Here is a 72,089-nt window from a genome sequence, read left to right on the forward strand (position 1 = left end):
CAGCTTGTAGATTTGGAATTAAATTACATAAGTGCCAACCATCCGCTTTTGACATGGACGAGCAGCGTTTGGGATCCCGTTTGCACTGCCAGGGCTTGGGACCCAAAACCAGTGGAATTTAACTCCCTTTCACCCTTTCCTGACTCCACCCCCACATCCCACTCCTTCTCAGTCCAGTAGCTAATGCACTAAAGGAAAGAAAGGGGTCTCTCTAGTGCATTTCCCCTAAGGGAAGGGGAAATGGATGGCAAGAAAAGGAAGCAGAATGCAAACATTGGAGGGGTGAGGCAAAATGAATGGCAATGGGGGAATAGATGGGGAGGGGAGAGAAGGGGGAATAGATGGCAGAGATGAAAAGCAGGAAAATGAAGGGGTGAGGGCAAAAGAAAATCACTGGCAATGAAGGGGGGGGGTGGGTAAATGGATGGCAATAGAGGGATGGTGGAAATGGATGGTAATGAAGGGGAGAGGGAAAGAAAGAACTTGCATTTATATAGCACCTTTCATGTCCTCAGCATGTCCCAAAGCAGTTCACAGTTAACAAAGTACTTTTGAAGTGGAGTCACTGTTGTAATGTGGGCAAACACAGCAGCCAATTTGCACACACATCAAGGACCCACAAACAACAATGAGATAATTGTCAAAAACAATGTCTGCATGCACCTCAACTTTAATGGACCCATAATTATAATCAAAATAGTGTCTGACTTTCTTTCCATTGTGTCCCCCTTGGTGCCAATGTCTTAAACCTAGCCTGTGCTTCTATTAAGTGTTACTTGAGTAGCAGGAATATGGGAAGTGGTTGGCTGCTGTGTTCCTCTAGGAACCTCTTGAGATAGCTCTTGTCTCACGGCAGCTAAGTCCTTAAATGGAGCTGCTGTAAGATGTCATCTCCTGCACTGCTGCAAAAGCAGCCTAGTCCTGCCTCCTTTCTGCCACATATGCAGGCACCTGAAGGGGCTGGTGGGAGATTATGTGTGTATCCTTAGAGATAGCAGCATCATGTGAATGCATTCCTGCCATGCAACTTGAACCAGGCACTGGCTCTGTATGGGCACTGATCTGTGGCAATGTAGACCAATCAGACGATTGAGGCTTTGAAGGATGGTTTTTGTAACCTGTCAAAGCTGGAAAAGACAGCCCTCCGACTCTGGCAGCCAAGGCCTCCATAGCAGAAGCTGTTATTGTCCTTTGGGCCTCTGTGTTAGGTGTTTCCACTGCAGATGATCCTGGAGCTGCCACACACTCCAGGGTGGACTGGAGTGCTGCAAAATCATCCTTCCTGCTGATACAGATGCAGGTTGTGACCTCCTCCAATTGACTGTCCATCTGCTGCACACTCTCAGAAACCATCCCCAGTGCCTGCACATATGTTTGACGTAAGCATTATTCTTTTAAAAGCAGTATCTGTGAGATTATGGGCCTTGAGGCTCCAGGTTTGATTCCTGTTGTTATACCTGTACCCAGTGAGTGCGAATTCTGTAATTATACCTGTATCCAGTGAGCGTGATTCCCAGTGAGTGTGACTCCTGTGGTTATACCTGTTCCCAGTAAATGTGACTGTTATAGTTCTTCCTGTTCCCAGTGAATCTGATTTGTGTTATTTTGCGTTTCTCATTGTCGAATATATATCCACTGGGGGTCATTTTGACTTTGTGCGATAGTGTAAAACGAGTGATAGCGAATTGGCAGCCGATTTTTCCACATTCCTGCAACAAGTGTTGCCTGTTCCACAGATACTCCTCACACATGCCAAGCTCTCATGCAACCTTACAGCACATTCTTTGCATTTCATGTGTACCCATGCCTCTGTGTGGCACACCTTCAAGATGCAATGTAGAATCGGAAACCTTGTCACACTCACATCTTTAAAGGTTATAACACATCAAGTCATTTTAAACCAGCCTATCTGCATGATGCACAGTCACTTACTAACACCCCGGTTGTCATGCAGGTTGTTCACATGTCTGTCACTGCAAATGCGCTCCTTCAACTTCCAACCTCTCACAGCAACTTTTCTGCTGGACCAACTAGATTGCCAGCTTGAGGTCCAGTGGAACCTATGGACCAACCTACCTGGGCAATGATGGGACTGTCCTTCCCCCGCCCCCCCCCCCCCCCGCCAACCCCCCGCCGCCTCAGGTACAGGCAGACATCCCTCAGATGAATCCTTTGGAAATCCTCTTTGTCCTCAAGTTCCCAAAGGGCAAGAGGAATCCCAAAGGAATGTCCATCCCACCATCAGAGACTGTTGGACATTATAGTGAAACACCCATGACTGGAAGGTGGCAAAAAGGGCAAAATAAAAATATAACAGTAATTAGAACTGAAAAGATCAAAAGTGTGCTTCAAAATCTATCTAACAGAAGAAAGTCACAAAATAAAAATGTTTTATAAGAAATTATAATTATCAATCTGAGGGAGATACTGTTTTAAGAGAGGCAGGGAAGCACATCCCTCTACTCTAAATTTTTATCGCACATCTGGATAAGCTTACTCCAATGGAGGAAAGCATCGTAATATCCAGGGCAGAGAGGACATGTTCCCAGAACTCCCCAAATGCCTATAATAATGGAGCTTGCTCCATGGAGTAGCACAAGCCTCTGCTGCCCCCAGCACAGGCCTAGTGGAAAACCCAGAGTTGGTGCAAAACCAGTACAAGGACACTGACCCCCACCCCCCCTCCCCTTCCTTCACCCTCTCCCCTCCCCATGGTTTTAGAATTCTACTGCACTAGCACAAAGGAGTGCAGTTTCAGATCCTTAGTGCCAATTTAGGGCAATTTTCTGCTGTGTTTCCATACCTACCAGAACTGGGCTGACACTGTTCAAACTCATTTGCCATATGGTTGATGGCAGTATATCTAAAAGAGAATGGGAGCAGATTTAAGAGCTCTCAAATCATTTGTATAAATAATGGTAGAATAGATACAGGCCTTCATCAATTACATTATTTAATGCGCTTTATTTTAAGTTCTGGCACTAACAACGTAATGGCAAAGTTCACTATGTTTAAGTACATTGTTAGTCATGGGACAGAGTTACCAGCGTTCAGCTTAAATTTTAATCCAGTTACCCATTCTTAATGCATTGTCAGCTGTGGAACAATGATGAAATATGATGTATTAAAAGTATTGCTGTGAACTACTCTTACAATCATGATTTATAAGTCTCCAATGATATTTGTTTATGGAACCTGAGATGAAGCAGTAGTAGAACGCAATGCGAAATTTAAATACTGCATGCTGCTGTATTGCAAAATACTATTAATCTAACGTTAAAAATATAATTAATGTAACATTAAGAATACAAAGACTATTTATTTACCAATTGCAGGTTTGAAATATGCAATAGTTTAGTCTACTGCCAGTTCAGAAGAACAGAATCCATGGTCTGGTTTAGATTTTGCACCATGTGTGTTTATGCAGCTGTTACCTGGTGGCAGCTGCTGCAGTTTGTGCTGATTGTCTGATACCCAGGTGCTGACCTGGGTGGTGCATGCTCAGTGGAAGGGGATGCAGCACAAGGGGATTGGTTCGTGGCGGGAAGGACTGCATCTCCAGGCAGCTTGTTAATCTCGACTAACTGGCTTAGTGTCAAAGGCTGATAGAATCAGCTGCCGCTGTGGATGCTGCTCGTGTAAGGCTGGGCTCCTCATCAGATCTCAGCACTGAAAGTGATATATATCTATTACAGGATAGGGCAACATTAATGTGGGAATAGCAGGATAACTGACAAGGAAACTACTTGTGTGGATCGGAGCCTACCCCAGTAACTCACCGTATCCTGAACACTGAAGCTGGGAACTGCAGCAAAATCAATTAACTGTGGAAAACAATTCAAAAGGGAAATATCTGCAGTGGTAAAATGGCAGAACAAGAAATTGAGGACTTTGATGTGGACAATGTGTCGGACACTGCCTGCATGCTCAATCATGTCCACCCACCACCGTACAGCATAGATGACCAGCCATGGCCGCTAGAGGCACGCAGCATATGCGAGTGCTGGGGATGGGCTTTACTGGTCACTGCCTTTAACTTTGTGCTGTTCCTCCTGAACTTTGCCCTCTTGGGCACTGTGTTTTGCATTGTGCTGCTGCCCACTATTGTAGTGGTGTACTTTGGGTTTCAGTGTCACTCTAGGGTAAGTAGCCTACAGCTAAGAATGCTAATTCTTTGTTTGCTTTGCTGCTTATAGTAACTGTGAAATTATAACGGTAGCCATGAGTGGCCTGCTGGCCTGTCTGGACCAAAGATACTACCAACTAAGTTAAAAGGTTGTAAAGACTGCGTGAGTCTTTTGATTGTTAATTGCGGTTTCCATTAAAATAAATGCAGTGAGGTGCTGTGTCTGACTGACCAACCGTAAATGATAGAAATGTAGCAATCCTAAATTCTGAAGAGATGTGCTCTTTTCACATTGATCCGAATTTAGCTCTTCTCCATCTCAGTGGCAGACGATTCCTATTAATGATGACCTGTTCAGTGAGGAAACAGCATGTTTTAATGCTTGTGTGATATAAATGAAAACTCCCAAAGGTTTTGAGTGTAAGTGGACAGTGCTACAAAAGAAATGACATTAAGTTATATTGAAAGGGTCCTAATGCTAGTGAGTGAGCCTCAGGTACTGCTCAGCTGCTTGTGGTGCCTGCGGTGTGAATCACATTGTAACTATACTGCCAGAAACGTGAGTCAATGAATGTAGTAGGCCACTCTCTGAACCCTTCATATTTTAAAATTAACTTCTGCTAAAGGTGGATTGTGTGCATTCTTATAGCAAGAAAACTAGGGTTTTAATCTTTCACACTCAAAAGAGAATGTAAGGGTTTATTTTTAAGAACTATCTGAGAGTTAATGTGAATTTTCCTAACAATACTTTCTTTGAAAAATATTCTGTGCCTGAAAATAAAAATGGAAACAAAAACAACATAAGGACACCCTGATGCATCTTTATGAAATACAAACTCAGGCTATTGTGATATTTAAAATGGGTCCCAGGGATCAAGGAGGAGCAGCTGTAGTTGATGAGCTACATCAACACGCTGTTTTGCACGTTTTGTGGCATTCATGTCTGTACCAGGTTGCCAAGTTCCCAATCTTCACCAACTTTGGGGGGAGCTGGTGACTGGTGGCCACCGACGACGGAGCATCAAAGGGAGAGATGCAGGCAGGCAACTCACCCGCAGAGCCATCCCAGGAAGTGGTGTAGGTGGAGATCTGTCTACATTCCCAGACATTGATGTATGGGAACGTATACAGGAGGGAACAGAAATTACTAGCAATTTTGGTCATCGTCAAGAACTTAAAAGTCTATCAAGTATATCAGGGTCTCATTTTCAGTTAACTGGTCTGTATCCATTGGAAACTTTCCAAATTATTTTAGTTTCAATAAGTTACCTTCCATTTCTGAAAAATCAATAATGCAGATCAGTTTATAGCTTTTAAAATATATATATTTTCCTGGTTTGATCTAAGATTAGATATAAAATTAACTGGAAAATGAACTTCGTTTGCAAGCCCACAAATGGAAAAGAGTTGTGAGCGTTTGTGCCTTGTTAAACCTGAAATAGTCTCAGCAAAATTCTACAGTAATGTCATAGCAGAAGATCGGGACGTGATATGAAACTGAGATTTCACTTTGCCATAGCGGCAAAAATGGACCACTCCGAGGACCGGAGTTTTTTGTTCCTCATTGGTGTCGCAGGTTAAACCTGATTTGATGATCTGGGGCTTTTAACCCGCGGAGATACAGATTTTTTTCGTGCTGCTCTGTTTGCGGGGGGGTTTCAGACCGGTCTTGCCCACAGCTGAGCAATTTAAACTCTCAGTTGCGTCCGTGGCGATCGGCCACTCTGCAAACGGCCTTGTGGTGCCCGATTACGACATTGGTATGTCAAGTTATAAGGGGCAGAAAGAAGAAAACCCCACTCCCCGGTCAAAATTTATTACTGAGGCCGAGGACAGAAATGTGGTAGAAACGGGTTCTGTTCCAAATTCCCTCTCCCTGCCTGGATAATGCTACTACTTTTATTCAGATTATTTCAGAGTACAGAAGTGCTTTCGAATGTCTATCAAATATTAACTAGTTGTAAAGTAAACAAGAAAAAAAGCAATTAAGAACTGCCATATATTTTTCATCACCTCATGAAAGTTCCAATGTGCTTCACAGCCAATGAAATACCGTTAGAAGCGTACTCACTATTGCAATGTAGGGAAATACGGCAGTCAATTTGTGCACAGCAAGATCCCACCAAGAGCAATGAGATAATTGACCAGATAATATGGTTTTTGGGTGTAGGTCGAGGGATAAATGATGGCCAGGACACCGAGGAGAACTCCCCTATTCTTCTTGGAATAGTACCATAGTATCTTTTACTTCCACATGGGTTTAACATCTCTTCTGAAAGTGCAATGCAGCTCTCCCTCAGTACTGCATTGAAGTGTCAGCCTTCATTGCTGCGTGAGTTACTTTGTAGTAATAGTCTGGTTGTACCTTATCTATACCATTTGATATTTTGTATACCTCCATTGTTTCCTTTGAGCCTGTAGAGCTTGCCAGATTTTCAGTTCTCAGAACTCTGGAGTTTACACTAAGGAGTGCTAATGACGGATGGGGAATCACCATCTGTGGCCACCATACTCCTGTAGTGTCGAGGGGGCTGTTAAAGCTACTATTGCTATAAGGAGTTCGGTTGTAACCTGCAAAGTGTTGGTTTGCAGTTGTCGGCACCATTACCTACAATGTGCATTAATCACTGTGTGAGCGGAGAATTCCCCTGTTTTGTTTAATTTCCATATATGCTCATTAATAATTCAGCTATTTAGAATAAATTCAGTAACAACAAACAATGGGGCCGAAAATCTGCAATCCTGCTCCGCCACCGTAACAATGGGGGAGCAGGACTCCTTCTCCGCTGGGAACTTAAGCACTGACCCTGTCGAAATTCCCAGAGCCAGGCGATTTAATAAAATGGGCTGGTGCCTATGCACCAGAATCGGTGCAGCTGGGACCCCGCGAGTTGATGAATGGAAATACCGGCTTTGAGCATCTGCTGGGGACCAGTGTCGTTAAGTCCGCCCGAATGAAGAAGGTTGGAGCAAAAATGGACCCTACGACAGGAAGTCCAGTAAGGAAACCGGCTTTTCAGAATCTGGGGGTCCCACTTCCATCTTCTTGAAGATCTGCTTCATGTAGGCGTGCAGCACATTGGGGGAGCCAGAGGTGGGACTGGCAGGAATTCCTGCAGGTGAGAACATCTTGCCATTTCCACCTCCTTTCAAGGCATCGGGTTAAAGGAGGGCGGACAAAGGAACCACCCTACGCATCCCGCCACCCCAGGAAACCTAATCACTGAACGAAGTGCAGAGACCCAGCGTAACCAGGTCCCACCCCAATATTTACCTCTGCTAGCCCCCAAAATATCCCCAGTGTGCCCTGATCTCTGAGGAAATTCGTGGCTAGCATGTTCAGGGTAAATTACTTTTCAGAGTTTATTTCCAAAATGTATTGAATTATTTTTTCAAAGCTTAATATTGACAAATGAAAATCTCACTTGATTGTTTTGAATGAAACAGCTTGATAGGTTTTTTACATTCCTGGGAATCTCTTCACCGCTGCAGTTTGACTAACTGACTTGCAGTGTCAATGCAGGGATGGAACTTAGGGCCACTTGCATTTAGCCATTAACCCTCCCCCTGTCATGTCAGGAGCCCTATCAAGGGATCTACTCCATCGGCTTAAATTTCTATATCAATACTCCCTGTTCTTCAAAAGGTTAAAAAAAGTAAAGCGCCAGAATATTCATCCATCCTCAAATCTCCACTATTCAGTCCTGGCACATTCTAGACACAAAAGGCATCAGGGGGTATGGGGAGAGAGCAGGAATATGGTATTGAGGTAGACGATCAGCCATGATCATATTGAATGGCGGAGCAGGCTCAAAGGGCCGAATAGCCTACTCCTGCTCCTATTTTTTATGTTTCTATGTTTCTGGCTGATTGCCCTACACAGATGACATTTTCTTGTTCCAGCAACACATTCTGTTCCATGGTGTTTGATCATCTTTATCTCAATTACTTACATTCCATGTTTTTATCAAGTTCCTTTTTGAAAGACCATTAATGTTTTTGTATGATTTTGCTCCATATATTCAGAATTTTTCCAGTCTTCATTTGACATGAAGAATTCATTGATCATATCTGCTGTTTCCTAATATTATTTCCAACCTTAGCCCACTAGCAGCCCATAAGACCCTTAATAACCTGTTTCTTGCACAGCTCAAACATTTCTTCAGCTCTGCCATACTCTGCTGTGCCATTTACCTCCCTGCTATCCTCTTATCCTTGGCTGCCATTTGTGTGACTCCTGCTCATTATTATTTTTACCTTTTTTTTGATCATCTTGTTCAGGCAATGTGCTCAGGGTCTTGTTTTAAAGTTCTCTCAATATACTTCCTGCAGCCTTTAAACTTTACAAACTGCAGAACTGCAAATGCAATAATTGGAAATCTTTAAGTGAGACACATTCTCACAGCTGCTCCATATTTTACTGGGTTACAGCCTGGCTTTTGGAGTCAGTGCTGTAATATAAATGAGGCAGTCATTTACTTCTAGAAGCAAGAAATACTACCTCATATAGTTACAAAGCGCTGGTGGTACTAAAGAGAAATGGTTTTTGTTGCTGCCGCTTGCTTTTGGGGTTGCTATTTTCTGCTGGGTTTTAAAATTTATAAATTCTCATCCTTGTTTTCAAATTCCTCCACGGTCTCGTTTGTTTGCAACCTCCTCCAACCCTACAACCCTCCGAGATCTCTGCGCTCCTCCAATTCTGGCCTCTTGCGCATCCCCAATTTTAATTGCTCCACCATTGGCTGCCGTGCCTTCAGCTGCCCAGGCCCGAAGCTCTGGAATTCACTCCCTAAACCTCTCTGCCTCTGTACCTCTTCTCCTCCTTTAAGACACTCCTTTAAACCTTCCTCTTTGACCAAGCTTTTGGTCACCTGTCCTAATATCTCATTATGTGGCTCGGTGTCAAATTTTGTTTGATTACGCTCCTGTGAAGCACCTTGAGACGTTTTACTACATTAAAGGTGCTACATAAATGTAAGTTGTTGTTGTTATGGGTTGTAGACCACAGGGAGAATTGTAACGTTACAAACTCAAAGTTTGGTAACAGTTGCACATGATCTTGCATATGCTCAGTTGTTCTGGTTTTCGTCCTGGTCTCTGCAGTCACCCCAAAATGTAAATGGGCCAAAATCGGCAAAGCAGTGTCTGGATGGTATTACAGAGCATTGTACTGCAGTGTAGACCAAGTCAACAGCTTCAAGCATCCCAAATTTATCCACAGCACTCTTATTAGAAGATAGAATGCTTGGGCACAAGTGGATATTGAGGCAGAGACTATAAAATCATTTGAAAGGGAATTGGATAAGTATTTGAAAAGGAAAAATATGAACCAATATGGGGAAAGGGTAGAGACCATAGGAACAGAAGTAGGCCGTTCAGCCCCTCCAGCCTGTTCCGCCATTCAATGAGACCATGGCTGATCTGTTCCTAACTACACTTCCCCGCCTTGGCCCCATATCCCTCAATATCCTTGGTTAGCAAAAATCTATCAATCTCAGATTAAAAATTATTAATTGAGCTAGCATCTTCTGTTTTTTGTGGGAGAGAATTCCACACTTCTACCACCCTTTGTGTGAAGAAGTGTTTCCTAACTTCTCTCCTGAATGGCCTGGCTCAGATTTTAAGGTTTCTCACCTTGTCCTACATTCCCCCACCAGTGGAAAAAGTTTCTCTCCATCTACCCTATCAATTCCTTTCAAAATCCTAAAAACTTCAATCAAACAATCAAATCACCCCTTCTATACTCCAGGGAATACAAGCCTAGTTTATTTAATCTCGCCTCATAATTTAACATCCTGGCGAATCTGGATATATTGGCCTTCTTCCAAGGCCAATATATCCTTTCTAAGGTGCGGTGCCCAGAACTGTAGGTAGTACTCCAGATGTGGTCTAACCAGGGCTTTGTATAGCTGTAGCAAAACTTGCTCCCCTTTATATTCTAGCCCTCTAAATATAAAGGTTAACATTCCATTAGCCTTTTTGATTTTTTGTATCTGACCACTACATTTTAGTGATTTGTGTACATGGACCCCTAAATCTCTTTGGACCACTACTGTTCCTAGCTTTATACCATTTAAAAAATACTCTGATCTATCTTTTTTTTGTCCAAAATGGATGATCCCTCACTTACCTGCGTTGAAATCCATCTTCCACAGTTTTGCCCACTCATTTAATCTTTCAATGTCTCTTTGTAATTTTATGCTCCCATCTACATTACTTACAATGCCACCAATTGGATTGGAAATAGGATTAAAGTAGGCAGCTCCAATTGAAGAACTAGCACAGGCACAGCATGATGGGCCAAATGGCCTCTTTCTGTACTGTAAATGCTATGATGCATAAACTGATAGGCATCAGGAAATTTCAATTCACTCTGCAAAATAATTCAATTTGAAATCTTATTGTTGAATACTGATGCATGACTTCAAAATAATGTCTTCTGTAATTTCTGTTCTGCCACACTTTTATTAACTGATTCCTAGGCATGTTAAGAAATGTCCATTTCAAGTCCAAGAAAAGGGCTGGAGCAGAATCTGCAGCTAGATTGCCTACAAATAGATATAATTTTAGATCTATATAATATTGATATAAAATTTAAGAATATAATAAAAATCAAGAAAAGGCCATTTGGCCCACAAAAATTCACCTAGTATCTCAACTCTTCCATCAAAGCTCGTTCTTACAAATCTCTGCCTCTTCTTTTGCATCTTCAAAATTAATAAACTTTTCCCAGTCACGATATAACTGTGCTATTTGAGGTGGAGGTGGAGGAGAGAACAAAGTGTGAGCCACTATCAACAGTAATACTGAGGCACAGTAAGAGAACGTTATGCACCACCTGCCTCACTGCCTTTCAGTGTGTACTCAGTCCGTGTTGATTATTTGAAGAGTGAACTTATCTTAACAGCAGGATGAAACACTTAGTAGCCGAGTGAGTGACACTGAATGCTTCTAAATGATGAGCAGGTGAGTGATTTTCATAGAATGGTGGCATCAGTCAGCTCATAAGATAACATCCATCACAACCGATTTTCACAGAACCACTTTTGTTCCTGAAATGAGCATCTTCGAATGTGCTGACTTATTTTAACTGGAAGTAGCTGTTTCCCTTCATCCAGGGCTTGGGAAATCACCACTAATTCCCTTGGCAACCTCGTTACCACTAATCAACTTACTAAAGACAGGGCACCCAAGTAACCGAAAGTAAATGTTTTGTGCGATCACAATGAGGACAACACAAGACACCATGTCACTGTACCTGCAGTGAGTCCCCTTCAGTTCTATCACTGTCCCTATAGTTTTTCTATGGGGATGTGTTGAATAGAATATTCATCCAATGAGTGTACTCATTGCCGATTTATGTGTATTGTACTTATCAGGTCCTGTGATGTATCTGCTGTTTTTCTGCTATCGGGATTCAAAATTAGTCAGTGTCTCGTGTTCAAAGTGCAGTCGTTGGAAATCCTTTCCTGTTAAAAATCAAACAGTTGGGAGAATGTAGCAATAAATTGGAACACGAACACTACACGGTGGAGTGGAGAAGCACAGGGTCATCCCCTCCCCAGCAAAGGGATCAATGCCCTACCCAAGGGATCGGCCCTCACACCTGAATGATCAACCTTCTCCCCAAACAGATCAACACCACCACAGGATAGATTTTTCGCCTCTGGAGGGACATGAAATCAATTCCCCCATTCTCCACCTGGCCCAGTCCCTGATCTCAGTGGCATTGTTTTTGCAGCGGCAATGAGCAGAGGCCGGGTACCACCCAGCCACATTTCCAGGTTCAAAGACATGGGGAGATCATTTTAACCTAACCAGCCAGGCGGGAAACTGACTGGATCGGGTCAGCCACCCGTTTTACACCCCGTCCATCCCATTTTATTCTCTATTGAAGTCACTGGAGAGTAAATTCAGGCAGGGTGTAAAGTTGGGTGGGGTATGGAACAGGAGTTTCTTGATATATATTAATGACTTGGACCTGGGTGTACAGGGCATAATTTCAAAGTTTGCAGATGACACAAAACTTGGAAGGGTAGTAAACAGTGAGGAGGATAATGATAGACTTCAAGAGGATATAGGTAGATTGGTGGCATAGGCGGACACGTGGCAGATGAAATTTGACGCAGAAAAATGCGAAGCGATACATTTCGGTAGGAAGAACGAGGAGAAGCAATATAAACTAGAGGGCACAACTCTAAAAGGGGTACAGGAACAGAGAGATCTGGGGGTATTTGTGCACAAATCGTTGAAGGTGACAGGGCAGGTTGAGAAAGCGGTTAAAAAAGTATACGGGGTCCTGGGCTTGGGAAATGGAGGCATAGAGTACCAAAGTATGGAAGTCCTGATGAACCTTTATAAAACACTGGTTTGGCCACAACTGGAGTATTGTGTCCAGTTCTGGGCACCGCACTTTAGGAAAGATGTGAAGACCTTAGAGAGGGTGCAGAAGAGATTTACTAGAATGATTCCAGGGATGAGGGACTTTAGTTATGTGGATAGACTGCAGAAGCTAGGGGGGTTCTCCTTGGAACAGAGATGGTTGCGAGGAGATTTGACAGAGGTATTCAAAATCATGAAGGGTCGAGACAGAGTAGATAGAGAGAAACTGTTCCCATTGGCAGAAGGGTCAAGAACCAGAGGATTTAAGGTGATTGGCAAAAGAACCAAAGGTGACATGAAGAAAAGCTTTTTCACACAGCAAGTGGTTAGGATCCTGAATGCACTGCCCGAGGAGGTGGTGGAGGCAGATTCAATCATGGCCTTCAAAAGGGAACTGGATAAGTACTTGAAAGGAAAAAAATTGCAGTGCTACGGGGATAGGGCGGGGAAGTGGGTCTAGCTGGATTGATCTTGCATAGAGCCGGTGCAGACTCGATGGGCCGAATGGCCTCCTTCTGTGCTGTATCCTTTCTATGATTCTGACCCAATCTCCCGTCAGTTTCCTGCAGGGCGGGTTAAGTTCAAATTACCCCCCATATGATTTCATGGTGTAACTTCACTCTCTCACAGGTTTTATTTATAGCTGTGACATAGTCTGTTATTTTTGTGCTGGTATAATATAAACAATTCTAAGTTATTATTTTCTTGAAATTTACTGATAGCCTTTGATGACATGTTATATTGTGTTTTTGCTCAGTGAGAGGTGAGGAAGAATTGTAGCTTTTAGTAGTTTAGGCGATTGATTTCTACTTATTGTCATTTGTATTCGTGTTAGCAGCATTGATTACCGTAGCCTAGCACTGGCTGCCTCTGACTGTGAGGAGAGTGAGAAAGCAAATCCATGTTTATTCCCACAAAAATACTGCATCTATTTCAGCTGGAGACTGGTACTGTTAAATACTGTATGAAATCTGGACTTTGTTGACTGAGAGCAGCTATAGTGTTATCCTACATCTTGGTGTAATAAGCAGCACTTCAAATGAGCTGGAACATTTTGGAGGTGTTGGACAACTAGGTCCTGAGGTACTGGCCGCTCCCACACACCCTAACGTACTACCCATGCTCCATGATCCTGAGTTTTCATTGTGCTATTTCTCATCTACATGCTGCCCCCTCAGCGTCATCATCCAAAAACACAATGGGGCAGAACTTGCTCCAGAAATAACGGAGGAGCTCAACAGCGCTCTCCGTTTTTAATGGTGAATTGAAGGAGCAAGTTCCCGTGTTTGCACACGCGCACTAAAACACGGAAATCGTGAACTTGCTCCTGTTGGCTCGCCGGTGATTTGACAGCTTCAAATTAAAGGGCCATCGCACGCTGCAATCATTGAAATCACTGAAAAATCTCAAACTTGCTCATCCTCCCAGCTGGAAAATAACTAATTACGCCACCAAACAGGTACGCTTAAAAATACCAGGTCTAAATTAAGTTTTAAAAGCACTGTACGTCTTAATGACTGCCAAACAACTAAAAATTAACTTTTAAAAATTTGAAGTCTCATATTACTCCTTATTTTAATACTCTTCAGTCATTAAAAAAAAAATTAAATTATATATTTTTTTACTTTCCCCTTCTGTCTCTTTAATTTAATTCAAGTATTTCTTTAGCTTTTTATATATAAAAAAATAAATTTTTTATTTACAATGACTTCCAGAATACTAACTTTAAATGAATGATGTCCGCTTGCCTGCTTTTGGGCGTGATTTCTCATCCTGACAGATTTTGTGGCCATGTCTTCTACTCTCTCAGACTGTTCCATGTGCATCAACTTACACTGTTCAGAGGCTGAGTTGATGACGCACAATTGTTTAAAAGTTCAAAATCAAGCAAGTTGATGCCACAGAACTCGCAGTAAGTTCATTCGTTAACTTAATTCGCAGGAGCTGCGGCGAGTGTTGCCACACCGCTCTGCACAAGTTCTGGCCCAATATCAGGTTCCACATGTACATTGATGACACCCAGTTCTACCTCATCACCACCCTTGACCCTTCCACTGCCTCTGATTTGTCAGACATCCAATATTGGATGAGCAATACTTACTAAATATTGGGAAGATCGAAGCCATTGTTTTCGGTCCCTGCCACAAACTCCATTCCCTAGCCATCAACTCCATCCCTCTCCCTGGACACTCTCTGAGGCCGAACCAGACCATTCGCAATCTTGGCATCCTATTTGACCCTGAGCTGAGCTTCTGACCCCATATCCTCTCTGGCTCCAAAACCACCACTTCCACCTCTGTAACATCGTCCATCTCCGCCTCTGCCTCAGCTCATATGCTGCTGAAACCCTCATCCATGCCTTTGTTACCTCTAGAATTGACTATTCCAATGCTCTCCTGGCCGTACTCCCACCTTGCACCCAGCTTAAACATGAGCTCATCCAAAACTCTGCTGCCCGTATCCTAACTCACACCAAGTCCATGTCACCCATCACCCCTGTGCTTGCTAACTTAAAATTCTCATCTTTATTTTCAAATCCCTCCATGGCCTCGCCCCTCCCTATCTCTGTAACTTCCTCCAGTACCTACAACCCTCCGTGATCCCTGAGATCCTCCAACTCTGGCCTCCAGTGCATGTCCGATTTTCATCGCTCCACCATTGGCAGCCATGCCTTCAGCTGTCTAGGCCCTAAGCTCTGGAATTCCCTCCGTAAACCTCTCTGCTTCTCTACCTCTCTCTCCTCCTATAAATGCACATTGTTGTTGTTGGGCTACCTGATATTAGACATCTGTCACGAGTACCTCCCTACTGACCACTATCTCTAGTGCACCAAACTGCAGTAACTATAAAAATAATTATCTGGAAATTAAATAACCACTGCACCATTTTTGTCCAATACTAAAAAAATTTTTTTATACAGAATACCTCTGCACTTTTTTTTGCATTTCCTGCTTCTATTTCAAACTATTAATAATGTAAGAGCAACTGAACACTTTGTTTTGTACTTAGGCTCAAGTACAGTTAACCACATCAATAAATAGATTAGTTTAAATAATCAATTTGTTTATTTAGCATCAGATTTCTCCACATACATAAATCTTACTTCAGGTGGCTTAGTTCAGCAAAAGGCAGGCATATAACAGAACAGTTTATGTACACAACAGCAATATAGCCAAAAAAATATATAAGCTCACCCACAATCAATCTACCGTCTGCCAAGCAGGCAGCTACAGATCATCAGCAGCTTCATCATTAGCAGGTTCATCCTTGCTAAGGTTTCATCTGCCCAGGGGTTCATTGGCTTCTAAGGGTTCACCTCCTGCTAAGGTTACATCAGCTTCTAAGGATTCATCTCCCTGGCGGTTTGGTTTATATCCCCTTCTAATTTGCAGCTAATTCCTCTCAACCTGCAATGCCACCTCGTTAGTAAATTCGCCCCCTCTTTTTTAAATAAGCTGTCCTTTTTTTCCACTTCCACAGCACCTGGCTCATTCTAAACTGAGCCCCTTTGTGCTTAGAACAGTCTGTTCCCTTTCAAGAGGAAATGGCCAAATTAAGAAGGAAGGGGCCTCATTCTGAGGATCGGAGGTCGGGGGTAGCGGCAATTGGAAGGGTGGTTAAATGTGGGGTCAGGAGGAGCACTCCTGCTGTTCCTGGCTCCACATTCGTGTAAGTTACCTTCATTGTTGCAGGTGATCCCCAGGGCTGGTTTACCCGAGCTCAGCCCGCAATGGTGCTGGCTACCTCACGGCAAACCAATCCAAACCAATCTTGGAGAGGGGACCTTAAGTAGGCATTCGGCCCCTTATTTGTATATGCAAAGGGCCCAACACCTGCTTCAGGCGTGGGTAAAGGATGCCTCTTGTTTGTTGTTACTCAATATTGCGGGCAGCACACTGCTGGCTGGAAGTGTGCGCGTGCATCCTGCCTGCCATTTTGGGGCCTTAGGTGTCCATGCAGTGTCTCGCAAACGGGCACTGTGCAATGCTATTTCTAGGCCCATATCTCTAACATAGGCTCCTTATTATACATAGAAAACCTTCCACATAGGGTAAATACCACCTGAAGATCAGAGGCTTCATTCTGTGAAGCTTTTATTTGTTGATTCAGATGATTATTGGAGAGTGCAGTGAATTTGAACTGTGACCTTCTACCTTGGGGACTTAGGTTGCAATCTAGCCCAGACTGGTGTTACGTAGGTCTCTCTCTGCTAGGCACAGGGATTCTACATGAACTGAGTTTGGAAGGTCCGAAACTCGGGGCATGAACTCAGAGCACTAATCTTCCCCTAATTGGCAATCTGACTCAGAAGGATTATTGGTGAGGAATAATGGCAACGACGCAATTCTAATGCCAGGGTGTTCCCTGAGGCATATCGTTAGATGGAGCTCGACCTTGATTGTTTACATGATCTGAAATTTGGGTTTAGAGTTACTGAATCAGCAATATCTATTATTTTGGACAGGTTTTCATGGAACAGGAACTAGGGTGGTTGGAAAGATCAGGGAAGAGCTACATGCAGCACGTTAGTGCTTCAGTTTAGGTCAGATAAACTGTACTATAGATTATCTATGTGTTCTCAGCAAAATTTGCTATCCATCCCTTGGCAGATGTATACTGGGATGAATTTCAGACTGTGATAAAGATAGAGCTTTATATTTAATTATTTGTCTCCAGATCATGTAAAAAAATGTCTGACAGAATAAAAACACAGAGCGCAATGGAAGAGCAGATTGGCGGCAAATACTGATCTATTTAAGTTTGTATCCCAGTGAAAGAGATTCCGCAGAATGAAACTGTTAAATTGGTTGTCAGACTGTGGTGATAAGCTTGACCAGTTTCAGTATTCACTCTGTGCCTATTACGTTCAATATCACTGTGATGGGTTATTGACAGAAATTTCCAGAGAGACATAATCAATCGGTGCTCTGTCAGCACAGGCTAGATAACACAATTTATCTGTAATTTGGCTGTCACTTACTGCAAGTGTTTACGTGTTTCATAAACTCTAATCCAGCCTTTGAGCCAAATCAATAAATTCAGATACATAATGCAGAATTACATAAAATAATAAGAATGGAAAATCTGGTCATGTGATGTAATGGAAAAGGACACTCATTGACAGGTAATTAAACGAATGGAAGAGGAAGTGAGTAAGCAGCAGGGGTTGGAATGATGGATCTGTTTCATTTTGTGCCATTTCACTGCATCAGCTTTAAAATCTATTAGTGCTCATGTGTAGTAAATCACAATAGCACTGTCAGAGCAAAGACATACAGTGGGCGATATCAGTAATGTTGCCAGCTGGATGATTTTGGTATTTTCTTGATTTATCCAGAATCGGGGTTAAAGTGGTGGGGGGATAGGGATCGATTCAGAGCACCAGTCGGTCCATGCTTGGCTCGCTGGGTACTCTCTGGTATGGGTTCTTCATCTTCTCATTAAATATCAAAATTTTGCTTCTTGGCCTGTTTGATCTTGCTGAAATATGCTTTTTGAGCATGATCCAGACTTTGCGTGCTTGCTTCAGTCCTAGTTATTCTGCACCTAAATAACAGGCATATACTCCCAGACCAGTGATTCCCTGCTACTGCTCCGTGCTCCCAGACCAGTGATTCCCTGCTACTGCTCCGTGCTCCCAGACCAGTGATTCCCTGCTACTGCTCCGTGCTCCCAGACCAGTGATTCCCTGCTACTGCTCCGTGCTCCCAGACCAGTGATTCCCTGCTACTGCTCCGTGCTCCCAGACCAGTGATTCCCTGCTACTGCTCCGTGCTCCCAGACCAGTGATTCCCTGCTACTGCTCCGTGCTCCCAGACCAGTGATTCCCTGCTACTGCTCCGTGCTCCCAGACCAGTGATTCCCTGCTACTGCTCCGTGCTCCCAGACCAGTGATTCCCTGCTACTGCTCCGTGCTCCCAGGCCAGCATTTTCTTCGGTTATTGCAAGTAAGTTTATCTTTTTAAACTATTTGTTGCTGCCTGCTCTGGCTGGTCACTCTGTCAGCTTGGCCAACAATATTAATGTGCAGCCAGTCTTATTGTCTCTCTTGCCAGGCAGGCTGTCTCCTCTGCTAATCTTTCTGTCACAGTCCCAACAATTCTGCTGCTGCTTTCTTCCACATTGGGTTGGCTCATGCTGCTGCTGGTTCTCTCCCTGTTGAGTCAGCTGTAGTGTTGCTGGTTAACTTCCTGCTGGATCGGTCATAGTGCCACTGGTTCCCTTCCCCTTGGGTCATCCATGATGTTGCTGGTTCTCTCCTTGTTGTGTTGGCCATGTTTAATGCTGCTCCCCTCTCTGTTGGATTACTCATGGAGCCATAAAGAATCCTAGAGAGATCAGGCAGAAATAACTGGCTCTTGTCAATGGCTGGGAAGAGGAAGAATAATTGGAAGTGTCTCGACTTTCACCGGCAGACTAACTGATTCACAGTGGGAGCACTGCTATACCAAAAATAAATCTATTGCTACTAGCTATTCATCACCAGATCTCGCTGGACCACATCAATTGGTGTCAGGCTTCTCCGCTAAAACCACCCCTCCCCCAATTTTACAAATCTTGTGGGCGGTATGCCCATGTTCACCCCGTGTTACAGCCTTGTATTGGACTTCAACCACTGCACCCCAAATATGAGGCCATCAATGAAACAGGCTCCAATTATTAAAATGTTTCTTCTCACCCTTTACCAGCTTCTCTCACATGGACCAGTGTCGCCGTGTGTGAGTTTTGTGGTTTTCCTTCAAGTGTTTTTTGGTTTTGTGTTTGGATTCTGGTTTGGAGGATGGAGAAATCTTCACTTAGCAAGAATTCAAAACTGAGCTCAATGAAAATAAACTAATTTTAATTTGTTGAATTGGTTCTTATCTCAAATGGATAATGGGAATGGGAAGAGGGAGAAGTCAAATAGTGACAGACAAGCAAATGAATCAGAATTTAACTGGGAGGGATGGAGGAGAAGGGTTAGGGACACATGCAAAGGGAAGATAAAATATGCATTTTGAAACAAAGTTATGAGCAAGAAAAGTAGATAAATCATTTAAAGGATATTGTTAATGTTGAATTGTAACCTCTAGCAGCCTATTCCTTTTTTGCTTACTTAGAATCATAGAATCATTACAGCACAGAAGGAGGCCATTCGGCCCATCAAGCCCATGCCGGCTCTTTGTAGGAGCAATCCAGTTAGTCCCATTCTCCCACTCTTTCCCTGTGGCCCTGCAATTTTTTTCCCTTCAAGTATTTATCCAATTCCTTTTTGAAAGCCACGATTGAATCTGCTTCCACCACCCTTCCAGGCAGCCCATTCCAGATCATAACTGCTCGCTGCGTAAAAAAGGTTTTCCTCATGTCGCCTTTGGTTCTTTTGCCAATTACCAACTTGTTATTTAGTGTGGAGATACAACAATGATCATCTGTTGAAAGAGAGGAATCCTTTCCAATTTCTCTTCTAACATACATGGCCCTGTTGTGAAAGAGGAAACAGGGAAAGTTAGATCGAGTGAATGAAATAAAGAAAAAATTGGATGAATTTCTTGCCAGGTGGTATCACCACTTTTGGTGGCATTTGGTCGATCGGTGACCAAGAAAAGCAGTTCCACTCAATCCCCATTGAAGATGCTCACGTGCATCATTTAATTGGAGCTGAACATCTCTGGCAATCACTCCCACTCCTTTTGCACAGGTTGATCAACATCACTAAAACAGGTTATCTGGTCATATATCTCATCGCTGTTTGCGGGACCTTACTATGTGCAAATTGGCTGCTGCTTGTCCCTACATTACAAGAGTGACGAGACTTCAAAATTACTTAATTGATTGTGAACGCTTTGGGACATCCTCAGGTCGTGAAAAGCACCAAATAAATGCAAGTTCTTCCTTTCTCTTAATCTGTTTTGGTGGTGTTGACTGAGGAATAAAAGTTGGCCTGGATACTGGGAGGACACCCTGCTCTTCTTCGAATAATGCCATGGGATCTTTTACAGAAACTTGAGCAGACAGTATTATAAACACACTTTTAGGAGTAGGGAAAGGATTATTGTCCAAGTTACATTGAGTCACCTTTTGTGGGTTCAGTTGGCAGCACTCTCGCCTCTGAGTCAGAAGGTTGTGGGTTCAAGTCCCACTCCAGAGGCTTGAGCACAAAGTCCAGGCTGATACTCCAATGCAGCATTGAAGGAGTACTGCACTGTCGGAGGTGCCGTCTTTCAGATAAGATGTTGAACCGAGGCCCTGACTGCCCTCTCAGGTGGGCGTAAAAGATCCCATGGCACTATTTCAAAGAAGAGCAGGGGAGTTATCCCCGGTGTCCTGGCCAACATTTATCCCTCAACCAACACCACCAAAAAAAGGTTATCTGGTCATTATCACATTGCTGTTTGTGGGACCTTGCTGTGTGCAAATTGTCTGCTGTTTTTCCTACATTACAACAGTGACTACACTTCAAAAGTACTTCACTGATTGTAAAGCGCTTTGGGACGTCCTGAGGTCATGAAAGCTGCTATACATATGCAAGTCTTTCTTTCTTTCTCCTACTATTAAAGAATTTGAAATTCATTGGTATCTCTAAAGGTCTTTGTAGATCTGCAGGTGTGGACCTGTTTCAAAGGCACATTATGCCTGCCAGCTGCATTTCTGATGATAATTTGTTGGTGAGAGCTAGTCTGAAAGAAGAGACAAAATCAATTTTATCAGATGATATGAAATTGACAAAAGGCTCAGGCTATACTGAATGACAGAGCAAAGAGGAGCAACTGGCAGCATGTTCCTCTTGCGTTATGTCAGTTTTTCATCATAACTCAAGCTCTTGGGCATTAAATTGGCTCGGGACCTATCCCGCTGGATCTCCATCCATTAACTGGCCCATATTAACCTTCCAGTTTCATCTTCATCAAGACACTGGAAACACCCACCCAAAAAGGAGCAGGCGTAACTAAATAAGGCGGTAATAACAAGTGACATCATACGTCACATTTTCCTTCATTACCAATGTAGCAGCGCTGGTATACATCAGGGGCTCGGGTTTCCACTTGTTTCTGCTCGTTAAATCAGCGATTCGGGCGGAATCGGCCAAACCAGCGCTAAAGATCGGGGAATTTTAAACATAAGTGAGTTATGTCTAAAACCACTTACGGTCGTGTTTTCCACAATCTTTTACGCTGGTTCAAGATTCAATTCACCCGAATCAGGCCCCGCCCACAAAACTGGCCACACCCCCAGGTCGAAATTGCGAGATTCCGCTGATTGCGCTGGTTCAAATTGCCCTCATTTTCTTAGGCGCACAGGCACTAGTAGGCACGTTTTAAAAGTTTTTTCACATCAAAAAATATTTAATTTACTAAGAAACTGACTAGTGTATAACAATGAAATTATTAAATCATTCAGTGTAGTTTTTTAAATCAGGTTACTCACAGGTGGAGGACGGGACACCTATATTAAAAATGCTTATTTTTACTGATAAACTCATTTTCAGCTGTATTAATAAAACTGCAGCAGGTTACCACTCTTAAATACATCAACGAATACTTTTTAATGGAAAAAAAAGAAACTATTACGTTCTATTATGCTGGTTCATGGAAGGTTTTATGCCAATGAATTTTAGTGGAAACTTGAAGCCTAACCTAACCAGCGCAGTTTCAAGTGCATTTTGGGCATAATTTCCCAATTGTTCTTGATTCTACCCCCAGGCATGCAGTGTTGCTCCGCCAATGGAGGCATGCTACTCATACCCACCTACTGGCACCGGGATCTGTGCGAGGCCGGAAGCTTTATCCTGGCCTCAAAGAGGACAGCCCCTTTAAGCTATCGTAGACAACAAAGCCTTGAAGCAAACTTTCTGTTCCCAACACCCCCACACCCTTCCCACCACCGTGGGCTCTGCAGCATTGGCAGAAACTCCACCGGGAGCCCACCAAAAAATTCAAGTCAGGCTGAAAGTTTCCTGGGGCCAACAGCTCGTCTGTCAGGCCCCACCACACTTATGGCAAATATAACCACCAGAGAGGCAAATCGAGGCACCCTGGCAGAATTTAAACCGAGAAAATTTTTAAAAAGAGAATAAAGCGGGGAAGGAAAAACAGAAACAGCAACACATACACAATATAAATTAATATACTGCACGCAACTGGGGTGGGGGGGGGAACAAAAAGACCCCTCTGACCACTTGTGACGGTGCTAATGATTCTGGATGGCTTCTCATTACTTTAATGGGAAATTCCGTTTTTCATTTTGTGCTTTCCCACATTCTAGCCGATGTTCATTAACACCATCCAATAGGTCAGGAGGAAATGCCCTGTGGGGAATTTGCAAAATGAAAAATCTTGAACAGCACAGTAATTGTGCCCAGAGCCATCACACATCTGAGAAGTTTATCAAACCTCTGAACTGAACAGTGATGGAGAAACTAGAGAAGTTCAGTCACTAAATCAAATGTTGTGAGATGTGCTGTACTCATCCATCACATGTGTTCAATTTGCATCTTCTATTTTCTTGGTGGCAACAGCATGGTTATTCATTATTAGCTCAGTCAAAAATTACAGAAGACTGACACAACCATAAATTCACCTATAGAAGCTCATTAGTTAAGGAATAATCTTTGCATCATAAGGAAATAGCAATTTTCCTCTTCAAAGTTGGGCATTATTGCTGTGCAGAATATAATTCACGTTTATGCACCCATTGTATTCCAAAGTCACAGGGAGACCAACAAAGTAGTGTCTTGTATGTCGGAATTTATGTGAGCTCCTCTATTAGACCAAGAGTGAAGGCTTCTTATAAACCAAAGTGAGCATTCTTCATATCCGAGCATTGATGTCACTTCTGCAGCTGATCCCATTCTTATCCGATGGCCACACATGTACACCTTTGAGCAGGAATCTCTGGATAGTGATCAGGAATCATAAATCTGGCTGATTTTCCCCTCTCTAGCCCATTGTCAGATCCCTACCGCTATACCAGCTGAGATTAACCAACTCAACATAGTACAGCTCAATATGACACCACGCAACCTATTTACCTACCAAACTTGGAGAGAGAAATCTCAGAGAAATAGCTGCTGACACCATTTCTCCGGGGCTGCTGCCAATCTTCCATTGAAATTGCAGCAGGAGATGAGGAGAACGCTCACGGAAATTCAAGGGGAAGATTTGGGCACCTCTGACAGGAGTCACCAACAATGTTGTACTCAAGGGAATATCTAAGGCAGCTCCAAAACTTTTAACAGCTACTCTTGATTTCCCCAACCTCACCAGCTTGTAATAAACCTAATTAAAATGTGTTATTAGTCAAAGCACAACTGTCCCTAAGAGCAGTCTCACGCTGCTCCAACGCCAGTGGATGTAAAGTGCCAAAAGTGTCCTGGATAGGCTCGTTCAGCATGGCTACTGCTGATTTACTCACTGATCATTGGAATGGGTTGGGTTCTGGATGGGTTATAGGTGGAAAACCTATTCTGGGAGACCAAATAAAGCAAATAAAATCAACTGGTAACAGTGGAGTTTATGGGGAAGCTGGCTCAGGTTATTGTACCCTCTTTGTGAAATGTGAAAGGAGAAAAGAGGGGAGAAAAAGCAAATTTTAAAACAAGTATGGGAAACATATCAGGGAGCGGCTGTTTGTGGAACACAAATCATCAAGTGTGTTGGTGCGGTGCCACATCCCGCGACAAATCCAAATAAATTTTATATTAACAGCTTCAAATTTCCACTTACCGCCTTGTTCCCGCTGTTGCTGTGGCCGCCGCAATCTTCCCTCGGGCCTACCGATGTGTGGCTGGAGCGCCTGCCTGAGTCAGGCGGTAGGCACGTATAATGTACATAGGATCCCATTTGCCATTTTAGGACCGTACTGGGCGGAGGGCGCCGGCAGTCCAGCCGAAGACGAGCTGACAGGTAAGTTTGCGTTTGTTTATTTGGGGTCGGGAGGAGCAGGAGAACTCCTCCAGGCTCCACATATCCAGCCTGGGCCGCTGCTGCTCAAGGACCCCCCCCAAATCCCCATCCCTCCACCCCCCCCCCCCACAAATCCCCATCCCTCCACCCCCCCCCCCCCCACAAATCCCCATCCCTCCACCCCCCCCCAAATCCCCATCCCCCCCAAATCCCCATCCCCCCAAATCCCCATCCCCCCAAATCCCCATCCCCCCAAATCCCCATCCCCCCAAATCCCCATCCCCCCATCCCTCCACCCCCCCCCCCATCCCAAGATTGTCCGCCCGCCCCCAAGGGACTGACCTTTTTCTGGCCCGGCGGCTCCACATTGCAGTGGCCCAGAGCCGGCAGGCTGCTCTAGAGCGCTTGTTTTCCACTCACAGCCACCAGTTGAATGCTAATGAGGCACGGCCCTAAAAATGGACCGGACCTCCCGCTGGGACTTTCGAGCGTTCGGCTGGCGTGCTTTGTCAGCTGGCCGAAATCCACTCAGAGGGAAAATCTACTCCATTGTGTCCAGTTTTGGATGCCTTGCTTTAGGAATGATGTCAAGGCCAATAGAGAGGGTATGGAAGAAATTTATGAGGATGATATCAAGGTTGAGAGGCTTTAATTTTGAGGAGAAAATGGGGCTCTTTTCATTAGAACAAAGAAGGTTAAGAGGAGTGGTGTTCAAAATGATGAGGGGTTTTGATAAAGAAAATTTGGAAAAATTATTTCCACTGGTTGGTGAGTCAGTAACTGGTGGGCATAAACTTAAGGTCATTGGCCAAAAGAAGAAAGGGAGAGGTTAGGAGACTTTTTTTTAATGCAGAGTTGTTAGCACAGAAACAGTGATAAAGCAGAATCCATTATTAAAACTTGTAAAAAGGAAGTGGATAAAATTTTGAAAAATAAACATTTTAAAAGGTTAGAGGAAGGGACAGAGGAATGGAATGAAGTGAATAGCTCTTTCAGAGTACCAGCATGGGTGCGATGGGCTGAATGGCCTCTTTTTGTGCTGTAAAATTCTGAATGTATAAACATATTTTCTTATGACTTTAAGATGTTACTACTTCCCTTCCTCAAAGGTTGGATGAAATATTTAATACTGTGATTGTTATAGGAAGTTACCTAATGCTTGGTCTGAACATCTCGGGGAGTTGTAGATTAAATAAAGCATTTGATCAGGTGCCTCAAGGCAAATCACAAGAGATGACAGGCTATAATAGGACACGTAAGAGGCAAAACCATTAACTAACTAGGAAACTGAGTATTTGTTTTGTTATGTTACGTACTTGGGAGCAACTTTCAAACTCTTCTCCTGTACTAATGTGACCGAGTTTTTGGGGGTGGGGAGATACTCTGGAAAATGGATTTCAGATGATTGACCTTAAAAAGAAATTGGATGTCAGTATCTGAATGGTTTCTAATTTGCTGCCTGAATGATTCCAGGCAAACCGGGTGCTTTGAGCAGCTTTTTGAAGCTGGCTGCTGACAGACTGATGGCAACAATCAACCAACCTGACATCCTCTTTATCAGTAATTATAATAAAGACCTCCCTGCAGCCAGTCCACAGAAGAGATTAAATTAACATCCAAACATCATCTTTCATCCAGCAATGAATAATTGGGAAAATAAACAGCACATTTTTAGAAATCTGGCTCTACACAACTGTCCGTTTGAAGCTAGTTCTATATTCCATTGGTAGAAATTCCCAATGATGATGTTCACTTCTGCACACCCCTGAGATATGGTTATGGGGTCCCTACAGTCCCAGATCTGGATGTTTCAGCTGGTATACTGAGCTTTGCAGATAGAACATACCAGTCATATAAGCTGCAGCACTCTCTCAGTATTGCAATGAAGTATCAGCCCAGATTATGTATTCAAGTCTGTGGAGGGGAGCTTGAATCCATGACCTTCTGAGTCAGAGGCAAAAATGCTACCAATGAGCCGAGTCTATATATAAAGTTACATATAATAAGTATATCAAAACTAATTTTTCTCTCTTCACATTGGGTACTGGACAGATATAGTATACCTAAAGTGTACTATGCTTGGGAAGGCCTATAATTTGCTGAATTTCCTGTCCCAGGTCACTGGTTTGGCCCAGGCACACCCTGGTGCAGGCCTACCCCCCTGGCAGGGCTTTGCGCTGGGAACCAGAGGTGGAAGCAGGAGGGCAACTGCAGGCCTGAGATCCCTGCAGTTCCACTCCTGGTTGCTGGCCTCAGGACCTTCTGTTTGCTGCTGTCCTAAAAATTCTGCTGGAAGAGAAGAAGAATTTTCCTTTTGCTCCTATCTTCATTGGGTGGCTTCCGTCCCCACCGGACCCTACTGTAGGCGCAGGCTCAGGTAAGCCCACTTGGAAAAGCTCCAAAAATCCCACAGCAGCTTAGTGGGGCAGAGATCTGACATAACAGGTCTCCACCCCATTTTTCTATCTACAGCGCTGGCGAACTGAGCCTTTGAATTTGATAATTAGTAGTTTCACTCCTCCTCGGTGATTGGTACATCTACTACATATTCAGTTGTTGACCCGATTTCGCTAGATGTTTGAAAGATCAAACAAATAGGTTAGCAACCTTTCCTTTTAGGGTTCAAATGTAAGTTTGGGCTGAACAAACACACCGGCAACAGATTTCGCATACAAAGATTTATCTTCAATAAACACCGTTCGTAGTTTAAAGTACAATTCCAAAATATAAGACTCACAACTTATATTGATATTACCCGATTTGGTCCGAGGTGATCTATCTCTGTCCAAACCTCTACGTAGAGTTTCTGTCCCCAGGTCCCTGCTGTCGAGTGTTGCTCCTAGGTTCTCGCTGCTATCTGGGGTTTTTCCTCCTGCTTTATACTATCCTATAATCTGTCCCATCTCCTTGATTACACATTTGTTCCCTTTTCCTGCGCCCTGATGATTAGTTTATCCTATTCCACAACCTGTCCCATCTTACTTCATTCATTGACCCATTGTTTGTTAATTGGCGTCTGTAGTGACCTCACCCATGTCTATCGAGGTTACCTATGAGCCCTCTGTTTCAGAACATTACTGAACCTCTGCATTATTTATCCACTATCCCTTACACGTGGTGACTCCTTCATTTTATTTCAGTTTTACACTACTTCTTCCATTTCCACATTCCTCCCTTTGATCATTCGAACCTTCAGCCTTTTCTCTAGTCTTTTCATGCTTACCCAGGTGAAGCATAGGTATATGAACACCAGCATGATCATAATTACAATCAGGTGGGACACGAGTCTCACCCAGGGGTGTATGTTCACATTTTCACCCCAATTCCAAAGGTCGTCCCACCAAGTATTGATTTTGATTTGTTTAATCTTTTGGTCAATGTCCTGGGTATTCATTTCCACCCTTTCGTAGATTTCATGAACAAGATCAAGCTTATGTCTAATTTCCGTTATATGTTCCTCCTCTAGCTGGATGTTGATGTTGATTTTTGTGAAATATTTTGTCAAGCAATTCTTCAGGTCTATCGACACATTAAAATTAACAGTTGCATGCCTCTGGATGTTGATAATTTCCTCATTTCCTATTCTCATCGGTATCAGGAGGTGCGTGCAGAAGGTTGGGTTTTGGATAGGGCAGTCCTTATTCCCATAATGGTAACTAGCTTCGGTGGTGGTAAAACAATATGTTCCATCACCCATATAAGCGCTTCGAGTGATAGGTTTGTGAATCGCGTTCTCCATGATCAAGGAGCAATTTATGGACGTATTTCCCTTAAATCTGCATCGCGCGGTGCGGGTTGGGTAAATTTTGTACGGGCATATTAATGTTCTTTCCGTAGTGGCATATTGTCCCAATGCAGTTCCCACTAGAGTATCGTTCTGCTTCACAGCATATGGCCTCATTCCTGCCACGGCCACCCATACTCCTTTTTGTATAGTGCCTATGGTTTGGACCTCAAATAATGGCATTCCTTCCTGGTGTCCTATCATGGGGACTCCTATCACCATCCCTACAGCAGTACTTCCACGGGGGCCCGTACATTCCTTGTTGAACCTTACCCTGCTGAGTTTCAGTAGTTCACAGTCACTGATAATAGCAGGAACATTCTGCTTTATCAGACCCCGGATTTGAGTATTGTTGATCCAAGTGGGTACTTCTTCACGTTTTGCCAGCATTAAGTTTTCTCTCAGCTGGTCCAGCATCCAATTGCCATATGTCATGCACAGTGTTTGTTGTTGGGTTCCGTTCACCGCCTTTTTGGCTGTGTTAATAAGTTGATTAATAGTCCATGCATGTCCTTCTAAGACCTTCACCTGTTGTGTTTGGATCCCTATACTTTCCTGTCCTGCCTGTGACTCTTGTCTTAGATTATTATACAGTTCCTCCAATAACGTTTTGATTTGCTGGGTTAAGATTTTAACCTTGGAGTTCAAATTAGTTATATCTAGAGTATTTACAGTGGCCATTCCTGCTCCTTGGACTGTCCCTGCATCATTCAGTAACCCTCTCTTCCTCCTTTTCCTAGCTGTCCTTGTTTCATTTCCCTGCTTCCCTCCTATCTCTCCCTTTAGAAACATCGAAGTCAAGTCCTGATACAATCTTTTGGTTCCCTCCGGGCACCAATCAGGTAATTGTACATCGATTATATTCAGTACTATAGGTATTAATTCATATTGTATATTATCATAAATGATTTTGGTCGTGTTTCTTAATATTACTCCTCCTCCCTTGGGTCCCGGCTCGTGTTCGGAGCAGTCCCAAGCTGGAACCGGGGTCGTAGGGATCGGGGTGGTGGTCTGAACAATGAGTGGGGTAGTTGGCTCGGGGGTAGTAGGTGTCTGTAACACCTGAACCACTAACTTTCCTTGGTGTTTACACGAGCACGTTGGTTTTAAGCTCTTCCGTGGATTACTGATTAGGTTTCTTACAGTTGAATTGCTGCTACATCCCACCATCATCTGTAAGGAGGTGCTTGTCTTGCTTATGTTGCAACACAGTTGTTTATCTATCTTAGTACAATTCATCTCATGCTCTGAACCAACAGGAGTTGCCCCCGATAGAACTCTGTGGGTGCCCCCTGTGTTCTGCATAGCTATCCATACTATAGCCTTAACATCTTTTCCTGTACAAGCAATACTTACAAAGTTCAGTTGAGTTTCAGTTGCCGTCTCATAGCAGGTTTTTCCTTGGCTGCTATAACTGCACTCGTTGTTGCCATTGGTAGGTGCGTGGAAACCTGCATCGTTGTCTTGGGCACAGTTCTGACTGTTCCGTCCGTCTGCGGTAATAGTTACATCTGAGTTCTCAGCGAGGATGATACAGCCAAACACCAGACCACAGTACCCCAGAAGGGTGGGTACTGGGATTTCCATGAGCAATAATCAGTTACCTAGAAAGAAAAAGAAAGATCAGGGTAGCAACTGCTCTTATTTACAGTTCTATCTTTTCTGATACCCGACGCAACTGTTTGGGTCGTCCTGGACTGGGCGGGGTAGAGAATGGTTTCTAGTCCAGTTGCCAGGTCGGATTAAAGACGGCGTTCGAGGGGCCAGCCTAGGAGATTCCATAAACAACCTCTGTAATCCCTGGGCAAGGTCTTCAGTCGGATCATCAGAGTCGGATCCTAATCCAGTGCTGGACCCAGTTTCCCCCACCGACTCTTCTGGGTCTGAGCCAGACCTATTCATGTTTGCCGGTTCGAGAGCCCCTGGTGCAGGGAGGCCGGCGGTGACTGGGTATTCAGTATCGTCCTCCCCCGCGTCCAACATGACATGGTGCATATGGAAGGAGCCCATTTTCCCCAAAGGGTTTCAACTGATTAATATGGTGCCATCGGTATTTCCCTTGTCCGTCCATAATCTTATGCACTGAGGTGCTAACTTTTTCCATGACACTAAAGGGTCCAGCGTATTTAGGGCTCAAAAAGGTTCCTTCCCTTTGGACCTTGACCATCACTTGATCCCCTATCTTTAATTCCCAAGGATGGGCCTTGCCATCAGTGTAGGCCTAGCTCTTTTGATGCCTATTTCTCATGTTTACTGCAGCCGTCATTTTGGCGACCTCCAAGTATTTTACCAAATTGGACATGTATTTCTCGGAGGACAAGGAGATTTTCTGGATTTCATTTAGGTCCAATCCCATGAAGGCTTCAACACCTCTCATAATGCTCTCAATCATTAATTCATGTGGTGAATAACCAGTTGATGCGGCTACTGTATTACGGATGGCCATTAATACGTAGGGGAGTGCCCGATTCCAGGGGATGTGATTTTGTTGGACCATTTTCCTTATCATAGTTTTTAGGGTTCTGTTCATTCTCTCCACTATTCCACTGGACTCTGGATGGTGTGCAACGTGGAATTTCTGTTTTACCCCAGCTAACTGCATGAACATTTGCATAACCTTTCCCGTAAAATGGGTCCCCTGATCTGAATCGATACCTTCCGGCAATCCCCATCGGGAGAACACTTTCCTCCATTAGGATTTTTGCGGTGGTGGCAGCCAAATTGTTATTAGTTGGAAAGGCCTCACTCCATTTTGAAAACATGTCTACAATTACCAGGATGTATTTCTTTCCTCCCGGGCAAATGGGCAATGGACCTATGTAATCTATCTGGAGTTGAGTCCAAGCGCCCTCTCGTTGTTGAGTGTGTCCCAACTTGGCCTGGTTTTTGTACTTCCCTGGATTATTTTGTGCACAGATTAAACAATTCTTGACATACCTCTCTACATCTGGTTGTATCCCTGGCCACCAACACACATCCCTTATTTTGGCCACTGTCCTGTCTGTTCCCTGGTGCCCTCCCACATCATTGAATTGGTAAATTATTTCGGCCCTTTCCATCTTTGGGACGACATATTTTCCCTCTTTCAGTACCACATCTTGATGCAAAGTTAGACCTTTTCTATGGTGACTGTAGGGGTCAGGATAGGGTTTTCCCAACTGTATAGCCTTTAAGTCTGGATCTGTACCTTGACTTTCCCTTGGATCTATTACTGTTTTGGAGGATACCTTGACAGCCGAGAGAATTTCTGTTGGTATATTTGTGCTCCCTGGTAGGGGGTCCCATGGGTAGCCGTCGATGGCTCCTTGCTTTGCTGTCTCGTCAGCTAACTGGTTCCCTAGCGGAGTAGTTCTTGCATGAGCTTTAACCTTTTTGATTATATACTGCCCTTGGTTCTTGGTGGCTGCGTCAAAGATAACCTTGAGGAGTGGGCCGGTTGTTAGTGGTTTTCCATCTGCCGAAGTAAAACCTCTGGCTTGCCAAATGGGCAAAAAGTCTGTCAAACTGTTGCAGGTGTAACTACTGTGTGAATGGATTACCACTGCTGGAGGAAATGATTCGGGGTGCATTACTACGTAGGCAATGGAACTTAATTTGGCTATTTGTGCTCCTTTGTGTCCTTCCAATTTTATAGGGGTCTGTTCTAGAACTCTTTTCCCATCCTCAGTCATAGTTACCACCCCAAATCCGGTACATTGTTGTCCATTAACCACAGTTGATGAACCATCCACATAGACGTGGGTTTTGATTTTCTGGTCATCGTCACCCTCCCTAAATTTTGTCTGAAAGGGCCCATCGAGGTCACTTGATGACAAAATTTTACATTTGTGCGGGTCTCCTGGGTACAGCATGTTCTGCGCTAAGTTTGTTAATTTAGGCTGATATTTAACATTGATATCCCTCCCTTGTAGGAGTAGTGTCCATCTGGCTATTCGTTGTGAACTGACCGAGCCATCTTTAAGGCTACCATCCATAAGCATTTTAATAGGCGTGAGTGTGGTTAGGATAATCAAAGGGTTAAGTCCGATGATTGGAGAGAATTTGTGCACAGCCCAAAACACACTGAGTAAATTTTTCTCACAGGGTGAGAACGCTAACTCAACAGGGGTCAGAACTCTAGAAGCGTAACCAACAGGCTGGAGCTTCCCAGAGTGTTCCTGTAATAATACTGCTGATAGGCCAGTCTCACAAACGGCAGTCTCCAGATAAAAACTCAGAGACATGTCGGGGCTGCATAGTGAAGGGGCTTGGGTCAAGGCTAATTTTAACTGGTTAAAGGAATCTGTTTGTTGTTGGGACTATTCCCATGCCATTCCCTTCTTTAGTAAGTCATATAAGGGTTTTGCCAGTAAAGAGTAGTCCTCAATGTGGTCCCGGCAATATCCGGTGATCCCTAAAAGGGACCGGAGGGATTTTACATCTGTGGGGATAGGCAACTTGGAGGCGGACCTTTTTCGCTCTTCCGTTACCTCCCTTAGTCCCTCTGTGACTTGCATTCCCAAGTAATGCACTGTCGCGGTTCAATGTTCCCTTCAGAATACAGAAAACCACCCACAAGTGTTCCGCATAAGCGCGGGGGTGTTCTTCGTCACCCTGTTTAAAGTTTGCTAGTTCCATAACAGGATCCTTGCTGTTAACTCCTGCCACCTCCTTAATGGCGATCCACATTTCAACTATGGTGCCCTGCCCTGTTCTCTGGGTTTGGGGCATGGCTCCGAATATAACGGGTCCCAAACACAAAGTCACTAGTTTCCTCAGCTCTCCCTCGTCTAGTCCCTGAGTCTCAGAGGCCTGGAGAACCGTGGCCTTCCATAATTCAAAATTAATCTTGCCAGTGAACTTGGGTACGTTTTTGGCAATATCATTCAATTGGGAGAGAGTAAAAGGGGTGGCATAATTGATGGGTCCGTTGGGCACAGCGTCTACCGCTTGACCATCGGTCCTTTCCTGTATCCGAACAGTGACCATAGGGTTCATAGGTAGTGGGGGTGGTGGCTCCTCTGGGGCAGTAGGACCTTTATTATTTCTATAGGGTGGCGGGGGATCGTACCATGACGGGTCAGGGGGGCCGTAGTCCCCTTCTCCTGATTGGTCCCTCTCATAGTTCTGGGCCACCTCAGCCAGACTTGAGTAGTCGATACCCTCTCCGCCTCCGTTGGAGAAAGCGCATACTATGCCTCTGTGTGAGAATGGTAATGCCATTGATTGTCAAGGGGAGGCGGTTAGACTCTCTTTTATTGGAGATGTTCATTGCCTGGCACTTGTGTGGTGCGAAGGTTCCATACTACTTTTCAGTCCAAGCCAAGATGTTGTCCAGGTCTTGCTGCATGCGGGCATGAATGCGTCATATCTAAGGAATTGCAAATGGAGCTGAACGCTGGAATCATCAGCGAACAGCCCCAGTTCCGACCTTATATTGCAGGGAAGGTCAGTGATGAAGCAACTGAAGATAGTTGGGCCGAGGATGATGTCCTGGGGCTGAGATGATTGGCCTCTAACAACCACAACCATTATCCTTTGCGCTTGTTATGGCTTCTGCCACTGGAGAGTTTTCCCCCTCTTCCACATTGACTTCAGTTTTACTAGGGCTCCTTGGTGCCACACTCGGTCAAATGCTGCCTTGATGCCAATGGCAGTCACTCTCACCTCACGTCTGGAATTCAGCTCTTTTGTCCATGTTTGGATCAAGGCTGAAATGAGTTCTGGAGCTGAGTGGTCCTGGCGGAACCCAACTGGGTTCTGGTGAGCAGGTTATTGGTATGTGCCGCTTGATAGCACTATGAGTTACTGAATCAATAATTCACCAGGCTGTGCATTCAGGGAGTTGTTTGTTCAAGTTTGCTTTCTGCATCATTTTTCCAGTCACATACTACTCTATTTTATGATTCTTGGAAGCTTTAAAAAAAGGGAACTTCAGGAACCAAATCCTTTTGCCTTTGGCAGTCTGCAGTTGCTATACTGGCTCTGAATTCTGATTAAGTATCACTAGTTTCAATGACGTGGGGGCGTGAAGCACTCTCCACAGCTCCTTGCAGTGATAGTGATTAACTTTAGTGCAGTGTGCTTTGTAACAAGCAGAATCCAAAAAGGAAAGAAAAATCACATTTGAACTATTTAGTTGTTAGCTCATAGACCATTAAAACACCTTCAACTTCAATGAAGACACTATCAGTTAGAGTGTGTTGGGGTATGTCCTTGCTGCCCAGAAATTAAGAGGAGTCGTGCCCTTGGCAGCAGGTCATTGCCGTGTGCCTTTAAAATTTGCAGCAAAGAAACTCCTACAGGCACACAGCAATTGGAAGTAGCTTCAGAACAGTTTGAAATTACACATTAATGGGATTAGTCCAGGGCTGAGAATTTCCTTAGAGCTGCTCCTGTTCCTCTGCCGTAACATGACCGGAAGTGCAGCAGAAACCCTGTTTAGTGGAAATAGGGTTGAGAGAGAGCAGGAGATGGGTCTCCTGGAAGTTAGGAGAAAAACTAGAGAAAGATGCAGGTTCAGGGCTAGGGCAGGTAGAACTTTGGGGGAAGCTTGGCTTAGTAGGCAAAAAGGGGTGGATGCGGCAGAGGCAGATGGTCCCAATCTTAGTCGCAAAGAAGTCCATGAGCTCCTTGCACATTGTTGGTGGTAAGGGTGGAGGGAACAGGAGAGAGACGTTTAAGCAGACAATTGTTAGTGGAGAAAAGAAGCTTCTTGAGTGTTGTTGCAGCTGCACCCATCCAAACAAGTGGCCCTCCTGACCCTCCTCCCAACCACTCACCTGAGTACCAAGGCCTTTCCTTCAGGCACCCGGCACTTCTACCACCCAAAATCCCGCCCGCCGGCCAGCTACCACTTCCCACCAGGTTTGGGTGGGAGACTGGCGGCAATTAAAACCTCCCAGGCCTCACACTGCAAAGGGCCGGATAGTTTGCCATCCGCCTCGGCCCCCACCTGTACAACTCCCAGCCGGTAGTTAAAATTGGGACTACAGAATGTAACAGCACAAAAGGAAGTTATTTGGCCCATCATGCCTGTTCAGGCTCTCTGAAAGAGCTATCCACTTACTCCCATTCCGCTGACCCTTCACCATACCCTTTAAAATGTTTCTCTTTTAAATATTTATCCACTTTTAAGCGATTATGGATTCTGCTTCTATCGTTCTCTGTTCGGAGAGTCCATGTCCAAACAACCCTCTGCATAAAAATCATTTTTCCTTACCTTTCTCTTCATTCTTTTGGTGATTATCTTAAATTTATTCTCTCCAGTTACTGGCTCACTGACAGAGCAAAGCATCAGCCAGATGGATTGGACTGAGGCTTGTCAGTCATCTTGGCTATTGCATAATCTATTTCAACCTCAATTGCAAAAGAATTAAAAAATATACAGACGCTTGAAAGGGATAGCATTTCATGCCCAAACACTGGGGGAGGAATTGCTCTGGCCATTCTATAACAACAAAGCAAATGTGAAGATTTCAATGCAAGTTCTCTGGTCAGTGTTTCTTCTGGAATGTCAACTTTTTAATCATAAAGACACATCACAGCCAGTTCCCTAAAAGTGCATATTGGTTTGTGATGGGAATCCTTTAGTGATCTTTGTATATGTTTGTGCCAGGTTTGGGAGGATTCATATTTTACAATTAGTGTGATCTGAATTGCTGCATCCCTAATGTTTTCAAATATCTATTGAGCCACTTTTGAAAATTAGGCCCATTGTCTTGAGGGTGACTTGTTACAGTTCTGGGTTATAAATCAAATTTACAAGTTGGATTACTTCCCAGCGCTTTGGTACTTCATTCAGGGCAATTGCCAGTTCTGAAATGCCTAGGTTGACTTTTCACTGTGGAAATGTGATCTGATTTCAGATCTCACTAAGTCTTTTTTTGGAAGAGTCTACATGTTGTTAAGAGGGACTCACTGTAATTGGAGTGAATGTGAAGGATACAGGTACAAATAATGGATGTGTTTATCCAGACTGTATTCTGCCTGCTTTTAAATTACTTTCAATTATGTGTGAGGAACACAGCAGTATTATTCTCTAAAAAGCCAGAGGGTGTTTTTTCTCTGAGAGATGTGAAGTAATATGTTTCTGGTGCTGAGGACTGAGCTTATTGCCAGTTTAGAGAGTGCAAGGCATCTTTTCAGCACAAGCCTATGCTGCAGTTAGCAGCATAATGAAAGTGCCACTGTCATTATGATTCTTGCTGTATATTCAGTATAATAACTCTATTCTGTCAGCAGAGTTTAACTACTTCTAAAGCACCACATCACACAAATGAAAACAGGCAGTAAGCTTCACAAAGAAATTCTGTTACTTCATCTATAAAAAATGCATTGCCTCATGTTGATGGAAATGTAACCTTTATTCTAATAAAGTGAAACCCTGCCAACTGGGTATATGCTTTGTATTGCTGTACTTTTCATTGTTAGAATATTAGGAAAATGTTTGGCATTATTTATAGGAGATATCACTACAGCCACAACACACATTCTGAATACAAATGCTTTACATCGTCAGGCAGGAGCAACAAGGCAGAGAAAGTTCAAGTGAAATTTAAGTCACTTACACGACTATTCAGTCTAAAGGAGACACAAGTTTGATATCAGCAATGGGATCAAGAATCAAGGCATCAAGGCAACACTGAGGTTACAAGGCTCCAATTAGCCTATCTGTGATAATTACCTGTTACTGCATAGAATGGGAGTTTGGTGTGATTACTGCAACTTGCAGTTTTTTCCAGTGAATTAAGTAAGCTTGTAATAAATTAATGCAAATGTATAAAACACCACTTAAACCAACTATTGGGCATTGGAGGCAATTAACCTAAGCCAACCACTCATTTACTGTAATAAATCCTAATACATTCTATGTCTACTGCAAATCCCCCACGCTCTGCAAACTTCAGCTCTTCCAAAACTCTGCTGCCTGTATCCTATCCCACACCAAGTCCTACTCCCACATCATTCTTATCCTTGCTGACGTACAGTAGCTCCTAGTCCTCCAACGCCTCCAATTTAAAATTCTCAATCTTGTGTTTAAAATCCCTTAATGGCCTCGTCCCTCCTTATCTCCTTATCTTCCAACTCTGGCCTCGTGCATCCCCTCTCTCCCACCCCCCCCCCCCCCCCTGCCCACCACTGGCAAACAGGCCTTCAGCCGCCTATGATCCACACTCTAGAATTCTCTCCCTAATTCCCTCTGCCTCTCTACCTCCCTCTCCTTCTTTAAGACCCTCCTTAATATCCACCTCTGACCAAGCTTTTGGTCACCCCTCCTACTATCTCCTTCTTTGGTTCAGTGTCCATTCTTGTCTGATTACGCTTCTGTGAAGCACCTTGGGATGTTTTTCTCTGTTAAAAGCACAATATAAAGGCAAGTTGTGGTAATCTTATATTTACTGAAATATGTTCAATCATGAAGAAAATATTACAGAAAGTTTAAAAAGGCCTAAAATATGCAATAAATTTTTCCAAGTGATGCAAAATGTGAAAGGCATTTGAAATTCCATTGGTACAAATAGGAGCTGCCGGGGCAGGAACTGTAATTGAAATGGAGCAAGTTAATTCACAGTGAGGAGGTACTGCTGTACTTGCTGCAAGTAAAAGGGGAAAATAGACAATAAGGGCTCGATTTTCGCACCCCCAAACGGGTGCATTCATGGCGGGGGGGGGGCTCCGAAAATCGGGGATTCCCGGGGCGGGTCCAGAGCCTGGTTCCAACCCGTCCACTTCCTGGTTCCTCAGTGACACGCTGACATACGCGCGCAGCACCCCCCATGTGGGACTCCAGCCGGCTTTAATTGCCGGCGGGGTGCCACTTAAAGTAATTAACTAGGTACTTCAGGTTATTTACAGACCTGATTGACCTGATATTTTAGGAGGGGTGGGATTTTCAAGTCAACTGGGACTGTTTCCTGTACTGAGGGAAACACTCCCAGTTCAAATGAACATGATGCAGCCATCAGCCAGTGGCAGCTGCAAAGGTCCATTTGACAGGTAAGAGGGGGAGACCCTCACTCATTGCAGGAGGCCACTCTGTCTCTTTGGATAAAGTTTGGCCTCCACCACCCTCCTCCTAACAATAAAATTCACAAACTTGCACACTTACCCCGGTGTCCAGACACATTTACCTACATTGCAGACCCCCTCAAACGTACATCTTCTGGATGGGGGCTGCCGTAGCTGCAGTCATAATCTCCTCGGAGGACGAACAGCATCACCAGCCTCACCGGCCACGCCGTCCACCTCTGACACATGGAGCTCCACAACATAGTGCTGTGACACATCCACCTGCACAGCAGGAGAAAGGGCAACGGCAGAGAAAGATGCGTCGCAGAAGGCACTACCCTCGCCACAGGGTCTACAGACCGAGACTCAGCTTCCTGGACCTCTCTGAGCAGCAGTGCACATGGAGGCTCAGAGTCACTCGACATGTAGTCGTGGACATCTGCAGCCTCCTTCATGCCGAGCTGCTCCTGGCTGGCCCGAGCATCATCTTTTTACCTGTCGCTGTCAAAGTTATCACTGCCCTCAACAACTTCTCCTTCGCATCCTTCCAGGGTGCCACCGGGGACATCGCCGACGTCTCTCAGTCGTCTGCACAAAAGAGCCCTGCAAATACACCTACATTCACTCTGCAGTGACACAATGGGTGGCATCAGTTGTGGGTCTTCATAGTGATCCTCAGGAAAGGGCATTATTGCACAAACCAGACAAGATTCGCAAAGACATGGCAATAGTGGTAACAATATAATATGTAATGTGAGTTGATCAGAAATTAATACAAGTAAAAACAATGACAAACCCTCAAACACCCTTGTGCATCCACTTCATGCTCATGACACGTTTGCCTTACGCTTCCTACTGCACATATGTGATGCATGCCCTGTGGCTGCAGCACAGGTAGTGGCAGGTTGAGTGAGGCTGACCGTGAAAGAGATGCATGAGAGGGTGAGTATGAGATAGAGCCATGAGATTGTATGAGGATTGGGTTGAGTGGTGGTGGTGGGATGAGTACTGGTGAGGTGAGTAAGTGCAGGTAAGATGAGGATGAGCTTTGAGTGGGTGTGAGGGGTGATGTGATAGAGTAGTGTTGGCAGTGCAGAAGGAGATGTGGGGTGGGGGCGGTGATGTGGCAGATGGAGTGTAGGGGAATGACCTACTTCGGTGATTGAAGCGCCTCCTGCACTGTGTGCAGGTGTGCGATATGTTGGTGTGCTGGTGACCTCCTCTGCCACCTCGAGCCAGGCCTTCTTGGTGGCAGAGGCAGGCTACTTCCTCCCGCCCGCCGGGGAGAAGATCTCTGTCCTCCCCCTTCTCCTCACCCCATCCAATAAGACCTGGAGTGAGGCATCATTAAACCTGGGAGCAGCCTTTCCCCTGGGCTGCTCCATGCTGTAATTTTGCCTATTTTCTGCAGCATCAGTCAGTGGAGGACTGCCCCTTTAAATAGGGCTCCTCCAGCTGACAGCCTATGCTGCGCATGCGCAGTCCGCCTGCTGCACAGCTTTCCAGCGCGAAACCCGGAAGCAAAGGTAAGTGGCTTCAATCAAGCTGCGATCGTGTGCTGAGCACCCCGATTTCACTGGGCGCGTTACCCACGCACCCAGTCGACCCCCCGCTGCCAACCTGCCGCCCTACTAATATCGGGCCCTAACACATTGAAAAGGGATTTGGGGGTGGGGGGGAACTGGACATTTGCAGTATACTACTCCTATGAACCCACAAACTGAAATGAATGACGATAATGTAGAATTATCTGAGTTATAATCTAGAAGTGATAGTCTGGCTTTAGAATATTGAAGGCATAAGTTCAGGGTGTGAAGGGCAAACTCAGGATAGACACCAAGAAGCATTTCTTTACACTGAAAAAATTACCATTTGGAGCAGGTTACCAGGAAGAATAGAGGCAGTGGAAGCAGAAGGTGTTATACATTTCAAGAGGGCAATGGATATATTCTTGGCAGAGAGGGCTAATTGAAGGGTATGAGCGATAAAGTGGGATAAGAAGCCTGTCACCTTTGGAACCAGCCCAGTGGATGGAAATTGTCTTTTCCTCTGTTTCTAAGGACATTGGGACTTTTGGGAGGAGAGGGAGAGGGAAGGAATTTTCTGAAATTTCTCTACTTTTTTTGCTTCCCCCCAGGAGTTAGCACTACCAGAGGTTTTGGGTGGGGGGGGGGGGGAAGAGGGAGGGGGAGAGGAGTGGGAAGGGGAGGGGGAAGGAGGGGGGGGGAGAGGGCGATGTTGCATGAAATTGCACCATCTTAAGGACAGGGTGAACGTAGATGACCTGATGACCTTTTCTTATTTTACTTTTTGGATGTTCCTGGTTGAGACAAGAACACTGGATTTGTTTAGGAAACAGCTCGATGCTGTAATGGGAAGATTGTTGGATTTGGGAATCTGGAAGAATAAGATAAAATAGGCCAAAGGGCTTTCTTCATCCCAACCCAACTTGTAATCTTTCGGCAAGTCATGTGCAGTTTACTTTCATTCACCGCCTGTGTAGGAGTGCAGTGACTAAATTTACAATTGTCAGAAAGGCATCCAAACAGAAATTAGTCATATTATTCCAATCTGTTGCATCAATGAAGCAGTTTATACAGACTAATATATGCTAATAAATGCAAATGCATGTTAATAAATATTGTATGATAAAACACTGGCAGTAGTGACAGTGAAGGTGCAGTACAGAGTCCCGGAGACAGATGGTCATGTTGCCCCTGCTCTATATCTACTCATGGTGAGGGAGCTGTACTGAGATTGATGTTTAAGTGCCAGCTTGGCTCAGTGGCAGCACTTTCACCTCTGAGTCAGAAAGTCATGGGTTCAAGCTGCTCAGCAGGATAATTTAGGCTGGCTCCTCAGTGCAGTACTGAGGGAGTGCTGCATTGCCAGAGGTGTTGTCTCTTGGATGAGATGTTAAACCACAAAGATGTTTTCCTGTCCAGGTTGGTGTATAAGATCTCAAGGTACAATTCAAAGAATAGCAGGGGAGTTATCCCAGTGTCCTGGCCAACATTTATCCCTCAACTAAAATCACCAAGATAGATTATCTAGGCATTTATCTCATTGTTGCTTGTGGGACCTTGCTGTGCACAAATTGGCTGCTGTGTTTCCATATGTTGCAATAGTGATTACACTTCAAAAGTAGTTCATTGGTTGTGAAACGCTTTGGGTCATCCTGAGATCATGAAAGGCACTATATAACAACAGCTTGCATTTATATAGCACCTTCAATATAGAAAAAACATCCCAATGCACTTCATAGAGGCATAAGGAAAAAATGGACACTAAGCCAAGGAAAGGGGTATTAGGAGGGATGACCAAAAGGTTGATCAAAGAGGTGGGTTTTAAGGAGAGTCTTAAAGGAAGAGCAGGAGATGGGCAGAGGAGTTTATGGGGCCCAGGAAGCTGAAAGCTTGGCCATTAATGATGAGGCAAAGGGAGGGGGGATGCACAAGAGGCTGGAGTCGGAGGAACAGGGATTTCAGGGTGGAGGATTGTAGGGCTGGAGTAGGTTAGATAGGGAGGGGCAAGGCCATGAAGGGATCTAAACACAAGGTTATACATGCATGTTATTTTTTTTGTTTCTTTCCTATTATTTTGACACTCTACACTATGCAGAACTACATCACCTGACCTGACACCATGCTCTGCTAAATGGTATTGAGACACTTGTACATATGTAATATCACAGGAGCAAACACATCTGCAAATTGGTAAACTGCCCCACACGGTTCATTGGTCATGACATTTTCAGTTTGATGGTTCACAGCTCCAGGGCTGCCCCAGCTCAGGCTGAGCAGCAAATAGCTCGATCAGCAGGTGGACTGAGTATGGAGATTTTTTGTTGGGTGGTTATCGAGGTCCTTTTTGAAAAAAAAATGTATCAGCCCCATGATAGTCACTATCCCTCTGTCTTTTTGAAGTCAAATAAAAACATTTTCCAATAAAAACTTGGAGGACCTTTTTTTGTGCATATCAAGAGAATGCCAGTGCTAGAAACTGAACCCTTTTCCACTTTGGACACCCAGTGTAAGCACCAAGCAGTCCCAGGTCAGGGATAGTATGGCACGTGCAGAGCAAAGCTCATTCTACCCTGCCCAACATTCATATGGCCTCTCTGAATGATTCTGCAAATTTATATCCTCTTTTTCCCTCCACATTTCTCTCCTTACTCTTCTTCTGCTGGCACTACCGTGCCGATTGGTCTGTGGTGTCCCCCTCAATTGGCTGTTCTTCATGTGTGAGTATAGACTGTGGGTGTCAACAACGGGGGCATCACAGCCGTGCTGTCCCCTGTGCCCATTGAATGCCCACACGTGTTCATTTTCAGCAGAGATCATTGGATTGTGATTTAAAGCAGGACCCCTGGAGCTTTGAATCTTCATTTTGTTGTCTTCACAGAGACTCTGAGCTGATAAATGTGCTTCACAGTTATTATTAACATGTGAACGTTTTGCTTGTTTGTGCTATTTTGAAGCTGTATTTGCTGTCAGCACGACATCCTCCAACCTGAATATATCGTCAGCACAATCCATTTACAGACTCTACTGACGTGTTAGAACTTGACGTTCTGATGCTACATGATTTTCTTTGCCCTGTGTACAATTTACATTTGAATAAATCTATATTTTATATTAATCTAAATACTTTCTTTTGTCTGTATGATCAATCAGATAAGAATCTTGATGTTAAAAATTGAAGCCATTTTGAGGATAGTGAATGGCAATTGGCATCAATTCAGCAAACTGTGCGGAATATGTCAATTACTAACACTAAGATGTGGGAAAAGATATTCAGGACCTATTCAGATTTGTGATCACATTCTCTGAAACATTTCTTTGTTGTTATGCATGAGAAATCTGCAGTCATCAGAAAAGATGAAACAAGAGTCAACCTGAGAATCACATGGTGAACTATCACCATCAATTGAACCATTACCAATCTATGGAACCATCATCAATCTGTAAAAAAAAAACAGCAACCATCTACGGGATTGGAAGATAGCCAATGTTACAACCTTTATTGAAAAATGGAGGAAGTTATAAACCAGTTAACTACAGGCCAGTGAGTTTGATGTCAGAAGTGTGAAAGTTGCTAAAATCCATCATCAGGGACAGAATGAGTGGGTACTTAGAAAGTAAGAGGATTAAGAGGGAGAGAGAGAGAGAGAGAGAAAGAAAGATCAGGGCATTGGGATTAAACAATAAGATTGCCATAACTAACAAAAAATGGCAGAACAGACTCAATGGGCTGATTGGCCGACTGGCGTTCAGTGTCCCTATCCCTCACCTTGATGAGCACAACATTCATAACAAATATATTTAATAAAAACTTTTAAGTATCAATTAATTATATTAATTGGGATTTGACATTATCTGTGATCTCTGTTGCAATAAAATGCATAAAAGCCGCATTTGTAGAAGTTTCAATAAGCAAATAATATACAATAATTGTTGTCTGTATGAGTTAGAGTAACGTTTTTGTATTTGATCTACAGGTTATTCATTCAGATGCATACTACTGTAAAACTATCCTCGATGATAACAGTTCCTCCGCCCTCATCATTCTCGGCTTTGTCCTAATGTCCCCACTTATTGTGATTGCCATGGTAACTTACTGCAGTGTAGCACGCCGTCTGCGCCTCTTCCTCTGCTTCGTACCCTACTCCAGAGCCCTCTACAAAGGGATGAAGTGGACTGGGCACGACTACCCCAGCTGCTGTTGCTGTGGAAAAGAATGGGACAGCAGTTTTAAGGCTTGGGTCTGATAGTGTTTAAGATGATCTGAATGTACTGCAGGCTGTTACTGCATTTGTATAATAATCTTATGTTCCATCTTCTATCTCCTGAATTGTGAAATTATTGACAGTAACATTTTGACATTTAAAGCGAAACAGTAAATGCTGGAAATGCACACCGAGCCCCTCCGCTTTTGTAAAGAGAAAAGACAAATTGATGTTTTGGGTCAAGACCTGCAGCAGAGTTAATTCATCATTCTGAGCTGTTGTGAATTTCCAGCAATTACAGTTTTTTTCTTTTTAATTTTATTATTTTATCTACAAAAATATTTATTGCAATCTCTTTGAATGGGACCACTTGCCTCCTGCATTTTCAACTATTTTTCATAGCTTTGCCTGTCTCTAAGCTGTTGGATAGTTTCTGTTACTCTACACCTATATTATATAGATCTATCTATAATAATATATTAAAAATGTTACATCTGAATGCATTAAACTGCCTATGTAAACTTGCCATGCTAGAAATTATATCCTCCTCCCAGCAGAGATGTTGCAACCCTACCAGTGGTGGGAGGGTTTAATTACAGAATGACAAGTTTACATAGGCAATTTCCATTATAAATGTGGACATAGGAATTTATAGTGGCAATATAAAAATAAGGACAGAATACATGACTTTAAAATGGGGACTGAATTATATCTGTGTGTCGTGGTCCAATTGTTCCCCTGTGTCTAACCTCATTTCACCTGAAGGCTACTATTGGTCTACACTCCCTGTGTGCATTACCAAGGGAGATAGATTTATTTGTGCCAACACAAATAAAATAATTAAAAGGGCAGAAACGAGGAGAAAGAGAAAACAAAAGCAAACAATGCAAGGAAATAATTATGAGAAATAGGACAGAAATTAAAGTAGTTAGTGGCAGAAATTTACCACCTGGAGTGTTTGTCTAATTGATATAATTTCACAAGTGTCTGTAAATATTTTGATGTTAATTACTATCCTTTGAAATGATATGTGATAGCAGGAGAAAAACAGATTGTGACAAGGTGCCTAAAGAGAGTGAATCTTGAGCAGAAAATAGGACAATGGAATGGGAATTGTAAACAATTTTACAACACCAAGTTATAGTCCAACAATTTTATTTGAAATTCACAAGCTTTCGGAGGCTTCCTCCTTCCTCAGGTGAATGTTGTGGAAATGAAATCCTCGAACCCTTCGCATTTATAAATCACAGAACAATGCCTGGTGATTACAGATAGTCTTTCCAACTGCCCGTTGCCACGGCAATCACAGTGTGCAGACAGAGAGGTGTTACCAAAAAGGCCACCGAATATACAAACCACCAAAAAAAAAGAGAGGCAGAGACATAGAAAAGACAGCAATGACCCGTTATATTAAAAACAGATAACATATGTTCGCTGGTGGGGTTACGTGTAGCGTGACATGAACCCAAGATCCCGGTTGAGGCCGTCCTCATGGGTGCGGAACTTGGCTATCAATTTCTGCTCGACGATTTTACGTTGTCGTGTGTCTCGAAGGCCGCCTTGGAGTATGCTTACCCGTTGCGCGGTGTCCATTCATCCGTTGTCGCAGCATCTGCATGGTCTCACCAATGTACCATGCTCTGGGGCATCCTTTCCTGCAACGTATGAGGTTTTTTCAGGAGAACAGCGTCCACGACACCACACAACCCTGCCACGGTAACCTCTGCAAGACATGCCAGATCATCGACACAGATACCACCATCACACGAGAGGACACCACCCACCAGGTGCATGGTTCATACTCCTGTGACTCGGCCAACGTTGTCTACCTCATACGTTGCAGGAAAGGATGCCCCAGAGCATGGTACATTGGCGAGACCATGCAGATGCTGCGACAACGGATGAACGGACACCGCGCAACAATCGCCAGACAGGAGGGTTCCCTCCCAGTCGGGGAACACTTCAGCAGTCAAGGACATTCAGCCACCGACCTTCGGGTAAGCATACTCCAAGGCGGCCTTCGAGACACACGACAACGCAAAATCGTCGAGCAGAAATTGATAGCCAAGTTCCGCACCCATGAGGACAGCCTCAACCGGGATCTTGGGTTCATGTCACGCTACACGTAACCCCACCAGCGAACATATGTTATCTGTTTTTAATATAACGGGTCATTTGCTGTCTTTTCTATGTCTCTGCCTCTTTTTTTTTGGTGGTTTGTATATTCGGTGGCCTTTTCGGTAACACCTCTCTGTCTGCACACTGTGATTGCCGTGGCAACGGGCAGTTGGAAAGACTATCTGTAATCACCAGGCATTGTTCTGTGATTTATAAATGAGAAGGGTTCGAGGATTTCATTTCCACAACATTCACCTGAGGAAGGAGGAAGCCTCCGAAAGCTTGTGAATTTCAAATAAAATTGTTGGACTATAACTTGGTGTTGTAAAATTGTTTACAATTGTCAACCCCAGTCCATCACCGGCATCTCCACACAATGGAATGGGAAGCAGTGTAACATATGGTGGTGTTTAAACAGACACAACAGCAAACAATAAAAATAGAGGAGAAAACAAAAGGAGACAAATGAAAAGTAAGCAAATAGGTTAAGACCACAATAAAACTCCCTGGTTCAATTACGGTGGCAGCGTGATGCAACAAGGAGGTTACAGAATGATTTAGTGAAGGAACAGCAACTGCCTAAATGGAAGAAACATCAGGAGAAATAGGATTTTTATCAGACTGAGCAAGCAAACTCAAATCATGTGAGTCGGCCTCCTGGAGGATCCCACAGCTATAGTGTGTTCAGTAATCTCCAGAGTTCTACTGCCTCCTTTGCATTAACGTGTACCCGAAAGCACTTTTATCAACCTGAAAGTACTATCCCCAGAGTTCCACTAAATATTTTTGTCTGGACATTTATTGCCGGCAGAGCTGTTAATGGACCATCACAACCCAACCCGTTGTTCTATCCTGTGGCAGAACAGCCACATTCAGTGCTTGCAAAATAACCAGAAGGACAAATTTCCTAGAATTCAATGTTCTTGTAAATATTTATTGCATTTCTTTTAAAATAAATAATCAGATTTGACCTGCCCATTACAATGCACCTAAAATCTTGGCTGATTATCCCAGCACCAGCTTTGCATCACAAAATTCAGTCATCTGGCCATCCTTTTAAACACCACTGGAAACAAGATCTGGCACAGACAAGAGGACACTTGCTGTTTAGATTAATACGCCTCAATTACAGGGTGGCTGCTAAAGACAGAAAGATACACACTTTTTGTCAAATTACTAAACATGATAAGTTTTTCTGGCATGAAGTTAACAGTGACCAACCCCCACAATTTTTGGTACAAGTTTTTTTTTGGAAATATTCTTCTATAAATCCAGACAGTCCCAGTGCGTAAATGTTGATCTGTATTGATGATCCTTATGTGTGAGTTTAAGGTCTGTGTGAGGAGAAGCATTACAGGAGGAGATATATTATATCTACACCTTAGAGATTCTGCTTAGCTTTGTGCCCTAATTAATACAGGTATAGAAAGGCATAGAGCATGTGTTTGGACGAGAGGTAATCATAGATTCATTTTCTGTGCTACTGAAATCATGGTGATGTTCGCCTGTAGTGTCCTTGATTATCAGTATCTGGTTTGTATGTTTGCTGTTAGTCTGTCAGAATTGTGACACCCACTGTACCAATCTTCAGCTATTTCTAAGGTGTAAATCACAGTTAATGTATATTGCTCGTTTGTTAAAATATCTTTGGAAATGCTAGATGTAATGTTCAGCTGGAATCATTTTGTTATCAATATCTGACATCATATCTGTACACACAATCATTTTAACCCTTTGTTCACACCAACATGATCTGCTTCCAGTTTGACCACGTTTGTACAATATAATGAAATGCAAACTGTTAAAAATAATCAACTTGTGAAACTGCAAAAGGAATAAATGTGGCTGCATGCAGAAACTCAGCAAATGACACATCTTTACTTGAAATTTCATAAAGATCAAACAGATTATTTTCACTGATCCCTATGCACAAGTGCAGTGAGCAGCTCAGCACAAGCCCTTGCCACGGCTTTCTATACAGTAACTGTGTGACTACTATCTTTAGGAAGTTTTTGGAATCTGTTCCATCTACCAGTGCTGCTGGAATATCATTACAATACTGACATCTATCAATGCTGACACTATATCATTACAATACTGACATACATCATTGCTGGTACTGTATCATTACAATGCTGGCAATTACCAATGCTGGTACTATATCATTCCAATACTGATATCAATGAATACTACTCCTAAATCATTACAATGCCAATTTCCATCAATGCTGCTACATTGGGCTGGATTTTGTTCAAGTTGCCGGCGCTGGTCATGTCTCCACGAGCAGCTCAACCGAGTGAAGAGATCAGTGTCTGGCTGTCTGCTTCACTGGCAGTGGCTCTCAGGTAAGTCTTGGGAGAAGGGGATTGGAGCTGGCTACAGGGGGTCGGATCACGACTCCTGTGGAGTTGAAGGAGCACTCCTGCTCCTTCTGCCTCCACAGGAATGTTTTTTTGTTAGAGAAAAGAAATGTAATTTACCTTTCATTGGCGGTGGTGGCCTGAAGCCTGTCTTGCTCATCACCGATTATTTTCTGGATGCAGTCCTTTAACTGGCATTGTGTCCCAAATTTACACATTTAAGGGGCCTAACGCCGGTGTTACACATCCACCTGGGATGCCAAAAATAGCGCCTCACGAATTTAATAGTGCGTCTAACTCTTGCGCAGATTGGGCACAGGCTATCCCACTGCTAAATTGGTATGCTTTGCGCCCATTTTACGTCCAAAAATGGGCGCAAAGCATACCAATTTCTACGCCTATATCTTTGCAATGTTGACACAATGGGGTTGAAATCACATTCCCCTTGCACCAGTGGCACAGTCATATGCTGGGTGCAGTATAAGTGGAAAACTGCGACACTGTCCTTGTGCAAGTTTTGCATCAGCCTTCCATTTTCCAGTGGGCTGCACTAGAGACAAAAGAGGCTTGTGCTGCTCCATGGAGTGTCTCATTATTATATGCATTAAGGGCATTCCAGGGGCAAGTCCTGGAAATTGCATTGCTTTCCTCCATTGAAGAAAACTCATCCAGGTTTTACAAAAAAAAACTTGGAACAGAGGATAAGCCTGCCGATACAGAGACAGAAGTGCCTCCTTGCACCTCTTAAAGATGCATCATCCTCAGATTGGTAAGAATTGATTTTGAAACTTACTGGGTATGCACAGGGCTACAGTATTCCATTACTGGGTACACACAGGGCTACAGCATTCCATTACTGGGTACACACAGGGCTACAATATTCTATTACTGGGTACATACAATGCTACATTATTCCATTACAGGTTATACAAAGGGCTACCCATCACTGAGTAGATATAGGACTGTAGCATTTTATCACTAAGCAGATATAGGGTTACATTATCCCATTACTGGGTAGATAGATAACTACAGTATCCAATCACTGAATCGATACTAGCTACAGCATCCCATTATTGGACAGAAACCAAGCTATAATGTCCCATCAATCTGTAGGTATTGCACTATAATGTAGTATCACTGTAAATACAGGACTATAGCATTCCACCAGTGGGTAGATACAGAACTATGATGTCGTAGGGCCAAGAATATTCAACCCCTCGAGCCTGTTCCTCCATTGAATTAGATCAAGGCACAATTTCCAAAAGAATATTCAGAAGACATCATTTACATAAAATTTAAATGCCCCCACTTATTCGGGGCCTCCTGCCCAAGTCTGGGTGTCCCAGGCAACATGCATCAAGCGCAAAGAGGTGCAAACCCAACTTTACTGGTCTGTGCCCTTTTTTCCTCATCCTAACATGCCAGAAACTGGTCTATATTGGGCATAAGAATGAGGAGAGTCATCCCATTGTGTCCAGTGGAAGAAACAGGTGCAATGGGGTTAGTTGAAGGAACAAGCTCAATGTGTCACTGGAAGGAGCAGGTTTGATGTGTTCAGTGCATCGAACAGGCTTGAATGGTCCAATTTAAAGGAATTGGATCTATGCATCCGAAATAAGGCTTGAGGGCCTAGAAATCCAATGGTGCCTGGGCAGGCAGAGGATGCTCTCCGCCTGCTGCCCACTCCTTCTCCTCCAGTCGTTAAAACCGGCCCTTCTGTTTCATTGCAGGTTGTACAGGGTCTGGGGAAGCAGTCAGTTTGTTGGGCTGAATCATGTTACACACATGCTCTTAAGACAATTTAAAAACTCAAGGAACCAATGTGTCCCTTTAGATCACTGATGGAAAAATAATTAGGAATTCAGTAGTGATTTAGAAACACTGATTTTTGTTATAAGTGACATATTATCAGTTTCAGAAGCAGTTCCTGTGGGGCTGTGTCCCGCATGGATGATAATCAGCTACTGTAATTAATGTTTAATATTTTCCAATGTTTGCAGTTGCAGTTTTCATGATTATGATTCATGAAAAACATTGAGATGCATCTGTTAAAATCAAATTGAAAGCAACAAGATAGAAAAGCAGCAGGTGGTGGAATCTGGGGCTTTAACAACTTGATTAATATTCATTGCCATTGTCAATTTACAGTACAATGACAAGGGCATTGAACAATGAATCCCAAATCAGCCTCATTAAAGACAAACAAAGTCTTGCGTTTCATCTTCAATGTGTCTGAAATGTTTGCACTTACCTTCAGCCTCAATTGACAAACTTTGTAAAACATTTTTTCAGAAACTTTTATCATTTGTGAAGTGACCGGAAATTACTCTTCATTACCTTCTCTATCTCCATTTTACATCACAAAGATACTAAATGTAAGAAAACTGGCATCTTACTATTCAATGAAAGTTAAAAACAGCTGAGTAGTGTCACACACAGCCCCACAAATTACCTCACAATAAATAGTTCAGCAACATACAGTCCCATGCATTACCTCACAATAAATAATTCAACATACAGCCCCATACTTTACTGCACAATAAATAATTCAAAACATACATTCTCACACGTTATCCCACAATAAATAACTCAACAGCAACAATAACAACAACAACTTGCACCTATATAGTGCCTTTAATGTAGTAAAATGTCCTAAGGCACTTCACAGGAGTGTAATCAGACAAAAATTGACACCAAGCCAAAGAAGGAGGAATTAGGACTGCTGACCAAAAGCTTGTTCGAAGAGGTAGGTTTTAAGGAGCTTCTTAAAGGAGGAGAGAGGGAGGTGGCGGGGCGAAGAGGTTTGGGGAGGGCATTCCAGAGATTAAGGCCTAGATGGCTGAAAGCACGGCCGCCAATGGTCGGGTGAAGGAAGTGAGGGATGTACAAGAGGCCAGAGTTGGAGGAACACAGTGTTTTCGGAGGGTTGGAGGGCTGGAGGAGGTTACAGAAATAAGGAGGGACAAGGCCATGGATGGATTTGAACATGAGGATGAGAATTTTAAAATCGAGGCTTTGGTGGATCGGGAGCCAGTGTAGGTCAGCGAGCACAGCGGTGATGGGTGAACGGGACTTAGTGTGAGTTAGGATTTGGTTTATCCCAATCCCCCAACACTTCAAATTTAAAATTTTCATCCTTGTGTTTAAATCCCTCATGGCCTTGCCCCTCCCTATCTCTGGAACCTCCTCCAGCCCTATAATCCCCCTTTCAAACTTTCCGTGCCTCTCTTTCCTATTGGTGCATCTCCCCCACTATTCGCAGATGTACCTTAGGGTGTCAGCTGTGGCTCAGTGCTAGCACATTTGTCTCTGAGTCAGAAAGTTGTGGGTTTAAGTCCCACTCCAGAAACTTGAGCACATCATCTAGGCTGACACTTCAGTGCCAGTACTGAGGGAATGCTACACTGCCAGAGGTGCTACCTTTTGGATGAGACCAAGGGCCCCGTCTGCCTTATCAAGTGGATGTAAAAGATCCCATGGTACTATTTGCAGACAAGTAGGGGAGTTCTCCCAGTATTCTGGCAAATATTTATCCCTCAACCAACATCACTAAAACAGATCATCTGGTCATTATCTCATTATTGTTTGCAGGACCTTGCTGTGTGCAAATTGGCTGCCACATTTCCCTACATTATAACAGTAGCCATACTTCAAAAGTACTTAATTGGCTATAAACCGCTTTGGGGTATCCTGAGGTTGTGAAAGGTGACCTTTCAGTCACCTAAACCAAGTGCTATGGAATTCTCTCCCTAAACCCCTCCTTATCTCCACCTCCCTTTTCTCCTTTAAGAACCTCCTTAAAACCCACCCCTTTGTTGAAGCTTTAGGTCAGCCCTCGTAATATTAGCTCAGCATCCATTTTTTTGAATTATGCTGTGGTGAACCGATTTGGGACGTTTCTCTACGTTAAAGGTGCAGTATAAATGCAAGTTGTTTTTGATGTTGCATGTTTAATCTTGATTGGTTTATTTTATACTTAATATTAATATTGACTATTTAGTATATTTAGTATTTACAGGTTTATTTTATGCATAAGGTCAAGCAATAATTTAATTATTCATCTTTCACAATATGTGATAAGCAGATAAGAGTTGATTAGAGGGTTTGGGTAAACCAATGAATATTGGTACATTTATATGCTCGAAGCTCAGTGTATGCTTTATATTCTCCATCACCAAGACCGCCTACTTCCACCTCCGTAACATCGCCTGTCTCTGCCCCTGCCTCAGCTCATCAAATGCTGAAACCCTCATCCATGCCTTTGTTACTTTTAGACTTGACTATTCCAGTGCTCTCCTGACCGGCCTCCCATCTTCCACCCTCCATAAACTTGAACTCATCCAAAACTCTGCTGCTCGTATCCTAACTCGCACCAAGTCCCGTTCATCCACCACTCCTGTGCTCACTGACCTACATTGACTCCCGGTTCAGTAACACCTCGATTTTAAAATTCTCATCCTTGTTTTCAAATCCCTCCATGGCCTTGTCCCTCCTGTAACCTCCTCCAGCCCTACAACCTTTCGAGATCTCTGCGCTCCTCCGATTCTTGCCTCTTGTGCATCCCCGATTTTAATCGCTCCACCACTGGCGGCCGTGCCTTCAGCTGCCTAGGCCCTAAGCCCTGGAATTCCCTCCCTATACCTCTCCGCCTCTCCACCGCTCTTTCCTCCTTTAAGACTCTCCTTAAAACCTAAGTCTTTGACCAAGCGTTTAATCACCTGTCCTAATATCTCCTTATGTGGCTCGGTGTCAAATTCTGCTTGATAATGCTCTGGTGAAATGCCTTGGGATGCTTTACTACGTTAAAGGCGCTATATAAATGCAAGTTGTTGTTGTTGTTGTGTTCTCGATGCTCAATGTATGCTTTATATCCTCGATGCTCGTTATATGCTTGATGTTCTTAATGCTCAGTGTATGATTGATGTTCTCAATGCTCAGTGTATGATTGATGTTCTCAAAGCTCAGTGTATGCTTCATGTTCTTGATGCTCTGTGTATGGTTTATGTTCTCAATACTCAGTGTATGGTTTATATCCTCAATGCTCAGTGCATGCTTTTTATTCTCTATGCTCAGTGCATGCTTTATATTCTCAATGCTCAGTGTATGCTTTATGTAATGAACACACACCATTCATGCAGAAAATAGGAAATTTACAGCTGTAGAAAACTCCAACAGTGAGCAATTTTTAGCCAGATAGGTAACCTGATATCAGGTGCTGCGAAAGCAGCTGGAATACTAAGCAGAATAAAGCAGTAACCTGAAAGTTAGCAATTTAGGTGGGCTCATTTTGTCAGCAATATTTGGGTTTCTGCACAAACTATGGAATGAAGGAAATGAACAAATCTCCTTCAGATTGGTGAAAATATACCAATAACACTGAGCCCTGCTCTTGAAATGCTGATATATAACTCTAATACATCAGCAACTGATTATTGTTTCTCAGCAGTTCTCCTTGTGTACCAGCATGCATGAGGAATACAACACTCCTAATTCATTTTTAAAAATTGTAAATGAGCAGAGAACTGCTGCAAAAAATTGTTTGAAATTCAATGGAAAAGACATCTTTATAATCCACTGACTTCCTCATTGCTTTCAGTCTTCCACTCCCCAGGGCTCTACACTTGAAGGGATTATTTAGAGATCCTTAAGACTAATCTTACCTGTAAACCATCATAAGTCACTTTAATACTGTCTCTTGATATGTGGTCTCATGGACCCAGCAGTAACTAAACCTAAACTTACCCCATGCCAGCGATAACCCAACCTAAACTTACCACTGAGCCAGTGGCAACTCAACCTAAACCTACCATCAAGCCAGTGGTAACTAAACCTAAACTTACCATCAAGCCAGTGGTAACTAAACCTAAACTTACCATCAAGCCAGCATTAACCCAACCTAAACTTACCACTGAGCGAGAGGTAACTCAACCTAAACCTACCATCAAGCCAGTGGTAACTAAACCTAAACTTACCATCAAGCCAGTGGTAACTAAACCTAAACTTACCATCAAGCCAGCATTAACCCAACCTAAACTTACCACTGAGCGAGAGGTAACTCCAATTTTAACTTATCACAGAACCAGCAGCAACCCTAACCTAAACTTATCGCAGAGATGGGGACAACCCTAACCTAAACTTAACCACATAGTGGTGGTAATCCCAACCTAAGCTTACTGGACTTGTTAAGACTCGTAACTAAAAAGATACATTTTTCACAAGGTGATCCTGACTGCCACTTATCTACCTGCCTAGTAAACATGCTGTTCCAATTGCAACGCGATTTCCTTGTGGTATTATGATGTAATGTCATGGGATCAGTGCATAGACGCGCCTCACTGGCTGACATCATAATGTCAGGTCTTCATGCATGCACATTGACAAAACAGTCATAGCCATTCTGCTGCACATGCAATACATGCGAACAAATGAAAAGGACCAGAAAAGACTATCTGCTCCATCAAGCCCATCCGATGCAGACATGGTGCAGTCACATACACCACTTATCCGCTCCATATGGCCTTGACACACTGCTTAAATGATTTATTTACTATAACTCTAGGTCGCTTTCCTGTTTCATAGCCTTTAGTAGATACCCCTGTATTGTACACATGTGCCCAGAGTTTCCCAGACCCAAATGCATAACACTCCACTTATCCACACTGAAGGACATTTGTCACACATGTGCCCACTTTCCCAGTGTATCTGAATCAGCCTGCAACCTATTTATGTGGTATAAATTCCCAATTCTTGTGTACATTTTTGTGTCACCTGCAGATAGTTCCATCAATGCCCTCTCCAAATCTAGACTGCAGCCAGTTTACATCATAGACCAGCTGCACTATTCAAGCATTGCAGTCAGCTCAATCTGTTGAAACTTGATCAGCAAGATAAAAGCAGTTACAGCGTGCGATATGAAGAACTGGATGAGGGGAATTGTAAGGACTACAAAGACACTTTTAAACAATCAGCACAGTTTGTATGCAGTGCAAGTTTGATTATTGTATTGTGTAGGGTCTTTCTGCTTCTGTAAAGTATCTTATCTGTGAATAAATCTGGACAGTCATTTGCCTGTATGCAGAGTCTAGCATTGTGGTATTTTCCATCTTCTGAGGTGATAGGAGAATGTGGCTGGTGTTCAAAATATCCTCCAGTAATTGAAAGGTTAGTTGTTAGACCTGGGCTACTCACCAACCCGTACACGCCACCCACAAGGGACTAGTTTTAATTCATAAGGAACTCAGTCTGCTGATGGAAACTATCGTCAAACCATAAATACCAGAATCATAGAATCATAGAATCATAGAAGTTTACAACATGGAAACAGGCCCGTCGGCCCAACATGTCCATGTCGCCCAGTTTATACCACTAAGCTAGTCCCAATTGCCTGCACTTGGCCCATATCCCTCTATACCCATCTTACCCATGTAACTGTCCAAATGCTTTTTAAAAGACAAAATTGTACCCGCCTCTACTACTGCCTCTGGCAGCTCGTTCCAGACACTCACCACCCTTTGAGTGAAAAAATTGCCCCTCTGGACCCTTTTGTATCTCTCCCCTCTCACCTTAAATCTATGCCCCCTCGTTATAGACTCCCCTACCTTTGGGAAAAGATTTTGACTATCGACCTTATCTATGCCCCTCATTATTTTATAGACTTCTATAAGATCACCCCTTAACCTCCTACTCTCCAGGGAAAAAAGTCCCAGTCTGTCTAACCTCTCCCTGTAAGTCAAACCATCAAGTCCCGGTAGCATCCTAGTAAATCTTTTCTGCACTCTTTCTAGTTTAATAATATCCTTTCTATAATAGGGTGACCAGAACTGTACACAGTACTCCAAGTGTGGCCTCACCAATGCCCTGTACAACTTCAACAAGACATCCCAACTCCTGCATTCAATGTTCTGACCAATGAAACCAAGCATGCTGAATGCCTTCTTCACCACCCTATCCACCTGTGACTCCACTTTCAAGGAGCTATGAATCTGTACTCCCAGATCTCTGTTCTATAACTCTCCCCAATGCCCTACCATTAACGGAGTAGGTCCTGGCCCGATTCGATCTACCAAAATGCATCACCTCACATTTATCTAAATTAAACTCCATCTGCCATTCATCGGCCCACTGGCCCAATTGATCAAGATCCCGTTGCAATCCCAGATAACCTTCTTCACTGTCCACATTGCCACCAATCTTGGTGTCATCTGCAAACTTACTAACCATGCCTCCTAAATTCTCATCCAAATCATTAATATAAATAACAAATAACAGCGGACCCAGCACCGATCCCTGAGGCACACCGCTGGACACAGGCATCCAGTTTGAAAAACAACCCTCTACAACCACCCTCTGTCTTCTGTCGTCAAGCCAATTTTGTATCCAATTGGCTACCTCACCTTGGATCCCATGAGATTTAACCTTATGTAACAACCTACCATGCGGTACCTTGTCAAATGCTTTGCTGAAGTCCATGTAGACCACGTCTACTGCACAGCCCTCATCTATCTTCTTGGTTACCCCTTCAAAAAACTCAATCAAATTCGTGAGACATGATTTTCCTCTCACAAAACCATGCTGACTGTTCCTAATTAGTCCCTGCCTCTCCCAATGCCTGTAGATCCTGTCCCTCAGAATACCCTCTAACAACTTACCCACTACAGATGTCAGGCTCACTGGTCTGTAGTTCCCAGGCTTTTCCCTGCCGCCCTTCTTAAACAAAGGCACAACATTTGCTACCCTCCAATCTTCAGGCACCTCACCTGTAGCGGTGGATGATTCAAATATCTCTGCTAGGGGACCCGCAATTTCCTCCCTAACCTCCCATAACGTCCTGGGATACATTTCATCAGGTCCCGGAGATTTATCTACCTTGATGCGCGTTAAGACTTCCAGCACCTCCCTCTCTGTAATATGTACACTCCTCAAGACATCACTATTTATTTCCCCAAGTTCCCTAACATCCATGCCTTTCTCAACCGTAAATACCGATGTGAAATATTCATTCAGGATTTCACCCATTTCTTGTGGTTCCGCACATAGATGACCTTGTTGATCCTTAAGAGGCCCTACTCTCTCCCTAGTTACCCTTTTGCCCTTTATGTATTTGTAGAAGCTCTTTGGATTCACCTTTGCCTGATCTGCCAAAGCAATCTCATATCCCCTTTTTGCCCTCCTGATTTCTCTCTTAACTCTACTCCGGCAATCTCTATACTCTTCAAGGGATCCACTTGATCCCAGCTGCCTATGCATGTCATATGCCTCCTTCTTCTTTCTGACTAGGGCCTCAATCTCCCGAGTCATCCAAGGTTCCCTACTTCTACCAGCCTTGCCCTTCACTTTATAAGGAATGTGCTTACCCTGAACCCTGGTTAACACACTTTTGAAAGCCTCCCACTTACCAGACGTCCCTTTGCCTGCCAACAGACTCTCCCAATCAACTTCTGAAAGTTCCTGTCTAATACCATCAAAATTGGCCTTTCCCCAATTTAGAATTTTAACTTTTGGGCCAGACCTATCCTTCTCCATAGCTATCTTAAAACTAATGGAATTATGATCACTTGTCCCAAAGTGATCCCTCACCAACACTTCTGTCACCTGCCCTTCCTTATTTCCCAAGAGGAGGTCAAGTTTTGCCCCCTCTCTAGTCGGGCCATCCACATACTGAATGAGAAATTCCTCCTGAATACACTCAACAAATTTCTCTCCATCCAAGCCCCTAATGCTATGGCTGTCCCAGTCAATGTTGGGAAAGTTAAAGTCCCCTACTATTACCACCCTATTTTTCTTGCAGCTGTCTGTAATCTCCTTACATATTTGCTCCTCAATTTCCCGTTGACTATTTGGGGGTCTGTAGTACAATCCTATCAAAGTGATCTCTCCCTTCTTATTTTTCAGTTCTACCCTCGGATATATCCCCTCTCACTACTGCCGTGATGTTCTCCCTAATCAAGAACGCAACTCCCCCTCCTCTCTTACCTCCTGCTCTATCTTTCCTATAGCATCTGTACCCTGGAACATTGAGCTGCCAGTCCTGCCCCTCCCTTATCCATGTTTCAGTAATAGCTATAACATCCCAGTCCCATGTACCCATCCATGCCCTGAGTTCATCTGCCTTGCCCATCAGACTTCTTGCATTGAAATAAATGCAGTTTAATCTAGACTTCCCTTGGTCTTTGTCCTGCTTTCTCAGACCATCTGTCCGGTCATGTTCTGTGCACTCTCCCTTACTGCCTTTTGTTTCTGTCACCATTTTATTTCCCACTGACTTCCTGCATCGGTTCCCATCCCCCTGCCACATTAGTTTAAACCCTCCCCAACAGCACTGGCAAACACTCCCCCTAGGACATTGGTTCCAGTCCTGCCCAGATGCAGACCGTCCAATTTGTACTGGTCCCACCTCCCCCAGAACCGGTTCCAATGGCCCAGGAATTTGAATCCCTCCCTCTTGCACCATCTCTCAAGCCACGTATTCATCTTAGCTATCCTGTCATTCCTACTCTGACTTGCCCGTGGCACTGGTAGCAGTCCTGAGATTACTACCTTTGAGGTCCTACTCTTTAGTTTAACTCCTAACTCCCTAAATTCAGCTTGTAGGACCTCATCCTGTTTTTTACCTATGTCGTTGGTGCCTATATGCACCACGACAACTGGCTGTTCACCCTCCCCCTCCAGAATGTCCTGCAGCCGCTCCGAGACATCCTTGAAAAAGAACGTTAATAGCAGAAGATAGTTTCGATCCATCGACCTCTGGGTTATGGGCCCAGCACGCTTCCGCTGAGCCACTTTTTTTCTCTTTCCTTACAGTTCTCTTGCACCGTATTAATATCCATAATATAATACAAATATTATATCCGCATGTATTTCCCGTCCAGAAAACTTTATTTCCTGTTGTCACATTTTTGTATCTATTTCTCACCATTATATAAAAAAAATTATAATGGAAACTGCCTACGTCAACTCGTTGTGCTATAATTACACCCGTCTGCCAGAGATGGCATTGTAGCACCTCCGTTTTGTGTCTCCCAGCTTCTTAGCATTATTGAAGGAAGGTGCCAGGGAAGTGAGGCAACATCACAGGAGAGAGCTCCTATCCACAAATGCCCTAACATCCAAATATATCATGCCCAACATAACTATCTGGATCTTACAGAGGAGCAATGCCTTTCCAGGATCAGATTCACCACTGAGGCCATTACTGATTTCTGTAACATGCTGCAGGAGGACCTGCAGTCGACCAACTGGACAACAGAACAATGAGAGAGATTGCAAGGTTTTTTCCAAATGGCAAGATTCCCCAAAGTCCAGGGAATCATTGGTGGAATGCATATAGCTCTATGTGCTCCAATAAACAGCAGTGCCCCAAAGGATTCCAGTTAATCAATGTTCATTTTGTGTGTGATCATCACCACAGATTAATGTACATGGATGCCCACTGTCATGGCAGCAGTCATGATGCCTTTGGTTTATGCCAATCAAACCATGCCTCAACTATTTGCAGACACCCAAAAAGTCAGAGGATGGCTGCTGGGTGACCAGGATTACCTGCTGCAACCTTGGCTCATGACCTCTTTGCAGCATCCAGTGACAGCTGCGGAAGAAAGATATAACAAAGAGCGTGCCTCCACCAGATGCATTATCAAGCTTACCATTGTATGCTGAAGCGACATCTCTGATCCCTTCATAGGTGGTGGGGGGCCTTCAGTACAATCCAGCCAAAGTTTCAAGGATTACTGGAGTCTGGTGTATTCTGCACAAGTATCCATACAAAGTCACACCCACAAGTGGGAGGATGTCACTGTGAAACCCGAAGATGCACTGCAAGGACCATTTGGCACTCTTAACAAAGGAACTTTCTCCTAAGTAGGCCCCGAATGCCTCCCATTTCAAAGCCTCCCAACATCTTCCCCTTTGCCTCTGAATTAATAAAAATTCCTATAATTGTTAAAACCACCATCTTGAAGCTACAACACTCTTCTTAAATGCCACCGCTGTTTCCCAAGCACAAAAATGAGCCAGTCATCGAAGGCAACTAAATCACAACAAGCATCTTTTATTTTACAATATGTACAATCAGTGTTGTCTCAATATCTACTACCACAGTGCACAGGGCTTTTAGTCCTATATGGTTTTGGTGATTTGGTACCCAATCTACTACAGTAGTTCTTTCAAGTAGTGTCCCCATGCTTAGAGACCGTGAGCTACCAACTGCTGCAAGAGAGACTTGTGGGATTCTCCTGAGTGGCTCTTCATCTCTGTGAGATTTGTCCCCAGATGGCCCTGCATCAGGCTATAGTACTTCCACAGCTGTGGGAGCAGCCTGCCCATTTTCTGCCACATGGGAAGTCATTGGGGTGGGGGCCATTGTGAGCAAGAAATGCTTTATCCTCTGGTACTCCACTATGACCGGCTTGTGGCCTCCAAGTCACCATGCCCACTGATCTGTAGGTGAACAGACCACATTGGAGCAATGAAATTACACTCTCCATTGAACCAAGCTGATCAGCTAACCTGTCTAGGGAGGATGTAACATTGACAGCATCAGCCATCTCATGCCAAGCTCTCTAGTCCACAGCTTTCTGGGGCCTATGATGAACAGGTGCAAAAAAAACTTCTCTGCTTAGTTGCACCTCCTGAAACATTATCTCTATTGATTCAGTATCAAAACATGGGGTTCTGCCACCTCTCCTATTGCTGTTTGCCATCTTCAAATGCTGCAAATCAAAGTTCTTCAGATGGAGACTTTAAGCTGCTGCAGGCCTTTAATGCTTGCAGGAGCGCTATAAGTTCCTGCCCACCATTGGGCGAGTGCATCAAATTCCTGTCCCACATTGGATGAGTGCCTACATGTGGGCGGACGTTCCACCTGGCACTACCTGACATCATGCTACTTGACTGAACCCAGAAACACAGGCAGGTGAACAGTGCGCACCTTTGACATGCGTTCATGCGATGGGAAGGGGGGTGAGGGGGAAAGGAAGAGCAAGACCATCAACTTTAGTCCCATTTCCCTGCTGTTTATTTTCCAAATGTTTAATTCCCTCTTGAATGCTGTGATTGACTCAGCTTCAATAGCCACTTGTGGTAATGGATTCCATATTCTGATAATCCTTTGTGTGGAAAAATTCCTCTAACCTCCCCCTTTAAGCTTCCAGTACTAATCTTAACTTTATGACCCCTTGTTATTAATTCACCGACCAACAGAAATAATCTTTAACTGTTTCGCCTTTCAAGCACTTTCAATACTTTCAACACTCCATTAAATCTCCCTTAACTTTCTCTGTGAATATAACCATTGTTTTTGAAATCTATTATAATAACTACATCCTTTCATTCCTGGCAACAATCCAGTGAATCTACACTGCAGTTTTTCCATGGCTTCTTCCTATGATGGTGATGGTAATTGCTGCTCAGGGACAAGAAATAGAATGGATGACTTTAATAACCACAGAATTTGTCTGCATGAGTGTGGATCAACAAATGGTTCTTTTAAATTAATGTCTGCAGAAAAAAAGATGAAGTTCAACACTGTGAAACAGATACTTAGTGGGGATGCCAAAATATTTAATCTTCTTAATTTTGATAAACACAAATAATTCCAAGAATCACTGGCAGCCTCCCTCCAGAGATGAGAATGCTGCATTAACCATTCTGCACTCAGTGACATTTCATCTATTCTTGTCACATTTGTTTAGGTGCTTCCGCTGTGTTCCCTCCCCAGCAGCTCATAGAATCATAGAAATTTACGGTACCGAAGGAGGCCATTTGGCCCATCGTGTCTGTGCTGGCTGAAAAAGAGCTATCCAGCCTAGTCCCACTTTCCAGCTCTTGGCCCATAGCCTTGTAGGTTACGGCATTTCAAGTGCATATCCAAGTACTTTTTAAATGCGATGAGGGTTTCTGCCTCAACCACCCTTTCAGGCAGTGAGTTCCAGATCCCTACCATCCTCTGGGTGAAAGAAATTCTCCTCAGCTCCCCTTTAATCCTTCTATCAATTACTTTAAATCTATGCCCCCTACTTATTGAGGTCTCAGCCACCATGCTCACTCAGCTTGAACCAGCTGTTAAGCAACCTCAGTGTCCTGCTCAACCCAGAAATAAGCTTCCAACCCCACATCCACCTCCACCCTACCTCACTCCCACTGATGCTGAAACTCTTATCCATGTTTTTGTCACCTTAAGATTCGACGTTTTGAACATCCTCCTTGCTGGTGCCCAAACTCCTCCCTACAGGAACTCCAACTTGTCTTTCACCCACACCCTGCCCTCACTGAGTTCCATTCACCCATTACCCCTGCTCATGCCAATCTTCATTGGCTACAGGTGCACTAAATTCAAAATCTTGTCCTAGTTTAGAATCCCTCTATGGACTCACCCCACTCTACCTCTGCAATCCTTTCAGTCCGTACCCTATAATTCTCTGACTTTGGGCTCCTGTGCCTCCTCCCTGCCAGCCTTCCTACTTGGTGGTAGAGATTTCAGCCACCTAAGTCCCACCGTCCAGAACTCCTTTCTTAAACCTCTTTACTTTACTAATTCCCTCCCCAAAACCTACCTTTTTTGACTGCTTCGGGCAACTTTCCGAATTGTTCTACTATCCCTCAGTCTTTTCTCTCCTAACCCTCCAAGTACCCCTCAAACTGTTCTCTCTCACTATCCCTTGATCCATTCTCTCCTCCATCTCACTATCCCTCAATCTGTCCTCTCCTAACGCTTTCACTACCCACTGGTCTGTTTCCTCCAATGTGAAGTACCTTAGAATGTTTTATTTTGTTAAAGGTGCAATTCAAACACAAGTTGTTTCGGTCCTGTTGGTTCATTTAGAAGCCGCCTCAATCCACTCTCATTATACGCGAAGATTTCAGGGAGATATTCTTATTTTCCAGTTTACAGTGAGTTGAGCTTTCCCTCGCCATGGTTGTTCTTTTTGTTTTGAAGCATGAATTTCCAGACTGCTGAATTTCCAGATTTTTTATGGTTGACAAGTTATCCACCAGAGACAAAAGGCTTGTTAAGTTTACTCTGTACTGATCTCTTCTACTTGAGCTGCTCTTTGATGTCTGAAATGAGAGAAGTTCTAGTTCCAACTAATCACATTGGATGCAACCGTGCATCTCGCAATTAAAAATGCTTCTTTTACATGACAGCAGCTACAACCTTCTAGTCCAAAAAGGTGAAGATATTTACTTTGTGAACCATGGGGGGATATGTTGTGTTTCCATCTGTGGTGGATTTGATTGAGTTGTTATACAGGATCAAGGGATTAGTAGCATAGGTAGTTTGGTACTGCACTGTTTAATGTTATCTTATTAATGCCTATGTGTTACATCACACACCATTCATATTAATATACTAGCAGACATACAAAGGCATTGTTTATAGTGAGTCAGAGGACCCACTGTTTTACACCAATATGGGTGTCATGCCTGGGAATATAAGAACATAAGAAATAGGAGCAGTAGGCCATGCTGCCCCCCGAGCCTGCTCCGCCATTCAATAAGATCATGGCTGATCTTCTACCTCAACTCCACTTTCCCGTCCTATCCCCATATCCCTTGATATCCTTAGTGTTCAAATATCCATTGATCTCAGTCTTGAATATACTCAACGACTGAGCATCCACAGCCCTCTGGGGTAGAAAATTCCAAAGATTCACAACCCTCTGAATGAAGAAATTCTTCCTCATCTCAGTCCTAAATGGCCGACCCCTTATTTGAGACTATAACCCCTAGCTCTAGACTCTCCAGCCAGGGGAAACAACCTCTCAGCATCTACCCTGTCAAGCCCTATAAGGATTTTATATGTTTCAATGAGATCACCTCTCATTCTTCTAAACTCCAGAAAATGTAAGCCCATTCTACTCAATCTCTCCTCAGAGGACAACCCTCTCATCCCAGGAATCAATCTAGTGAACCTTCGTTGCATCCCCTCTAAGGCAAGTATATCCTTCCTAAGGTAAGGAGACCAAAACCGTACACAGTACTCCAGATGTGATCTCACCAGAGTCCTATACAATTCCAGCCAGACCTCCTTACTCTTATACTCCAACCGCCTTGCAATAAAGGCCAACATACTATTTGCCTTCCTAATTGTTTGTTGTACCTGCATGTTAACTTTCTGTGATTCGTGTACAAGAACACCCAAATCTTTCTTAGTCTCTCACTTTTAAAAAAATATTCTGTTTTACTATTCTTGCTAGTGGGTAATTTCACATTTCCTCACATTATACTCTATCTGTCACCTTCTCACCCATTCACTTAACCTGTCTATATTCCTTTGCAGCCCTCATTGCGTAATCCTCACAGCTTGCTTTCCCACCTAGATTTGTATCGACAGCAAACTTGGATACATCACACTTGGTCCACTCATCTAAATCATTGATATAGATTGTAAACAGCTGAGGCCCGAGCACTGATCCTTGCGGCACCCCACTAGTTACAACCTGCCAACCTGAAAATGACCCACTTATTCCTACTCTCTGTTTTCTGTCCGTTAACCAATCTTTAATCTACGCTAATATATTACCCCCAATCCCAAGAGCCCTAATCTTGTGTAACACCCTCTTGTGTGGCACCTTATCGAATGCCTTTTGAAAATCCAAATATGCTACATCCACTGGTTCCCCCTTATCTACCCTGCTAGTTACACCCTCAAAAAACTCTAATAAATTTATCAAACACTATTTCCCTTTCATAAAACCATTGTAAACAATTTTACAACACCAAGTTATAGTCCAGCAATTTTATTTTAAATTCACAAGCTTTCGGAGGCTACCTCCTTCGTCAGGTGAACGATGTGAAAAAAAAACCAGGTCAACTCTGCCGAATCATATTATGATTTTCTAAATGCCCCATTACTACATCCTTAATAATAGATTCTAGTGTTTTGTACAATGTAGTATCAAGACCTCTGATTTTCTTTTTTTTTATTCGTTCACGGGATGTGGGTGTCGCTGGCGAGGCCGGCATTTATTGCCCATCCCTAATTGCCCTCGAGAAGGTGGTGGTGAGCCGCCTTCTTGAACCGCTGCAGTCCGTGTGGTGACGGTTCTCCCACAGTGCTGTTAGGAAGGGAGTTCCAGGATTTTGACCCACCGACAATGAAGGAACGGCGATATATTTCCAAGTCGGGATGGTGTGTGACTTGGAGGGGAACGTGCAGGTGGTGTTGTTCCCATGTGCCTGCTGCTCTTGTCCTTCTAGGTGGTAGAGGTCGCGGGTTTGGGAGGTGTTGTCGAAGAAGCCTTGGCGAGTTGCTGCAGTGCATCCTGTGGATGGTACACACTGCAGCCACAGTGCGCCGGTGGTGAAGGGAGTGAATGTTTAGGGTGGTGGATGGGGTGCCAATCAAGCGGGCTGCTTTATCTTGGATGGTGTCGAGCTTCTTGAGTGTTGTTGGAGCTGCATTCATCCAAGCAAGTGGAGAGTATTCCATCACACTCCTGACTTGTGCCTTGTAGATGGTGGAAAGGCTTTGGGGAGTCAGGAGGTGAGTCACTCGCCGCAGAATACCCAGCCTCTGACCTGCTCTCGTAGCCACAGTATTTATATGGCTGGTCCAGTTAAGTTTCTGGTCAATGGTGACCCCCAGGAAGTTGATGGTGGGGGAATTCGGCGATGGTAATGCCGTTGAATGTCAAGGGGAGGTAGTTAGACTATCTCTTGTTGGAGATGGTCATTGCCTGGCACTTATCTGCGGCGAATGTTACTTGCCACTTATGAGCCCAAGCCTGGATGTTGTCCAGGTCTTGCTGCATGCGGGCTCAGACTGCTTTATTATTTGAGGGGTTGCGAATGTAACTGAACACTGTCCAGTCATTAGCGAACATCCCCATTTCTGACCTTATGATGGAGGGAAGGTCATTGATGAAGCAGCTGAAGATGGTTGGGCCTAGGACACTGCCCTGAGGAATTCCTGCAGCAATGTCCTGGGGCTGAGATGATTGGCCTCCAACAACCACTACCATCTTCCTTTGTGCTAGGTATGACTCCAACCACTGGAGATTTTTCCCCGATTCCCATTGACTTCAATTTTACTAGGGCTCCTTGGTGCCACACTCGGTCAAATGCTGCCTTGATGTCAAGAGCAGTCACTCTCACCTCACCTCTGGAATTCAGCTCTTTTGTCCATGTTTGGACCAAGGCTGTAATGAGGTCTGGAGCCGAGTGGTCCTGGCGGAACCCAAACTGAGCATCGGTGAGCAGGTTATTGGTGAGTAAGTGCCGCTTGATAGCACTGTCGACAACACCTTCCATCACTTTGCTGATGATTGAGAGTAGACTGATGGGGCGGTAATTGGCCGGATTGGATTTGTCCTGCTTTTTGTGGACAGGACATACCTGGGCAATTTTCCACATTGTCGGGTAGATGCCAGTGTTGTAGCTGTACTGGAACAGCTTGGCTAGAGGCGCAGCTAGTTGTGGAGCACAAGTCTTCAGCACTACAGCTGGGATGTTGTCGAGGCCCCTAGCCTTTGCTGTATCCAGTGCACTCAGCCGTTTTTTGATATCACGTGGAGTGAATCAAATTGGCTGAAAACTGGCTTCCGTGATGGTGGGGATATCGGGAGGAGGCCGAGATGGGTCATCCACTCGACACTTCTGGCTGAAGATGGTTGCAAATGCTTCAGCCTTGTCTTTTGCACTCACATGCTGGACTCCGCCATCATTGAGGATGGGAATGTTTGCAGAGCCTCCTCCTCCCGTTAGTTGTTTAATTGTCCACCACCATTCACGACTGGATGTGGCAGGACTGCAGAGCTTTGATCTGATCCGTTAGTTGTGGAATCGCTTAGCTCTGTCTATAGCATGTTGCTTCCGCTGTTTAGCATGCATGTAGTCCTGAGTTGTAGCTTCACCAGGTTGGCACCTCATTTTTAGGTACGCCTGGTGCTGCTCCTGGCATGCTCTTCTACACTCATTGAACCAGGGCTGATCCCCTGGCTTGTTGGTAATGGTAGAGTGAGGAATATGCCGGGCCATGATGTTACAGATTGTGCTGGAATACAATTCTGCTGCTGCTGATGGCCCACAGCGCCTCATGGATGCCCAGTTTTGAGCTGCTAGTGGCTATCCTTGCTTCTGACTGTTGCATACCCTTTCTCTTTCATTCTGATTTGCTGCTGTTTTATTTTGAGCCAATCAACAAAGTGTGACAACTGAAATGTGAAGGCTACAGGAAATGCATGCTACACAAGACATTTGATATATTATTAGCAGAACTCCTGTGGTGTTGCTATAAATGCATGGCTGGGTATAAGTGCTTTTAAAAAGAAATTTCTGGTTCCAAAATTAGTGATAGGAACCAGTGGGCCAGCAACATCGCGTGAGGCAGTGGGGTCAGCTGAAAAGTGGGAACAGGAGCACAATGGCAGGTGCTGAGTGAAGGCGGTGGGCAATGTGAGATCTCTTGATGCACTTTACCCTAATCCTGCGCATTTCCTCAACCCTTGTCTCACCCATCCCCACATGCTTCCACCGTATGCTAATTGAAGCTGGTTCCCAGCCCCAATTTGGGAACTAGGGGGATGAAACTGCTCTTCAGCGGTAGCGCAAAATGGGAGATAGCGAAGCAGAAGTCCGTTTTACATCCCGCTTGATTTTCTTTTCCATTAAAGTCATTATGTTGGGAATCATTTATTTTTCAAATGCTTTTAGCGATTTAAAAAAAAAGGCCGGTTCTCAGTCTAGTGCTCGGAACTGGCAAAGAGGAGTAGGGGATAGGTGGAGGCCCAGAGGCAAGGTTGCTAACGGAGATGTGGGTTAGGTTTGGCATTGCATGCAGCAGCCATGAACAGGCGCACAGGAGGGGTGGAGCCCTTCCAGTGACAAAGTGAGGAAGAGTGATGGAGGCGAAGAGGAGCTTGAGGTGTGAGTCAAATTCAGGCCACCGTCAGAGACACGTCAGCTAGCAGATGGAAAGAGGAGATAAAACAATGCCACTTACTGTTGGGAGGCCTACACTGCAAGGTAAGCGATTTAAGTATCTAGAAATGTTTAAAGTGAGGTACTCAGGCTTTACTCCAGGCATTACAACATTTGTGACACAGGAGATAAATGTGACAAACAGAAAGTGTGTGCAGTGCAAGACTTTTATAGTTTAAAAAGATAAACAAGATAGTTAATAGAAGTCTTCATTGCTCATATTCCTCTCTCTTTATTTTCTATATGGCCCTCACTCATATTAACCATATGGTGCTGCATTACATCTTTTCTGTCTAGTTAAGAATTTGCTGAAAATGGCTATCAGATCGGAATAAGCTTGAACGCAAACATTACAGAGAGGAACAGCTGTTCACTAGATTTATTACCTGTACGAATTGCAATGAATTAATTTGACAATTTAATAACTGCAGCTGCAAGTAATTAACGATTGCCTAATAACCAAATCACTGTCCCATGGAGAAAAAAACAGCACATAACATCCTGCATATACTACAATTGCACTGGGAACATACTAACACGCTGAGAACTTGTTCTAAACATACTAAGAACATGCTAAGAACACATCAAGAACGTGAGAACACAGAATACACAAAGAACAAGATGAGAACACGCTGACAACATGCTGAGAGCATTAATTAATAACTGTTCCGGTTACACTAGTTAATAACTAGTCTGGATATGCAAATTAATATATTAAAACAACAATCCTAGTTACACAGTGTTACCATTCCAAGTGCTAGTGGCTGCTTTTCTGATGAGCACTTTACAACTGACTGCAGCCCACAATGAAATGCATTGTTTTTATTTGTGTAACGGTGTGTGCGGTCAACATGACATGCCCCTGTGCTTTACCATTGTGCTTCGTTCGTCACTCATAGGAACAGGAGAAGGCCACTCAACCCCTCGAGCCTGTTCCACCATTCAATCAAATCATGCCAGATCTGTACCTCAACTTCATTTACCCACCTTTGATCTATACCCCTTGATACCCTTACCTAACAAAAATCTATCAATCTCAGTCTTGAAAATTTCAATTTCAAAGCATCCACTGCCTTTTGGGGAGAGAGTTCTAGATTTCCACTACCCTTTGTTTAAAAAAGTGCTTCCTGATTTCACTGCTAAATGTCCTGGTTCTAATTTTAAGATTGTGCCTACTTGGCCTGGATTCCCCTGCCAGAGGAATTCGTTTCCATCCAATACTTTGCTCCATCACTCTGTCCAATAGTGCACTTCATCAGTCTACCCGCACTCCACCATCCATTACTCTACTCCATCATTCGACTCCATCACTCTGTCCATCCCTCTGCTTCATCCCTCTATTCCATCCATCATTCTGTTCTGTCCATCCACTGGGCTTCTTCACTAAAAAGACCTTTTCTTTCCTTCCTCCTCTATACCATTACAACACAGTATTGCCTACTGCATGACTGGATCTGTGGATTCTGTGCATTTTATATCCAGTTAAATGGCTTTTTTTTGAAGATTGTATCAGCAGCATTATTGCTGATGTGTTTTGAGTTGTGTATGTTCCGTTGGCCTCCTTGCAAGAGTTGCTTTATTCAGAGTGGGGCCACTGTTGCAATCAGAGGTGCCAAATTGAAGCAGTTTGGTGACAGCATTATCGGCCCCAGTCTCTTCCTGCGGGTGTGTAACAAACAGCAAGCAAAAAACAATGATGCTTTAATATAATTCCACATTCAAAGATGAATTCTCCCTCAGTGTTCCCAGCCAACAAAATTCCAAACGCTTTGTGATTACTGCCTCTGTCTCCTACAAAAGGAACGAAACGTGACCTTTGCACTTTTAACTGGAAAATAAAGATCTGTCCATTTGTATTTTAGAAAAAAAATTGCTATGTAGTAAATTTAAATGTCAGTTGTCCTGCTGTGATTTGTACTCTCTAGATTGTCACAAACATCCATTTCATCTTGTCCTGTTTTCAGCCTCCCACTCCCTGACCCTTAAAGCAGTCGCAGCCAGTGGGTCTCCCACTGTTTCCATGGCAGATAATTCTCTAATTGCCATAAGGTTCTGTCCTCATTTAAACAATAATTAGTTTCTCAGCAATTTATAGAAACAGTTTAATAGGAAGAAATGACAGGTTGTGACATGGATGCTTATTAAAGTTTATTTCTCGAGGTGTTTTTGTTAGCGATACGGGGCGATAATGAAGGCAGCATTTAACTCTTCGTGGATTTCAGTCTATTCAAATGTAAAACTAAAAATTCCAATAATACATGGCAGGCCCATCAGCACCTGAAATAGAAAAGACCAGTTTGTCAAAAGTGCGTACGTCGCATGCACTCCGTGGCACCCCAAAGCAAACTTGCAAATCAAAGCTGGCCACCCAGAAGGCCTGATTTTTTCTTAAAAAGCAGACCTTCCCAGCAGCTGGCTACAGCAAATCTGTCAAGTCCACTCTGGGGCCACCACCAGCATGTGAGGCCCTTGCACCCCTCCCCCTTAACACCAATAGAAAAGCACCTTTAAAAAAAAGAGAAAAAAGCAGAAATGAAAAGAAACAAAAAAATCTGCAAATGTTGGAAAAATTCATGCAGGCAGCAACGCCAGCAAAGGTGTAGAGGAGACTGCACCATAAGCACTGAATATGGTATAGTAAATTGGAGGAATTACATGTAAATTGCCGTCTCATACAAGCAGTATTTAGGGCGTGGATACTCTTGTAGCAGGAGATGAAGGAACAGCTGTTGAAACTGCTACAGTTATACAGAAAGCACCAGGGGAAGACAGGTGGAAGCTGGGGTGGTTGAAGAATGAACAAGTGTACCCCAGAGAAAACTGTCCTTCTAGAAAGTGGAGCGGACGGGAAGGTATGCTTTGGTGGTGGATCATATTGTAGGGATGGTGGATGCAGATGATAGTGGGTTAGAAGAAGGAGGCAAGGGAGACCCTGTCTTTGATGTGAGAGGAAGGGAAGGGGTAAACAAAAGCATAGGAAATGGGACAGACATAGCCAAAGTCCCAGCTGCCCACAGCCAAGGGGAAACTTTGACCATGGAAAAAGGACATTCAGAAACTCTGGTGGGGAAGGTGGAGATCACAGCAGATATGACAGAAAGAGAGAAACCGTCTTTACAGGAAGCAACTGGGAAGAAGTGTAATCTAGATAGTTATGGGAGTCAGTAGGCTTGTAATAACTGCCTGTGGAAAGCCCAATGTCAGAGATGGGCAGAGAGAAGTTCAGGAACAGAAGGGAAGAGCTAGAGATGGAAGAGGAGATCAGGGGAGAGGGCCTGAGTAGGATTTAAACAAAGATGTTCCACATATCCTATTAAAAAAGGCACAGCTGCTACTCATAGCAACACCTTTTACTTAGAGTCATAGAGTCATAGAGTTATACGGCACGGATAGAGGCCCTTCGGCCCATCGTGTCCGCGCCGGCCATCAAGCCCTGTCTACTCTCATCCCATATTCCAGCATTTGGTCCACTTGAAGAAATTAATAGAATTAAAAGATAAAGGCGGGGGGGAGTATTGGATATGGCCTATTTTCAGGCGCGGGTAGCACAATCTACTATTAACCCACGCCCAATGGCCCCTGCGCAGGCAGGACGAGACTTTCATCTGGCCTGAGGACTTACCTTCAAGCAGCATTGGAAATCAATGTTGACATGAGAATTCAATGCAGTTCACACTTTCCACCAGCAGGGGGAGCCCCAATCTCTTAAAGGTGGGGTGTCTCTTAAAATCTCTTAAAGGTATCCGGTACCTGCTATTTGCTAAAAATAAAAATCTGCTGTCTGCACGGAGATCAGACTTCG

At 43.8% G+C, this 72,089-nt stretch overlaps 1 protein-coding gene across 1 annotated transcript; it reads left to right on the forward strand.

Annotated features, from left to right (window-relative positions):
- The first annotated feature begins 3,654 nt into the window (after positions 1-3,654).
- On the forward strand, positions 3,655-44,125 carry LOC137300845 (transmembrane protein 88). The gene is made up of 2 exons (XM_067970095.1): positions 3,655-4,142; positions 43,665-44,125. Exons 1-2 carry the CDS (start codon positions 3,867-3,869, stop codon positions 43,932-43,934), a joined length of 546 nt encoding a protein of 181 aa, XP_067826196.1. The 5' UTR covers positions 3,655-3,866; the 3' UTR covers positions 43,935-44,125.
- Positions 44,126-72,089: the final 27,964 nt, after the last annotated feature.

The sequence above is a fragment of the Heptranchias perlo genome, chromosome 32 (genome assembly GCF_035084215.1).
Source record: "Heptranchias perlo isolate sHepPer1 chromosome 32, sHepPer1.hap1, whole genome shotgun sequence".
In the NCBI taxonomy this organism is placed as follows: Eukaryota; Metazoa; Chordata; class Chondrichthyes; order Hexanchiformes; family Hexanchidae; genus Heptranchias; species Heptranchias perlo.

What these genes read in the sequence shown, in the direction of transcription:
- LOC137300845 (XM_067970095.1), top strand. Translation starts at nt 3,867, where the DNA reads ATGGCAGAACAAGAAATTGAGGACTTTGATGTGGACAATGTGTCGGAC. An exon ending in GGTTTCAGTGTCACTCTAGG is followed by an intron (nt 4,143 to 43,664) that starts GTAAGTAGCCTA and finishes TTTGATCTACAG; the next exon opens with GTTATTCATTCAGATGCATA.